The 72,089-nt window shown below is 42.4% G+C and overlaps 1 protein-coding gene across 1 annotated transcript; it reads left to right on the forward strand.

Annotated features, from left to right (window-relative positions):
- The first annotated feature begins 20,895 nt into the window (after positions 1–20,895).
- Positions 20,896–51,304, forward strand: LOC139580193 (cadherin-related family member 1a-like). The gene is made up of 17 exons (XM_071408772.1): positions 20,896–21,028; positions 22,929–23,024; positions 24,439–24,584; positions 24,735–24,785; positions 24,896–24,985; positions 25,300–25,386; positions 29,018–29,134; positions 30,384–30,527; positions 32,941–33,019; positions 33,656–33,756; positions 34,035–34,241; positions 36,676–36,828; positions 37,237–37,401; positions 42,710–42,777; positions 44,379–44,607; positions 46,148–46,402; positions 50,481–51,304. The coding sequence occupies exons 1-17, from the start codon at positions 20,953–20,955 to the stop codon at positions 51,099–51,101; spliced, it is 2,685 nt and encodes an 894-aa protein (XP_071264873.1). The 5' UTR covers positions 20,896–20,952; the 3' UTR covers positions 51,102–51,304.
- The last annotated feature ends 20,785 nt before the right edge of the window (positions 51,305–72,089 follow it).

Genomic DNA, 72,089 nt, shown 5'->3' on the forward strand with positions numbered 1-72,089 from the left:
ACTTAGTTCAGTAGACCACCCTAGTAATAGACTACTGAGTTCAGTAGACCACCCGAGTAATAGACTGATGAGTTCAGTAGACCACCCGAGTAATAGACTGATGAGTTCAGTAGACCACCCTAGTAATAGACTACTGAGTTCAGTAGACCACCCTAGTAATAGACTACTGAGTTCAGTAGACCACCAGAGTAATAGACTACTGAGTTCAGTAGACCACCCGAGTAATAGACTACTGAGTTCAGTAGACCACCCTAGTAATAGACTACTGAGTTCAGTAGACCACCCGAGTAATAGACAACTGAGTTCAGTAGACCACCCTATTAATAGACTACTGAGTTCAGTAGGGTCTAACAGTAGACCACCCTAGTAATAGACTACTGAGTTCAGTAGACCACCCTAGTAATAGACTACTGAGTTCAGTAGGGTCTAACAGTAGACCACCCTAGTAATAGACTACTGAGTTCAGTAGGGTCTAACTGTAGACCACCCTGGTAATAGACTACTGAGTTCAGTAGGGTCTAACAGTAGACCACCCGAGTAATAGACTACTGAGTTCAGTAGACCACCCGAGTAATAGACTACTGAGTTCAGTAGGGTCTAACAGTAGACCAACCTAGTAATAGACTACTGAGTTCAGTAGACCACCCGAGTAATAGACTACTGAGTTCAGTAGGGTCTAACAGTAGACCACCCTAGTAATAGACTACTGAGTTCAGTAGGGTCTAACAGTAGACCACCCGAGTAATAGACCCTACTGAGTTCAGTAGTCTAACTGTTGACCACCCTAGTAATAGACCCTACTGAACTCAGTAGTCTAACTGTTGACCACCCTAGTAATAGACTACTAAATTCAGTAGGGTCTAACTGTTGACCACCCTAGTAATAGACTACTTAGTTCAGTAGACCAGCCGAGTAATAGACTACTGAGTTCAGTAGACCACCCTAGTAATAGACTACTGAGTTCAGTAGACCACCCTAGTAATAGACTACTGAGTTCAGTAGACCAGCCGAGTAATAGACTACTGAGTTCAGTAGGGTCTAACAGTAGACCACCCTAGTAATAGACTACTGAGTTCAGTAGACCACCCTAGTAATAGACTACTGAGTTCAGTAGACCACCTGAGTTCAGTAGGGTCTAACAGTAGACCACCCGAGTAATAGACAACTGAGTTCAGTAGACCACCCGAGTAATAGACTACTGAGTTCAGTAGACCACCCGAGTAATAGACTACTGAGTCCAGTAGACCACCCTAGTAATAGACTACTGAGTTCAGTAGACCACCCGAGTAATAGACTACTGAGTTCAGTAGGGTCTAACAGTAGACCACCCTAGTAATAGACTACTGAGTTCAGTAGACCACCCGAGTAATAGACTACTGAGTTCAGTAGGGTCTAACAGTAGACCTCCCTAGTAATAGACTACTGAGTTCAGTAGGGTCTAACAGTAGACCACCCGAGTAATAGACCCTACTGAGTTCAGTAGGGTCTAACAGTAGACCACCCTAGTAATAGACTACTGAGTTCAGTAGACCACCCTAGTAATAGACTACTGAGTTCAGTAGACCACCCTATTAATAGACTACTGAGTTCAGTAGGGTCTAACAGTAGACCACCCTAGTAATAGACCCTACTGAACTCAGTAGTCTAACTGGTGACCACCCTAGTAATAGACTACTGAGTTCAGTAGGGTCTAACAGTAGACCATCCTAGTAATAGACTACTGAGTTCAGTAGGGTCTAACTGTTGACCACCCGAGTAATAGACCCTACTGAGTTCAGTAGGCTCTAACATTAGACCACCCTAGTAATACACTACTGAGTTCAGTAGACCACCCTAGTAATAGACTACTGAGTTCAGTAGACCACCCTATTAATAGACTACTGAGTTAAGTAGGGTCTAACAGTAGACCACCCTAGTAATAGACCCTTCTGAACTCAGTAGTCTAACTGTTGACCACCCTAGTAATAGACTACTGAGTTCAGTAGGGTCTAACAGTAGACCATCCTAGTAATAGACTACTGAGTTCAGTAGGGTCTAACTGTTGACCACCCTAGTAATAGACTACTGAGTTCAGTAGGGTCTAACTGTTGACCACCCTAGTAATAGACTACTGAGTTCAGTAGGGTCCAACTGTTGACCACCCTAGTAATAGACTACTTAGTTCAGTAGACCACCCTAGTAATAGACTACTGAGTTCAGTAGACCACCCGAGAAATAGACTGATGAGTTCAGTAGACCACCCGAGTAATATACTGATGAGTTCAGTAGACCACCCTAGTAATAGACTACTGAGTTCAGTAGACCACCCTAGTAATAGACTACTGAGTTCAGTAGACCAGCCGAGTAATAGACTACTGAGTTCAGTAGACCACCCTAGTAATAGACTACTGAGTTCAGTAGACCACCCGAGTAATAGACTACTGAGTTCAGTAGGGTCTAACAGTAGACCACCCTAGTAATAGACTACTGAGTTCAGTAGACCATCCTAGTAATAGACTACTGAGTTCAGTAGACCACCTGAGTTCAGTAGGGTCTAACAGTAGACCACCCTGGTAATAGACTACTGAGTTCAGTAGGGTCTAACAGTAGACCACCCGAGTAATAGACTACTGAGTTCAGTAGACCACCCTAGTAATAGACTACTGAGTTCAGTAGGGTCTAACAGTAGACCAACCTAGTAATAGACTACTGAGTTCAGTAGACCACCCGAGTAATAGACTACTGAGTTCAGTAGGGTCTAACAGTAGACCACCCTAGTAATAGACTACTGAGTTCAGTAGGGTCTAACAGTAGACCACCCGAGTAATAGAACCTACTGAGTTCAGTAGTCTAACTGTTGACCACCCTAGTAATAGACCCTACTGAACTCAGTAGTCTAACTGTTGACCACCATAGTAATAGACTACTGAGTTCAGTAGGGTCTAACTGTTGACCACCCTAGTAATAGACTACTTAGTTCAGTAGACCACCCTAGTAATAGACTACTGAGTTCAGTAGACCACCCTAGTAATAGACCCTACTGACCTCAGTAGTCTAACTGGTGACCACCCTAGTAATAGACTACTGAGTTCAGTAGGGTCTAACAGTAGACCATCCTAGTAATAGACTACTGAGTTTAGTAGGGTCTAACTGTTGACCACCCGAGTAATAGACCCTACTGAGTTCAGTAGGGTCTAACATTAGACCACCCTAGTAATACACTACTGAGTTCAGTAGACCACCCTAGTAATAGACTACTGAGTTCAGTAGACCACCCTATTAATAGACTACTGAGTTCAGTAGGGTCTAACAGTAGACCAACCTAGTAATAGACTACTGAGTTCAGTAGACCACCCGAGTAATAGACTACTGAGTTCAGTAGGGTCTAACAGTAGACCACCCTAGTAATAGACTACTGAGTTCAGTAGGGTCTAACAGTAGACCACCCGAGTAATAGAACCTACTGAGTTCAGTAGTCTAACTGTTGACCACCCTAGTAATAGACCCTACTGAACTCAGTAGTCTAACTGTTGACCACCCTAGTAATAGACTACTGAGTTCAGTAGGGTCTAACTGTTGACCACCCTAGTAATAGACTACTTAGTTCAGTAGACCACCCTAGTAATAGACTACTGAGTTCAGTAGACCACCCTAGTAATAGACCCTACTGACCTCAGTAGTCTAACTGGTGACCACCCTAGTAATAGACTACTGAGTTCAGTAGGGTCTAACAGTAGACCATCCTAGTAATAGACTACTGAGTTTAGTAGGGTCTAACTGTTGACCACCCGAGTAATAGACCCTACTGAGTTCAGTAGGGTCTAACATTAGACCACCCTAGTAATACACTACTGAGTTCAGTAGACCACCCTAGTAATAGACTACTGAGTTCAGTAGACCACCCTATTAATAGACTACTGAGTTAAGTAGGGTCTAACAGTAGACCACCCTAGTAATAGACCCTACTGAACTCAGTAGTCTAACTGTTGACCACCCTAGAAATAGACTACTGAGTTCAGTAGGGTCTAACAGTAGACCATCCTAGTAATAGACTACTGAGTTCAGTAGGGTCTAACTGTTGACCACCCTAGTAATAGACTACTGAGTTCAGTAGGGTCTAACTGTTGACCACCCTAGTAATAGACTACTGAGTTCAGTAGACCAGCCGAGTAATAGACTACTGAGTTCAGTAGACCACCCTAGTAATAGACTACTGAGTTCAGTAGACCACCCGAGTAATAGACTACTGAGTTCAGTAGACCACCCTAGTAATAGACTACTGAGTTCAGTAGACCACCCGAGTAATAGACAACTGAGTTCAGTAGACCACCCTATTAATAGACTACTGAGTTCAGTAGGGTCTAACAGTAGACCACCCTAGTAATAGACTACTGAGTTCAGTAGACCACCCTAGTAATAGACTACTGAGTTCAGTAGGGTCTAACAGTAGACCACCCTAGTAATAGACTACTGAGTTCAGTAGGGTCTTACTGTAGACCACCCTGGTAATAGACTACTGAGTTCAGTAGGGTCTAACAGTAGACCACCCGAGTAATAGACTACTGAGTTCAGTAGACCACCCGAGTAATAGACTACTGAGTTCAGTAGGGTCTAACAGTAGACCAACCTAGTAATAGACTACTGAGTTCAGTAGACCACCCGAGTAATAGACTACTGAGTTCAGTAGGGTCTAACAGTAGACCACCCTAGTAATAGACTACTGAGTTCAGTAGGGTCTAACAGTAGACCACCCGAGTAATAGACCCTACTGAGTTCAGTAGTCTAACTGTTGACCACCCTAGTAATAGACCCTACTGAACTCAGTAGTCTAACTGTTGACCACCCTAGTAATAGACTACTGAATTCAGTAGGGTCTAACTGTTGACCACCCTAGTAATAGACTACTTAGTTCAGTAGACCAGCCGAGTAATAGACTACTGAGTTCAGTAGACCACCCTAGTAATAGACTACTGAGTTCAGTAGACCACCCTAGTAATAGACTACTGAGTTCAGTAGACCAGCCGAGTAATAGACTACTGAGTTCAGTAGGGTCTAACAGTAGACCACCCTAGTAATAGACTACTGAGTTCAGTAGACCACCCTAGTAATAGACTACTGAGTTCAGTAGACCACCTGAGTTCAGTAGGGTCTAACAGTAGACCACCCGAGTAATAGACAACTGAGTTCAGTAGACCACCCGAGTAATAGACTACTGAGTTCAGTAGACCACCCGAGTAATAGACTACTGAGTTCAGTAGACCACCCTAGTAATAGACTACTGAGTTCAGTAGACCACCCGAGTAATAGACTACTGAGTTCAGTAGGGTCTAACAGTAGACCACCCTAGTAATAGACTACTGAGTTCAGTAGACCACCCGAGTAATAGACTACTGAGTTCAGTAGGGTCTAACAGTAGACCTCCCTAGTAATAGACTACTGAGTTCAGTAGGGTCTAACAGTAGACCACCCGAGTAATAGACCCTACTGAGTTCAGTAGGGTCTAACAGTAGACCACCCTAGTAATAGACTACTGAGTTCAGTAGACCACCCTAGTAATAGACTACTGAGTTCAGTAGACCACCCTATTAATAGACTACTGAGTTCAGTAGGGTCTAACAGTAGACCACCCTAGTAATAGACCCTACTGAACTCAGTAGTCTAACTGGTGACCACCCTAGTAATAGACTACTGAGTTCAGTAGGGTCTAACAGTAGACCATCCTAGTAATAGACTACTGAGTTCAGTAGGGTCTAACTGTTGACCACCCGAGTAATAGACCCTACTGAGTTCAGTAGGGTCTAACATTAGACCACCCTAGTAATACACTACTGAGTTCAGTAGACCACCCTAGTAATAGACTACTGAGTTCAGTAGACCACCCTATTAATAGACTACTGAGTTAAGTAGGGTCTAACAGTAGACCACCCTAGTAATAGACCCTTCTGAACTCAGTAGTCTAACTGTTGACCACCCTAGTAATATACTACTGAGTTCAGTAGGGTCTAACAGTAGACCATCCTAGTAATAGACTACTGAGTTCAGTAGGGTCTAACTGTTGACCACCCTAGTAATAGACTACTGAGTTCAGTAGGGTCTAACTGTTGACCACCCTAGTAATAGACTACTGAGTTCAGTAGGGTCCAACTGTTGACCACCCTAGTAATAGACTACTTAGTTCAGTAGACCACCCTAGTAATAGACTACTGAGTTCAGTAGACCACCCGAGAAATATACTGATGAGTTCAGTAGACCACCCTAGTAATAGACTACTGAGTTCAGTAGACCACCCTAGTAATAGACTACTGAGTTCAGTAGACCAGCCGAGTAATAGACTACTGAGTTCAGTAGACCACCCTAGTAATAGACTACTGAGTTCAGTAGACCACCCGATTAATAGACTACTGAGTTCAGTAGGGTCTAACAGTAGACCACCCTAGTAATAGACTACTGAGTTCAGTAGACCACCCTAGTAATAGACTACTGAGTTCAGTAGACCACCTGAGTTCAGTAGGGTCTAACAGTAGACCACCCTGGTAATAGACTACTGAGTTCAGTAGGGTCTAACAGTAGACCACCCGAGTAATAGACTACTGAGTTCAGTAGACCACCCTAGTAATAGACTACTGAGTTCAGTAGGGTCTAACAGTAGACCAACCTAGTAATAGACTACTGAGTTCAGTAGACCACCCGAGTAATAGACTACTGAGTTCAGTAGGGTCTAACAGTAGACCACCCTAGTAATAGACTACTGAGTTCAGTAGGGTCTAACAGTAGACCACCCGAGTAATAGAACCTACTGAGTTCAGTAGTCTAACTGTTGACCACCCTAGTAATAGACCCTACTGAACTCAGTAGTCTAACTGTTGACCACCCTAGTAATAGACTACTGAGTTCAGTAGGGTCTAACTGTTGACCACCCTAGTAATAGACTACTTAGTTCAGTAGACCACCCTAGTAATAGACTACTGAGTTCAGTAGACCACCCTAGTAATAGACCCTACTGAACTCAGTAGTCTAACTGGTGACCACCCTAGTAATAGACTACTGAGTTCAGTAGGGTCTAACAGTAGACCATCCTAGTAATAGACTACTGAGTTCAGTAGGGTCTAACTGTTGACCACCCGAGTAATAGACCCTACTGAGTTCAGTAGGGTCTAACATTAGACCACCCTAGTAATACACTACTGAGTTCAGTAGACCACCCTAGTAATAGACTACTGAGTTCAGTAGACCACCCTATTAATAGACTACTGAGTTAAGTAGGGTCTAACAGTAGACCACCCTAGTAATAGACCCTTCTGAACTCAGTAGTCTAACTGTTGACCACCCTAGTAATAGACTACTGAGTTCAGTAGGGTCTAACAGTAGACCATCCTAGTAATAGACTACTGAGTTCAGTAGGGTCTAACTGTTGACCACCCTAGTAATAGACTACTGAGTTCAGTAGGGTCTAACTGTTGACCACCCTAGTAATAGACTACTGAGTTCAGTAGGGTCCAACTGTTGACCACCCTAGTAATAGACTACTTAGTTCAGTAGACCACCCTAGTAATAGACTACTGAGTTCAGTAGACCACCCGAGAAATATACTGATGAGTTCAGTAGACCACCCTAGTAATAGACTACTGAGTTCAGTAGACCACCCTAGTAATAGACTACTGAGTTCAGTAGACCAGCCGAGTAATAGACTACTGAGTTCAGTAGACCACCCTAGTAATAGACTACTGAGTTCAGTAGACCACCCGATTAATAGACTACTGAGTTCAGTAGGGTCTAACAGTAGACCACCCTAGTAATAGACTACTGAGTTCAGTAGACCACCCTAGTAATAGACTACTGAGTTCAGTAGACCACCTGAGTTCAGTAGGGTCTAACAGTAGACCACCCTGGTAATAGACTACTGAGTTCAGTAGGGTCTAACAGTAGACCACCCGAGTAATAGACTACTGAGTTCAGTAGACCACCCTAGTAATAGACTACTGAGTTCAGTAGGGTCTAACAGTAGACCAACCTAGTAATAGACTACTGAGTTCAGTAGACCACCCGAGTAATAGACTACTGAGTTCAGTAGGGTCTAACAGTAGACCACCCTAGTAATAGACTACTGAGTTCAGTAGGGTCTAACAGTAGACCACCCGAGTAATAGAACCTACTGAGTTCAGTAGTCTAACTGTTGACCACCCTAGTAATAGACCCTACTGAACTCAGTAGTCTAACTGTTGACCACCCTAGTAATAGACTACTGAGTTCAGTAGGGTCTAACTGTTGACCACCCTAGTAATAGACTACTTAGTTCAGTAGACCACCCTAGTAATAGACTACTGAGTTCAGTAGACCACCCTAGTAATAGACCCTACTGAACTCAGTAGTCTAACTGGTGACCACCCTAGTAATAGACTACTGAGTTCAGTAGGGTCTAACAGTAGACCATCCTAGTAATAGACTACTGAGTTCAGTAGGGTCTAACTGTTGACCACCCTAGTAATAGACTACTGAGTTCAGTAGGGTCTAACTGTTGACCACCCTAGTAATAGACTACTGAGTTCAGTAGACCAGCCGAGTAATAGACTACTGAGTTCAGTAGACCACCCTAGTAATAGACTACTGAGTTCAGTAGACCACCCGAGTAATAGACTACTGAGTTCAGTAGACCACCCTAGTAATAGACTACTGAGTTCAGTAGACCACCCGAGTAATAGACAACTGAGTTCAGTAGACCACCCTATTAATAGACTACTGAGTTCAGTAGGGTCTAACAGTTGACCACCCTAGTAATAGACTACTGAGTTCAGTAGACCACCCTAGTAATAGACTACTGAGTTCAGTAGGGTCTAACAGTAGACCACCCTAGTAATAGACTACTGAGTTCAGTAGGGTCTAACTGTAGACCACCCTGGTAATAGACTACTGAGTTCAGTAGGGTCTAACAGTAGACCACCCGAGTAATAGACTACTGAGTTCAGTAGACCACCCGAGTAATAGACTACTGAGTTCAGTAGGGTCTAACAGTAGACCAACCTAGTAATAGACTACTGAGTTCAGTAGACCACCCGAGTAATAGACTACTGAGTTCAGTAGGGTCTAACAGTAGACCACCCTAGTAATAGACTACTGAGTTCAGTAGGGTCTAACAGTAGACCACCCGAGTAATAGACCCTACTGAGTTCAGTAGTCTAACTGTTGACCACCCTAGTAATAGACCCTACTGAACTCAGTAGTCTAACTGTTGACCACCCTAGTAATAGACTACTGAGTTCAGTAGGGTCTAACTGTTGACCACCCTAGTAATAGACTACTTAGTTCAGTAGACCAGCCGAGTAATAGACTACTGAGTTCAGTAGGGTCTAACAGTAGACCACCCTAGTAATAGACTACTGAGTTCAGTAGACCACCCTAGTAATAGACTACTGAGTTCAGTAGACCACCTGAGTTCAGTAGGGTCTAACAGTAGACCACCCGAGTAATAGACAACTGAGTTCAGTAGACCACCCGAGTAATAGACTACTGAGTTCAGTAGACCACCCGAGTAATAGACTACTGAGTTCAGTAGACCACCCTAGTAATAGACTACTGAGTTCAGTAGACCACCCGAGTAATAGACTACTGAGTTCAGTAGGGTCTAACAGTAGACCACCCTAGTAATAGACTACTGAGTTCAGTAGGGTCTAACAGTAGACCACCCTATTAATAGACTACTGAGTTCAGTAGGGTCTAACAGTAGACCACCCTAGTAATAGACCCTACTGAACTCAGTAGTCTAACTGGTGACCACCCTAGTAATAGACTACTGAGTTCAGTAGGGTCTAACAGTAGACCATCCTAGTAATAGACTACTGAGTTCAGTAGGGTCTAACTGTTGACCACCCGAGTAATAGACCCTACTGAGTTCAGTAGGGTCTAACATTAGACCACCCTAGTAATACACTACTGAGTTCAGTAGACCACCCTAGTAATAGACTACTGAGTTCAGTAGACCACCCTATTAATAGACTACTGAGTTAAGTAGGGTCTAACAGTATACCACCCTAGTAATAGACCCTTCTGAACTCAGTAGTCTAACTGTTGACCACCCTAGTAATAGACTACTGAGTTCAGTAGGGTCAAACAGTAGACCATCCTAGTAATAGACTACTGAGTTCAGTAGGGTCTAACTGTTGACCACCCTAGTAATAGACTACTGAGTTCAGTAGGGTCTAACTGTTGACCACCCTAGTAATAGACTACTGAGTTCAGTAGGGTCCAACTGTTGACCACCCTAGTAATAGACTACTTAGTTCAGTAGACCACCCTAGTAATAGACTACTGAGTTCAGTAGACCACCCTAGTAATAGACTGATGAGTTCAGTAGACCACCCGAGTAATATACTGATGAGTTCAGTAAACCACCCTAGTAATAGACTACTGAGTTCAGTAGACCACCCTAGTAATAGACTACTGAGTTCAGTAGACCAGCCGAGTAATAGACTACTGAGTTCAGTAGACCACCCTAGTAATAGACTACTGAGTTCAGTAGACCACCCGAGTAATAGACTACTGAGTTCAGTAGGGTCTAACAGTAGACCACCCTAGTAATAGACTACTGAGTTCAGTAGACCACCCTAGTAATAGACTACTGAGTTCAGTAGACCACCTGAGTTCAGTAGGGTCTAACAGTAGACCACCCTGGTAATAGACTACTGAGTTCAGTAGGGTCTAACAGTAGACCACCCGAGTAATAGACTACTGAGTTCAGTAGACCACCCGAGTAATAGACTACTGAGTTCAGTAGGGTCTAACAGTAGACCAACCTAGTAATAGACTACTGAGTTCAGTAGACCACCCGAGTAATAGACTACTGAGTTCAGTAGGGTCTAACAGTAGACCACCCTAGTAATAGACTACTGAGTTCAGTAGGGTCTAACAGTAGACCACCCGAGTAATAGACCCTACTGAGTTCAGTAGTCTAACTGTTGACCACCCTAGTAATAGACCCTACTGAACTCAGTAGTCTAACTGTTGACCACCCTAGTAATAGACTACTGAGTTCAGTAGCGTCTAACTGTTGACCACCCTAGTAATAGACTACTTAGTTCAGTAGACCACCCTAGTAATAGACTACTGAGTTCAGTAGACCACCCTAGTAATAGACCCTACTGAACTCAGTAGTCTAACTGGTGACCACCCTAGTAATAGACTACTGAGTTCAGTAGGGTCTAACAGTAGACCATCCTAGTAATAGACTACTGAGTTTAGTAGGGTCTAACTGTTGACCACCCGAGTAATAGACCCTACTGAGTTCAGTAGGGTCTAACATTAGACCACCCTAGTAATACACTACTGAGTTCAGTAGACCACCCTAGTAATAGACTACTGAGTTCAGTAGACCACCCTATTAATAGACTACTGAGTTCAGTAGGGTCTAACAGTAGACCACCCTAGTAATAGACCCTACTGAACTCAGTAGTCTAACTGTTGACCACCCTAGTAATAGACTACTGAGTTCAGTAGGGTCTAACAGTAGACCATCCTAGTAATAGACTACTGAGTTCAGTAGGGTCTAACTGTTGACCACCCTAGTAATAGACTACTGACTTCAGTAGGGTCTAACTGTTGACCACCCTAGTAATAGACTACTGAGTTCAGTAGACCAGCCGAGTAATAGACTACTGAGTTCAGTAGACCACCCTAGTAATAGACTACTGAGTTCAGTAGACCACCCGAGTAATAGACTACTGAGTTCAGTAGACCACCCTAGTAATAGACTACTGAGTTCAGTAGACCACCCGAGTAATAGACTACTGAGTTCAGTAGGGTCTAACAGTAGACCACCCTAGTAATAGACTACTGAGTTCAGTAGACCACCCTAGTAATAGACTACTGAGTTCAGTAGACCACCTGAGTTCAGTAGGGTCTAACAGTAGACCACCCGAGTAATAGACTACTGAGTTCAGTAGACCACCCGAGTAATAGACTAATGAGTTCAGTAGACCACCCTAGTAATAGACTACTGAGTTCAGTAGACCACCCGAGTAATAGACTACTGAGTTCAGTAGGGTCTAACAGTAGACCACCCTAGTAATAGACTACTGAGTTCAGTAGACCACCCGAGTAATAGACTACTGAGTTCAGTAGGGTCTAACAGTTGACCACCCTAGTAATAGACTACTGAGTTCAGTAGACCACCCGAGTAATAGACTACTGAGTTCAGTAGGGTCTAACAGTAGACCACCCTAGTAATAGACTACTGAGTTCAGTAGGGTCTAACAGTAGTCCACCCGAGTAATAGACCCTACTGAGTTCAGTAGGGTCTAACAGTAGACCACCCTAGTAATAGACTACTGAGTTCAGTAGACCACCCTAGTAATAGACTACTGAGTTCAGTAGACCACCCTATTAATAGACTACTGAGTTCAGTAGACCACCCTATTAATATACTGATGAGTTCAGTAGACCACCCTAGTAATAGACTACTGAGTTCAGTAGACCACCCTATTAATAGACTACTGAGTTCAGTAGGGTCTAACAGTAGACCATCCTAGTAATAGACTACTTAGTTCAGTAGACCACCCTAGTAATAGACTACTGAGTTCAGTAGACCACCCGAGTAATATACTGATGAGTTCAGTAGACCACCCTAGTAATAGACTATTGAGTTCAGTAGACCACCCTAGTAATAGACTACTGAGTTCAGTAGACCACCCGAGTAATAGACTACTGAGTTCAGTAGACCACCCTAGTAATAGACTACTGAGTTCAGTAGACCACCCTAGTAATAGACTACTGAGTTCAGTAGACCAGCCGAGTAATAGACTACTGAGTTCAGTAGACCACCCTAGTAATAGACTACTGAGTTCAGTAGACCACCCGAGTAATAGACTACTGAGTTCAGTAGACCACCCTAGTAATAGACTACTGAGTTCAGTAGACCACCCGAGTAATAGACTACTGAGTTCAGTAGGGTCAAACAGTAGACCACCAGAGTAATAGACTACTGAGTTCAGTAGACCACCCTAGTAATAGACTACTGAGTTCAGTAGACCACCCTATTAATAGACTACTGAGTTAAGTAGGGTCTAACAGTAGACCACCCTAGTAATAGACCCTACTGAACTCAGTAGTCTAACTGTTGACCACCCTAGTAATAGACTACTGAGTTCAGTAGGGTCTAACAGTAGACCATCCTAGTAATAGACTACTGAGTTCAGTAGGGTCTAACTGTTGACCACCCTAGTAATAGACTACTGAGTTCAGTAGGGTCTAACTGTTGACCACCCTAGTAATAGACTACTGAGTTCAGTAGGGTCTAACAGTAGACCACCCTAGTAATAGACTACTTAGTTCAGTAGACCACCCTAGTAATAGACTACTGAGTTCAGTAGACCACCCGAGTAATAGACTGATGAGTTCAGTAGACCACCCGAGTAATATACTGATGAGTTCAGTAGACCACCCTAGTAATAGACTACTGAGTTCAGTAGACCACCCTAGTAATAGACTACTGAGTTCAGTAGACCAGCCGAGTAATAGACTACTGAGTTCAGTAGACCACCCTAGTAATAGACTACTGAGTTCAGTAGACCACCCTAGTAATAGACTACTGAGTTCAGTAGACCACCCTAGTAATAGACTACTGAGTTCAGTAGACCAGCCGAGTAATAGACTACTGAGTTCAGTAGACCACCCTAGTAATAGACTACTGAGTTCAGTAGACCACCCTAGTAATAGACTACTGAGTTCAGTAGACCACCCTAGTAATAGACTACTGAGTTCAGTAGACCAGCCGAGTAATAGACTACTGAGTTCAGTAGACCACCCTAGTAATAGACTACTGAGTTCAGTAGACCACCCTAGTAATAGACTACTGAGTTCAGTAGACCACCCTAGTAATAGACTACTGAGTTCAGTAGACCACCCTATTAATAGACTACTGAGTTAAGTAGGGTCTAACAGTAGACCACCCTAGTAATAGACCCTACTGAACTCAGTAGTCTAACTGTTGACCACCCTAGTAATAGACTACTGAGTTCAGTAGGGTCTAACAGTAGACCATTCTAGTAATAGACTACTGAGTTCAGTAGGGTCTAACTGTTGACCACCCTAGTAATAGACTACTGAGTTCAGTAGGGTCTAACTGTTGACCACCCTAGTAATAGACTACTGAGTTCAGTAGGGTCCAACTGTTGACCACCCTAGTAATAGACTACTTAGTTCAGTAGACCACCCTAGTAATAGACTACTGAGTTCAGTAGACCACCCGAGTAATAGACTGATGAGTTCAGTAGACCACCCGAGTAATATACTGATGAGTTCAGTAGACCACCCTAGTAATAGACTACTGAGTTCAGTAGACCACCCTAGTAATAGACTACTGAGTTCAGTAGACCTGCCGAGTAATAGACTACTGAGTTCAGCAGACCACCCTAGTAATAGACTACTGAGTTCAGTAGACCACCCGAGTAATAGACTACTGAGTTCAGTAGACCACCCTAGTAATAGACTACTGAGTTCAGTAGACCACCCGAGTAATAGACTACTGAGTTCAGTAGGGTCTAACAGTAGACCACCCTAGTAATAGACTACTGAGTTCAGTAGACCACCCGAGTAATAGACTACTGAGTTCAGTAGACCACCCTAGTAATAGACTACTGAGTTCAGTAGACCACCCGAGCAATAGACTACTGAGTTCAGTAGACCACCCTAGTAATAGACTACTGAGTTCAGTAGACCACCCGAGTAATAGACTACTGAGTTCAGTAGACCACCCTAGTAATAGACTACTGAGTTCAGTAGACCAGTCGAGTAATAGACTACTGAGTTCAGTAGAACACCCTAGTAATAGACTACTGAGTTCAGTAGACCACCCGAGTAATAGACTACTGAGTTCAGTAGACCACCCTAGTAATAGACTACTGAGTTCAGTAGACCACCCGAGTAATAGACTACTGAGTTCAGTAGGGTCTAACAGTAGACCACCCTAGTAATAGACTACTGAGTTCAGTAGACCACCCTAGTAATAGACTACTGAGTTCAGTAGACCACCTGAGTTCAGTAGGGTCTAACAGTAGACCACCCGAGTAATAGACTACTGAGTTCAGTAGACCACCCGAGTAATAGACTAATGAGTTCAGTAGACCACCCTAGTAATAGACTACTGAGTTCAGTAGACCACCCGAGTAATAGACTACTGAGTTCAGTAGGGTCTAACAGTAGACCACCCTAGTAATAGACTACTGAGTTCAGTAGACCACCCGAGTAATAGACTACTGAGTTCAGTAGGGTCTAACAGTTCACCACCCTAGTAATAGACTACTGAGTTCAGTAGACCACCCAAGTAATAGACTACTGAGTTCAGTAGGGTCTAACAGTAGACCACCCTAGTAATAGACTACTGAGTTCAGTAGGGTCTAACAGTAGTCCACCCGAGTAATAGACCCTACTGAGTTCAGTAGGGTCTAACAGTAGACCACCCTAGTAATAGACTACTGAGTTCAGTAGACCACCCTATTAATATACTGATGAGTTCAGTAGACCACCCTAGTAATAGACTACTGAGTTCAGTAGACCACCCTATTAATAGACTACTGAGTTCAGTAGGGTCTAACAGTAGACCATCCTAGTAATAGACCCTACTGAACTCAGTAGTCTAACTGTTGACCACCCTAGTAATAGACTACTGAGTTCAGTAGGGTCTAACAGTAGACCACCCTAGTAATAGACTACTGAGTTCAGTAGACCACCCTAGTAATAGACTACTGAGTTCAGTAGACCACCTGAGTTCAGTAGGGTCTAACAGTAGACCACCCGAGTAATAGACTACTGAGTTCAGTAGACCACCCGAGTAATAGACTAATGAGTTCAGTAGACCACCCTAGTAATAGACTACTGAGTTCAGTAGACCACCCGAGTAATAGACTACTGAGTTCAGTAGGGTCTAACAGTAGACCACCCTAGTAATAGACTACTGAGTTCAGTAGACCACCCGAGTAATAGACTACTGAGTTCAGTAGGGTCTAACAGTTGACCACCCTAGTAATAGACTACTGAGTTCAGTAGACCACCCGAGTAATAGACTACTGAGTTCAGTAGACCACCCTAGTAATAGACTACTGAGTTCAGTAGGGTCTAACAGTAGACCACCCTAGTAATAGACTACTGAGTTCAGTAGGGTCTAACAGTAGACCACCCTAGTAATAGACTACTGAGTTCAGTAGGGTCTAACAGTAGACCACCCTAGTAATAGACTACTGAGTTCAGTAGACCACCCTAGTAATAGACTACTGAGTTCAGTAGACCACCCTATTAATAGACTACTGAGTTCAGTAGACCACCCTATTAATATACTGATGAGTTCAGTAGACCACCCTAGTAATAGACTACTGAGTTCAGTAGACCACCCTATTAATAGACTACTGAGTTCAGTAGGGTCTAACAGTAGACCATCCTAGTAATAGACCCTACTGAACTCAGTAGTCTAACTGTTGACCACCCTAGTAATAGACTACTGAGTTCAGTAGGGTCCAACTGTTGACCACCCTAGTAATAGACTACTTAGTTCAGTAGACCACCCTAGTAATAGACTACTGAGTTCAGTAGACCACCTGAGTTCAGTAGGGTCTAACAGTAGACCATCCTAGTAATAGACTACTGAGTTCAGTAGGGTCTAACTGTTGACCACCCTAGTAATAGACCCTACTGAACTCAGTAGTCTAACTGTAGACCACCCTGGTAATAGACTACTGCGTAAGGTCCGGAGCAAGGACTGTCTAGCTCTGCAACTGGCCCGGCCCACAGTGCTTTCTCTGTATCTCTGTCTTTCAGAGAGACCCATTGACATACAGGTGAAAACCTGCCTTAATCTCTTTGGCCTTGTGAACACTTCCTCTAGCAGGCGTAGTCCAATCAGAACCACCTGGGATGTTTACCGGCGGTACAGTTGGTTTTAATCACTTTCTCAAAATCTAGAATCTGTCATTCAGATATTGTTATTTTATTCCACCAGGCACCACCCTTACTGCTCAAAATGACTATAAAAAAATACTCTGCTCTGTATTATTCAATGCATGTGCTTGTTGGGAATATTTTAAGTCCCACCCGCCCATTCATAAACATAAACAACGCAAGGTTGATATGGCACTGAATTCTAGTTTCCATGTGACATTGAAATATAATACTAAATACTGTATCCATATGCCTTAATTGAAAAAGAAAAGTTTGTGGTTACTGAATATATTTTAGAGAAGAACGTGGCAGGTCTATGACTGACTGCTTCCTGTACTCCCGTAATAGCGTGTCATAGAACGTCACATCCTATTTTTAAACGTGTGAAGAGAGGGAAAGCACATGACTGCACCTCTGACTGAGTAAGTCATCACAGTCAATATAATAATATCCCCCTTCCTGAGCCTAGGGAGGGGGTTGGGTTGGGGGGGGGGGGGGGGGGGGTGTGTAGACTCAGTTACACCTTACACACCACGTACTGTCAACCAGTATATGACTCATACAGGGTTTAATATAAGATATTTGATATACTGTAACGGCTGTCTATCTCTTCCTCCTCATCTGACGAGGAGAGGCGAGAAGGATCGGAGGACCAATACGCAGAGTGGTAAATTTCCGTGTTATAATATAATCCACGAAAACAAAACACAAAACAAAATAACAAAAGAACTAACCGAAACAGTCCCGTGTGGCGACAAACACTGACACGGAAGACAAACACCCACAAACCAACAGTGAAAACAGGCAACCTAAATATGGCTCCCAATCAGAGACAATGCAAAACACCTGCCTCTGATTGAGAACCATATCAGGCTAAATGAACAAACCTAAACATAGAAACAAATAACATAGACTTCCCACCCCAACTCACGCCCTGACCATACTAAATAAAGACAAAACAAAGGAAAATAAAGGTCAGAACGTGATATATACAGTGCATTCGGGAGGTATTCAGACTTCTTGACTTTTTCCCCACATTTTGTTATGCTAGAGCCTTATTCTAAAATGGATTAAAAAACATGTTTTTCCTCATCTACACACAATACCCCATACATTTATTTTATTTTTTTAATAATAATAGTGTTTATCATGTTTTTGTGAATGACTACCTCATCTTTGTACCCCACACATAAAATGAAGGTCCCCCAGTTGAGCAGTGAATTTCAAACGAAGATTCAACCACAAAGACCAGGGAGGTTTTCCAATGCCTCGAAAAGAAGGATACCTATTGGTAGATGGCTTTAAAAAAAAGCAGACATTGAGTATCCATTTGAGCCTGGTGAAGTTATTAATTACACTTTGGATGGTGTATCAATACACCCAGTCACTACAAAGATACAGGCATCCTTCCTAATTCAGTTGCCAGAGATGAAGGAAACCGCTCAGGGATTTTATCATGTGGCCAATGGTGACTTTAAAACAGTTAGAGTTTAATGGCTGTGATAGGAGAAAACAGAATGGATCAACAACATTGTAGTTACTCCACAATACTAACCTAAATGACAGAGTGAAAAGAAGGAAGCCTGTACAGAATACAAATATTCTAAAACATGCATCCTGTTTGCAATAAGGCACAAAAATAAAACTGCAAAAAATGTGGCAAAGAAATTAACTTTATGTCCTGATTACAAAGCATTATGTTTGGGGCAAATCCAACACAACACATCACTGAGTACCACTCTTCATATTTTGAAGCATGGTGGTGGCTGCATCATGTTATGTGTATGCTTGTCATCAGCAAGGACTAGGGAGTTTTTTTTGGGATACAAATAAATGGAATATAGCTAAGCACAGGCAAAATCCTAGAGGAAAACCTGGTTCTGTCTGCTTCCCAACAGACACTGGGAGACAAATTCACCTTTCAGCTGGACAATAACCTAAAACACAAGGCCAAATATACACTGGAGTTGCTTACCAAGACGACATTGAATGTTCCTGAGTGGCTGAGTTACAGTTTTGATTTAAATCGGCTTAAATCTATGGCAAGACTTGAAAATGTCTGTCTAACTATGATCAACAACCAATCTGACTATCACGTTTCAAGGTAAGACCCAGATACAAACAACGTGGAATTAACCACAGTTTATTAATTCAACAGGGGCAGGCAAAAGACAGGTCAAGGGCAGGCAGAGGTCAATAATCCAGATAGGTGGAGCAAAGGTACAGGACGGCAGGCAGGCTCGGGGTCAGGGCAGGCAGAAAAGGTCAAAAACAGGAACAATCGAGAGACAGGAACAGAGGGAAAAACGCTGGTAGGCTTGACGAAACAAAACGAACTGGAAACAGACAAACAGAGAACACAGGTATAAATACACAGGGGATAATGGGGAGGATGGGCGACACCTGGAGGGGGGTGCAGACAATCACAAGGACAGGCGAAACAGATCAGGGTGTGACACTGACAGAGCTCGAAGAATTTTTTAAAGAATACTGTGCAAATATTGTACAATCCAGGTGTGCAAAGCTCTGAGAAACCTACCCAGAAAGACTCACAGCTGTAATCACTGGCAAAGGTGATTCTAACATGTATTTATTCAGTGGTGTGAATACTTATGTAAATTAGACATTTCTGTATTTCGTTTTCAATAAATTTGCTAACATTTCTAAAAACATGTTTTCACTTTGTATTTATGGGGTATTGTGTGTAGATGGGTGAAATATTTTATTTATTTAATCCATTTTGAATTCCGGCTGTAACACAACAAAATGTGGAATTTGTTTAAGTGGTATGAAAACTTAAGGCACTGCATTATGTTGTGAGATGAGGTGAGATATCTCCTAGACACTTTCCACGTCATTTAAATAAAATTAAACATCTATGTGATGATGCTGAATCAACATGGAAAACTGATTGGATTTACAAACAGTTATTGACATAAGGGAATTGTCTTTTTTTCCCACCCAACTTTGAACTCAAATTCAATGTCATGGTGACATTTTGTGTTGATTTCACAATGAATTCACGTTAGTTAATAACTCAACCAAATGTAAATCAAAACTACAGGTTGAACTGACGTCTGTGCCCAGTGGGTAGTCTCTGTGGGGAACTGTCACGAATCCCGCCGAAGATGGTGCCTCTTCCTGTTCGGGCGGCGCTCGGCGGTCGTCGTCACCGGCCTACTAGCTGCCATCGATTCTCTTCTTTTTGTTTCTGTTAGTTTGGGCTGATTGGGTGCACCTGTTTTGAGTTTAGTTTTGTGGGTAGGCTATTTAAGGGCAGTAGGCCCGCTGGCTTTTGTGCGGGCTTGTTCTCTGTTATTTGGTGTTGGATTTTTATTGTGGATTCTATATTTTCCGGACAGTTTAGTCCTGTGTGTTTGGACTGGTATTTTCATGCGCCCGTGTGTTTGGGCATGATCGTTTTCCCTGTCTACAGGAAATAAATCCACGTTCTTGAATACCTGCTCTCTGCGCTTGACTCCTCCACCCAGTACTCCTAGCAGCTCTGACAGGAACAGTCTGTTACATTAGATATATTGTTGTCTCTCTGTGGGGAACAACAGTCTGTTACATTAGATATCTTGTTGTCTCTCTGTGGGGAACAACAGTCTGTTACATTAGATATCTTGTTGTCTCTCTGTGGGGAACAGTCTGTTACATTATATATCTTGTTGTCTCTCTCTGTGGGGAACAGTCTGTTACATTATATATCTTGTTGTCTCTCTCTGTGGGGAACAACAGTCTGTTACATTATATATCTTGTTGTCTCTCTCTGTGGGGAACAACAGTCTGTTACATTATATATCTTGTTGTCTCTCTGTGGGGAACAGTCTCACATTGATGGGGTGAGAGCAGCGGTAGACAAGGTCTGTCTAAGATGTCTGTTGTGGCTGTGAAGTAAAGGAGTGGAAGATAGGATACGTCACTGGACTAACGCCGCTCTGAGAACCCTGCTCCAGCCCCCCTTCCGCTGAGCTGAGACGTCTAGCGACTGAGCCGCCTAGCGAGAGACGCCTGGATCCTGACAAGCCGCCTTCTTCTTCCACCTCCGTCAGGATGAAGAACCAAAAGAAAAAAAGACGGTGTATTTTCCTCTTAGTCTTCCTGGTTACTCTTCTTTCTCCCTCTCTGGGTACGTTTTCTTATCTCTGTCCTGTCGTGATACTAGCACTTCACAGGAGTTCCTGTACCTTGTTTTCCTTCCTAATCCCCCTGCATGTGTCTGTATGTGTTTGTGGTGTGTGTGTGTGTAAGTTGTACTATTGTATTGACCTCTATTGACATTGAACTGTCCTGTTTCTTTCTGCTGCTCTGCCTCTTCAGCAAGTGAGTACAATTATTGTATTAGAATATTCAGATGAATATTACCACAGGTGTTAGAAGTATTGAATTGACTATGATTATGTGTTATAATGTGTGAATTGGACACTATGATAGCCTGTGTTATAATGTGTGAATTGGACACTATGATAGCCTGTGTTATAATGTGTGAACAGGACACTATGATAGCCTGTGTTATAATGTGTGAACTGGACACTATGATAGCATGTGTTATAATGTGTGAATTGGACACTATGATAGCCTGTGTTATAATGTGTGAATTGTACACTATGATAGCATGTGTTATAATGTGTGAACAGGACACTATGATAGCCTGTGTTATAATGTGTGAACAGGACACTATGATAGCCTGTTATAATGTGTGAACTGGACACTATGATAGCCTGTGTTATAATGTGTGAACAGGACACTATGATAGCATGTGTTATAATGTGTGAACAGGACACTATGATAGCCTGTGTTATAATGTGTGAATTGGACACTATGATAGCCTGTGTTATAATGTGTGAATTGGACACTACGATAGCCTGTGTTATAATGTGTGAATTGGACACTATGATAGCCTGTGTTATAATGTCTGAATTGGACACTATGATAGCCTGTGTTATAATGTGTGAATTGGACACTACGATAGCCTGTGTTATAATGTGTGAATTGGACACTATGATAGCCTGTGTTATAATGTGTCAACAGGACACTATGATAGCCTGTGTTATAATGTGTGAACTGGACACTATGATAGCCTGTGTTATATTGTGTGATTTGGACACTACGATAGCCTGTGTTATAATGTGTGAATTGGACACTATGATAGCCTGTGTTATAATGTGTGAACTGGACACTATGATAGCCTGTGTTATAATGTGTGAACAGGACACTATGATAGCCTGTTATAATGTGTGAACTGGACACTATGATAGCCTGTGTTATAATGTGTGAACAGGACACTATGATAGCATGTGTTATAATGTGTGAACAGGACACTATGATAGCCTGTGTTATAATGTGTGAATTGGACACTATGATAGCCTGTGTTATAATGTGTGAATTGGACACTACGATAGCCTGTGTTATAATGTGTGAATTGGACACTATGATAGCCTGTGTTATAATGTGTGAATTGGACACTATGATAGCCTGTGTTATAATGTGTGAATTGGACACTACGATAGCCTGTGTTATAATGTGTGAATTGGACACTATGATAGCCTGTGTTATAATGTGTCAACAGGACACTATGATAGCCTGTGTTATAATGTGTGAACTGGACACTATGATAGCCTGTGTTATATTGTGTGATTTGGACACTACGATAGCCTGTGTTATAATGTGTGAATTGGACACTATGATAGCCTGTGTTATAATGTGTGAACTGGACACTATGATAGCCTGTGTTATAATGTGTGAATTGGACACTATGATAGCCTGTGTTATAATGTGTGAATTGGACACTACGATAGCCTGTGTTATAATGTGTGAACTGGACACTATGATAGCCTGTGTTATAATGTGTGAATTGGACACTACGATAGCCTGTGTTATAATGTGTGAACTGGACACTATGATAGCATGCTTGTTATCTTTAGATTGTCATATACCTGTTTGTGTTTGTGAACACGCTGTAAAGTGCTCCTTGCTATAAATGACACATTCAACTCTACGTTTTGATTCATTTCTTCTTCTCCACCCAGAACAAACTGACTACGCTCCCTATTTCTATGACAACGGACCGAGCAGCACCAATGGGAATATGGCTCTGTTCAGTATCTCAGAAGACACAGAAGTCGGTGAGTGTTGTAAACACTTATATAAATGCGACGATTATTTAGTTAATTATTTAAATTTTAATGTGGCTAAATTCTAAGAAAATCGCAATGTGGTTGTGATGGATCTTGTGTTTCAAGAGCAGCGTTTTTAAAACATTTTAAATACTATTTTAAAACATTTAAAATACTATTTTAAAACATTTAAAATACTATTTTAAAACATTTTAAATACTATTTTAAAACATTTTAAATTATATTTTAAAACATTTAAAATAATATTTTAAAACATTTTAAATACTATTTTAAAACATTTTAAATAATATTTTAAAAACATTTAAACTAATATTTAAAAACATTTTTAATAATTTATGCTTGATTGCGCTTACTTAATGCAGGGTTTCACCAACTCGGTCCTAGGGCAGACGCACCTTTAGAGTTGGTTGGGCCCAGGACTGAAAGATTTCAAATAGTATTTGAACCCAGGTCTTCTAATGATAGACTGATCACATGAGCAGCATTGAGCTGCATCCCCATAATGCCCTGCAGTGGGAGGTGGACGCACACTAATAGGCTTAGCCAGGAAAACAAAAGAGATGAAGGAGTGGCTGTCAACCAATATAACTAACAATCTGACAATACAATAATACACCATAGAAATAGAATCAGTAGAACGGGAATTCCCATTCGAGTCAATGGGTCTGTCATGACTTAGAAATAGAATCAATGATATACATCTCAGAATTAACTTTGAGTCTAGATCCGGTTCATGGTATGATCGTCTTTCTTATGATTATCTTCTGTACAACTGTAGAGATGGGTTGCCTTTCGTGTACTTGATAGGCAATGCTTTCACCAAATTCAGTAATTCTATTATTTGAAGGGTACCTACATAGACTCCATACCACATTCATAACCATTCATACCACATTCATAACCATTCATACCATATTCATAAGCATTCATACCACTTTCATAACACATTAATAACCATTCATAACGCATTCATAGCGCATTCATAATGAACTCATAATGAATTCATAACACATTCATAACACATTCATAGCACATTAATAACCATTCATAACACATTCATAACACATTAATAACCATTCATAACACATCCATAACACATTCATAACCATTCATAACACATTCATAACACATTAATAACCATTCATAACACATTCATAACACATTAATAACCATTCATAACACATCCATAACACATTCATAACACATTAATAACCATTCATAAACATTCATAAACATTCATAAAATTAATAACACATTCATAACCATATTCATAACCATATTCATAACCATTCATAACACATTCATAATCATTCATACCACATTCATAACCATTCATGACACATTCATAACACATTCATAACACATTCATAAGCAGGTGCTATTTCTGTCTGTGACCCCACAGGAACACAGCTATATATCCTAAACGGTACCGACCCAGAGGGGGATGCCGTGTGGTTTGGCCTGACCTTTGAGAAGGGCACCAGAGAATACCTGAGAGTGGACCCTAAGTCAGGAAACATAACTCTCATTCAGGAACTGGACAGAGAGGTGAGTGTAATACAGGAAGCTTTGACAACATTATGTCCAGTAATCTCCTGAGAACCAGAACCAAGACTTGCGTGTGTTGGTGAGTTTGTCATTACCCACAATGCTGTTTCGAAGTGCTGTTAACAACGTGTTCTTTGTTTGTTTTGTCAGAAACAAGGTGAAATCGTAGCTTTTGTTAGCATAACAGATGGTCGGAATAAGGTGAGCTGAGCTTTGACAACAACATGTATAGGCCCATATGCTAATACAATAACCATACCAGGCTTCTCAGCTGGGCTGTTGTGATGTCATCTGTTTGTTCCTTCCTTTAGGTTGTCGAGACGATATGGGTGTTTGTCACCGATGCCAATGATGAGCAACCAGAGTTCCAAAACCTGCCTTTCGCCGTAGACGTCCCCGAGGTCAGTGTTAAACCCGTCGTCAACAGGAAGACAGCTCTGTCTTTGTTTTAAAATGTCTTCAGAGGTAATGTTTAAAGGTAATGATAGATGTCAATGTTTGGTGTCGCGTGTTCAGAGATAATGTTTAAAGATAATGATAGATGTCCATATTGACATCGTGTGTTTTCGAGATAATGCGATTTCACTACCCCAGGGGCCTGTATGACATGTCGACCAGTAACGATACCCTGTTATTAGAGCTCTACCAGATATGTACTAGATAAGCGCACAGGCAATGTTATAAATAATGACATTTATGTTTGTGTCATCTGCAGGACACTGCGGCTGGAAGCAGCATTTACAGAGTACAAGCGGTGGATAAAGACATGGGCTCTGGAGGCAGTGTCAACTACTACTTACTGGTAGATCATGTCCACAGCCCTGGGTCTGGCTCATACATAGAAGAACATGTTCTAAAACAGGGAGGGACTCTCTGAACTTGTCAAATAAAACATTTTGCAACGGTTTGCCCTAATGAACACTGTCCTGGTCTGACAGAGAGTTCAGAGTTAGATCAAAGGTTATATATTTTTTTAATTATTTTTTAATTTCACCTTTATTTAACCAGGTAGGCAAGGTGAGAACAAGTTCTCATTTACAATTGCGACCTCTGGTCAAGATAAAGCAAAGCAGTTCGACACATACAACAACACAGAGTTACACATGGAGTAAAACAAACATACAGTCAATAATACAGTAGAAAAATAAGTCTATATACAATGTGAGCAAATGAGGTGAGATACGGGAGGTAAAGGCAAAAAAAAGGCCATGGTGGCGAAGTAAATACAATATAGCAAGTAAAACACTGGAATGGTAGATTTGCAGTGGAAGAATGTGCAAAGTAGAGATAGAAATAATGGGGTGCAAAGGAGCAAAATAAATAAATTAATACCGTAGGGGGGGGGGGTAGTTGTTTTGGCAAAATTATAGATGGGCTATGTACAGGTGCAGTAATCTGTGAGCTGCTCTGACATATGGGGGGTCCATTGTCATACAGTAGATAATATATAATAATATATGTATAAATATACTGTATATATAATAGTGGCCAGTTTATTAGGTATACCAGTTTGGACCCCCCCCCTTTTAGTACCAGTTTGGACCCCCCTCCATTTATTACCAGTTTGGACCCCCCTCCATTTAGTACCAGTTTGGACCCCCCTCCATTTAGTACCAGTTTGGACCCCCCTCCATTTAGTACCAGTTTGGACCCCCCTCCATTTAGTACCAGTTTGGACCCCCCTCCATTTAGTACCAGTTTGGACCCCCCTCCATTTAGTACCAGTTTGGACCCCCCTCCATTTAGTACCAGTTTGGCCCCCCCTTTTAGTACCAGTTTGGACCCCCCTCCATTTAGTACCAGTTTGGACCCCCCTCCATTTAGTACCAGTTTGGACCCCCCTCCATTTAGTACCAGTTTGGACCCCCCCTTTTAGTACCAGTTTGGACCCCCTCCATTTAGTACCAGTTTGGACCCCCCTCCATTTAGTACCAGTTTGGACCCCCCCTTTTAGTACCAGTTTGGACCCCCCTCCATTTAGTACCAGTTTGGACCCCCCTCCATTTAGTACCAGTTTGGACCCCCCCTTTTAGTACCAGTTTGGACCCCCTCCATTTAGTACCAGTTTGGACCCCCCTCCATTTAGTACCAGTTTGGACCCCCCTCCATTTAGTACCAGTTTGGACCCCCCTCCATTTAGTACCAGTTTGGACCCCCCTCCATTTAGTACCAGTTTGGAACCCCCCTTTGCCTCCAGAACAAGCTGAATCCTTCGGGGTCTGGATTCTAGAAGGTGTGGCATTCAAACGTTGCTCAATTGTTATCAAGGGACCCGACATGTATCAGGAAATACGTTCCCCACACCATTACACCACCGCCACCACCAGCCTGTACCGTTAACACCAGCCAGGACGGGACAATGGACTCATGCTACCAACACCAAATCCTGACTCTGCAATCAGTATGACGCAACAGGAACTGTGATTCATCGGACCTGGCAATGTTTTTTCATACCTTAATTGTCCACTGGAGCTGCTTCTTCTTGTTACAGCAGACGGTGTGGTCGCCTGCTGTAATAACCCGTCCGTGACAAGGATCGACGAGTTGTACTTTATGAGATGCCGTTCTGCACACCACTGTTGTACTATATATAAACGCAACATGTAAAATGTTGGTCCCATGTTTCATGAGCTGAAATAAAAGATCCCAGAAGTGTTTCATACGTACAAAAAGCTTATTTTTCTCAAATTTTGTGCACAAATTTGTTTACATCCCTGTTAGTGAGCATTTCTCATTTGCCAAAATAATCCATCCACCTGACATGTGTGGCATATCAAGAAGCTGATTAAACAGCATGATCATTACACAGGTGTACCTTGTGTTGGGGACAATAGAAGGCCACTCTAAAACGTGCAGTTTTGTCACACAACACAATGCCACAGATGTCTCAAGTTTTGAGGGAGCGTGTAATTGGCATGCTGACTGCAGTGATGTCCACCAGAGCTGTTGCCAGATAATTGAATGTTCATTTCTCTAACATAAGTCGCTTCCAATGTCCTTTTAGAGAATTTGGCAGAACGTCCAACCGGCCTCACAACAGCAGACCACGCTACATCTGGCTTCTTCTCCTGTGGTATTGTCTGAGACCAGCCACCCAAACAGCTGATGAAACTGAGTTTGCACAACCGAAGAATTTCTGCACAAACTGTCAGAAACCGTCTCAGGGAAGCTCATCTGCATGCTTGTCGTCCTCACCAGGGTCTTGACCTGTCTGCAGTTCGGTGTCGTAACCTACTTTAGTGGGCAAACGCTCACCTTCGATGGCTACTGGCATGCTGGAGAAGTGTGCTCTTCACGGATTAATCCTGGTATCAACTGTACCGTGCAGATCGCAGACAGCGTGTATGGCGTCGTGTGGGCGAGCGGTTTGCTGATGTCAACGTTGTGAACAGAGTTTGACAACATTTCACAGGCCACAATCAACAGCCTGATCAACTCTATGCGAAAGAGATGTGTCACGCTGCATGAGGCAAATGTGGGTCACACCAGATACTGACTGGTTTTCTGATCCACGCCCCTACCTTTTTTATAAAGGTATCTGTGACCAACAGATGCATATCTGTATTCCCAGTCATGTGAAATCCAAAGATTAGGACCTAATGAATTTATAACCTGATATGAACTGTAACTCAGTAAAATCGTTGAAGTTGTTGCATGTTACGTTTTAGATTTTTGTTCAGTGTACAAAGGACCAGATGGATGCTAAGGGCATGTATTTGATAAAAACAGGAAGGAAGCCATCTGTGGAGAGAAAACAATTAATTTTACACTAGAGTGGTGACAGGAAATGGTGCCTCTCTAGTGGATTACATTTCAATTACATTTCAGGAAGTTATTGAGGACTTAGCTGAAGCTTAGGGTCGCTTTTGGCCATCAGCAAGCAAACAGTAGTTGGCACTGTTCTTATGTCGACTGTTATTGGTTGTTTTAGCCATATTTAGATGTGTGACATGGTATTGGTTGGTTTGATGTGTGACATGGTGTTGGTTTGATGTGTGATGTGGTATTGGTTGGTTTGATGTGTGATGTGGTATTGGTTGGTTTGATGTGTGATGTGGTATTGGTTGGTTTGATGTGCGATTAGTCATTGGTTGGTTTGATGTGCGATTAGTCATTGAATGGAGGGTGCGATTAGTCATTGAATGGAGGGTGTGATTAGTCATTGAATGGAGGGTGTGATTAGTCATTGAATGGAGGGTGTGATTAGTCATTGAATGGAGGGTGTGATTAGTCATTGAATGGAGGGTGTGATTAGTCATTGAATGGAGGGTGCGATTAGTCATTGAATGGAGGGTGTGATTAGTCATTGAATGGAGGGTGCGATTAGTCATTGAACGGAGGGTGCGATTAGTCATTGAACGGAGGGTGTGATTAGTTAAGTCTAGATCTCAGTATGCATTATCATAATACAGGGTTCTGCTGTCTGTTCACAGGGCACCACTGCTACCAGGTTCACCATCGACGGCCACAGTGGGGTCCTGCGGATCAAACCAGGCCAGACGCTCGACTACGAGACCACAGCAACACACTTTGTGATAGTGGTTGCCAAGGTGAGATGAAGGCCAGCTATGTGTCAATCAATCCATCAATCAGTTAATCCCCCCCCAAAAATATTTAAGCTCTTTTTACATCAGCAGTTGTCACAAAGTGCTTTATAGATACCAAGACCCAAAACCCCAAAGAGCAATGTGTCACACCTGTCTGGTCTGGTCTGGGAATGCTGATATCTTCTGGCCCTGTCTCTGGGCTTTAGAGGGATGGTAAACTCTCTCTCCTCTGTCTCTGGGCTTTAGAGGGATGGTAAACTCTCTCTCCGTCTCTGTCTCAGAGGGAGGGAGCGTAAACTCTCTCTCTTCCGTTTCTGTCTCTGGGCCTCAGAGGGAGGGAGGGTAAACTCTCTCTCTTCTGTCTCTGTCTCTGGGCCTCAGAGGGAGGGAGGGTAAACTCTCTCTCTTCCGTTTCTGTCTCTGGGCCTCAGAGGGAGGGAGGGTAAACTCTCTCTCTTCCGTTTCTGTCTCTGGGCCTCAGAGGGAGAGTGTATGCTCTCTCTCTTCCGTTTCTGTCTCTGGGCCTCAGAGGGAGGGAGGGTAAACTCTCTCTCTTCTGTCTCTGTCTCTGGGCCTCAGAGGGAGGGAGGGTAAACTCTCTCTCTTCCGTTTCTGTCTCTGGGCCTCAGAGGGAGGGAGGGTAAACTCTCTCTCTTCCGTTTCTGTCTCTGGGCCTCAGAGGGAGAGTGTATGCTCTCTCTCCACCTTCCCTGTCTCTCTTGTGGTGGGTCAGCCCCGATTACCTAAGGCCACACTACAACGTGACCCTTGACCCCACCGCATGGCAGCTGATTGACTAATTGTCTCGGGTGAAGGAGCACGTTGTTTTACGACAGGATGTTTGTAAACAACAACACGAGCCCTTTATTATATGTTATTATACGTTAGAATACACTATATGTTAGTGTATTCTAACGGACGCCTGATCACATAGAAAGCAGGATGAAATGTACATGGTGCAGCTGTAGCAGATAAGGGGGGGGGGGGGGGGGGGGTCTGTGACAACTCTCTCCTCAGTCTGAAGTATCGCCCCTTTGCGCCATTGGAGAAGGTATTTTTCATGAGTGGGATGGAGTGTCTGGATGTGCAGTTCAGGGGGATGTGGTACCTCCTCACTATTAAACACCGTTACAGCCTTTACACAGAGGGTTAACTTCTGCAAAGTACTGTGATTTTAGCCCGTAACATCAGCACTGCGTAATCAGTCATGATTTACCATGTCCAATGTCTAACCTTCTGTTGTATCCATCAGGATGGGGGTGGACAGTACAAAGGGAAGCACCAGGTGTTGACATCTACAGCTACCATAACCATCAACGTCCTCGACGCCCAAGACACTCCTCCAGCCTTCATTGGAACTCCTTACTTTGGCTACGTCTACGAGGTCTCACTTCCTGTAAGTACAACACAACCTCCTTACTTTGGCTACATCTACGAGGTCTCACTTCCTGTAAGTACAACACAACCTCCTTACTTTGGCTACGTCTACGAGGTCTCACTTCCTGTAAGTACAACACAACCTCCTTACTTTGGCTACGTCTACGAGGTCTCACTTCCTGTAAGTACAACACAACCTCCTTACTTTGGCTACGTCTACGAGGTCTCACTTCCTGTAAGTACAACACAACCTCCTTACTTTGGCTACGTCTACGAGGTCTCACTTCCTGTAAGTACAACACAACCTCCTTACTTTGGCTACATCTACGAGGTCTCACTTCCTGTAAGTACAACACAACCTCCTTACTTTGGCTACGCCTACGAGGTCTCACTTCCTGTAAGTACAACACAACCTCCTTACTTTGGCTACGTCTACGAGGTCTCACTTCCTGTAAGTACAACACAACCTCCTTACTTTGGCTACATCTACGAGGTCTCACTTCCTGTAAGTACAACACAACCTCCTTACTTTGGCTACGTCTACGAGGTCTCACTTCCTGTAAGTACAACACAACCTCCTTACTTTGGCTACGTCTACGAGGTCTCACTTCCTGTAAGTACAACACAACCTCCTTACTTTGGCTACGTCTACGAGGTCTCACTTCCTGTAAGCACAACACAACCTGATGATCCTCTGGTCTTTAACACATAACCCTGTTATAGAAAAGCTGTAAGACTTTATTTTTTGAACTTTTGGGAATTTTTGCAAGTCATTGCTTTATAATCAATACATTGTAATTTAGTTATTTTTGAATAACATCTTGCCATAATAACATACGCTACATTACCAAAAGTATGTGGACACCTGCTCGTCGAAAGTCTCATTCCAAAATAATGGGTATTAATATGGAGTTGATCCCCCCCTTTTGCTGCTATAACAGCCTCCACTCTTCTGGGAAGGCTTTCCACTAGATGTTGGAACATTGCTGCTATAACAGCCTCCACTCTTCTGGGAAGGCTTTCCACTAGATGTTGGAACATTGCTGCTATAACAGCCTCCACTCTTCTGGGAAGGCTTTCCACTAGATGTTGGAACATTGCTGCTATAACAGCCTCCACTCTTCTGGGAAGGCTTTCCACTAGATGTTGGAACATTGCTGTAATAGCAGCCTCCACTCTTCTGGGAAGGCTTTCCACTAGATGTTGGAACATTGCTGCCATAGCAGCCTCCACTCTTCTGGGAAGGCTTTCCACTAGATGTTGGAACATTGCTGCTATAGCAGCCTCCACTCTTCTGGGAAGGCTTTCCACTAGATGTTGGAACATTGCTGTGGGGACTTGCTTCCATTCAGCCACAAGAGCATTAGTGAGGTCTGGGCACTGATGTTCGGCGATTAGGCTTGGCTCGCAGTCGGCGTTCCAATTCATCCCAAAGGTGTTCGGTGGGGTTGAGGTCAGGGTTCTGTGCAGGCCAGTCAACGATGTCAACAAAACATTTCTGTATGTACCTGTGTGCACAGGGGCATTTTCATACTAAAACAGTAAAGGGTCTTCCCCGAACCGTTGTCACAAAGTTAGAAGTACAGAATCATCTAGAATGTCATTGTATGCCATAGCGTAAAGATTTCTCTTCACTGGAACTAAGGGGCCTAGCCCGAACCATGAAAAACAGCCCCAGACCATTATTCCTCCTCCAACAAACTTTACAGTTAGCACTATGCATTCGGGCAGGTAGCGTTCTCCTGGCATCTGATTTGTCCGTCAGACTGCCAGATGGTGAAGCGTGATTCATCACTCCAGAGAACGCGTTTCCACTGCTCCAGAGTCCAATGGCGGCGTGCTTTCCACCACTCCAGCCGACGCTTGACATTGTGCATGGTGATCTTAGGCTTGTGTGTGGCTGCTCGGCCACGGAAGCCCATTTCATGAAGCTCCCGACGAACAGTTCTTGTGCTGACGTTGCTTCCAGAGGCAGTTTGGAACTCGGTTGTGAGTGTTGCGACTGAGGACAGACTATTGTTACGCGCTTCAGCACTCTGCGGTCCCGTTCTGTGAGCTTGTGGACTACCACTTCGTGGCTGAACCGTTGTTGCTCCTACATGTTTCTCCACTTCACAATAACAGCACTTACAGTTGACCGGGGCAACTCTAGCAGGGCAGATATTTGACGAACTGACTTGTTGGAAAGTTGACATCCTATGACGATGCCACATTGAATGTCCCTAAGCTCTTCAGTACGGGCCATTCTACTGCCAATGTTTGTCTATGGAGATTGCATGGCTGTGTGCTCGATTTTATACACCTGACAGCAACCGAATCCACTAGGGGGGAAGGGATGTCCACATAGTTTTGTATATATAGTGTATGTTCCAGTACTTTTTATTAAATATTTTTCATGCCATTTCTTTATGATTTATAATTTGTATTTGCAGGGTTCTGAAATATCCACTGTGTTCGCCAAAGATGGAGACGAAGGAAACCCTAATCTTATTCATTATTCTATAACCAATGGTAAATTCTAAACACACACACACACACACACACACACACACACACACACACACACACACACACACACACACACACACACACACACACACACACACACACACACACACACACACACACACACACACACACACACACACACACACACACACACACACACACACACACACACACACACACACACACACACACACACACACACACACACACACACACACAGTCTTGTACAGCTAACCTTGTGGGGACATACAATTCAGTCCCATTCAAAATCGCATTTTCCCTAACCCCTAACCCTAAACCTAACCCTAATCCTACAACTAACCCTAGCTCCTAACCTTAATATTTAACTTAATTCTAACCCTAACACTAATTCTAACCTTAACCCTAAACCCCCTAGAAATAGCATTTGACCTTGTGGGGACTAACAAAATGTCCCCAGCTGGTCAATTTTTACTTTGTTTACTATTCTTGTAGGGACTTCTGGTCCCCACAAGAATAGTTAAACACGTCCACACTACAAAGCAATTTTTTTTTACAAACTGATAATAATCATTGTCAACTGTGTGTTTGTCTACAGTTTCACAGATATTTTTGATTTCTGTATAAGTCATGATTCACACTCGGTCCTTTCTTCTGTAGGTAGTGAGGGTGTCTTCACTATCAATAGCACAAGTGGTTGTATCAGCCTAACAGCTTATCCAGTCACGCTGAGGAATGAATTATATGAAATCCATGTCAAGGTAATAAGCCTTTCCTTATCCGGTTATTACGTTGTTATTTCTAGGTTATTACATGGTTAGCACATATGTTTTATTGTCTAATCTCTTTCTCCCTCTCTCTCTCTCTTCTCTCTCTTCTCTCTCTCCTCTCTCTCTCTGTCTCTCTCTGTCTCTCTCGCTCTGTCTTTCTCTCTGTATCGCTCTCTCTCCTCTCTCTCTCTTTCTGTCTCTCTCTCTCTCCTCTCTCTCTGTCTCTCTCTCTCTCCTCTCTGTCTTTCTCTATGTCTCTCTCCTCTCAGGCAACTGAGCTGGGGCCGAGTGAGGAGCTGTTGGACTACTATACCATGACTGTGGTGACGGTTCGAGTGGTGGACCTCAACAACCACCCACCTACCTTCTACGGAGAGAACGGGCCCCAGAGCCAGTTCGAGGTGACCATGTATGAGCACCCTCCAGAGGGGGAGATCCTCAGGGGGCTAAAGATAACGGTCAACGACTCTGATCAGGTACTGGAAGGCAGACTCTGTATCCCAAATCGCACCCTATTCCCTATATAGTGCACTACTTTTGACTAGGGTCCTATATTATATCACCCCATTACCCTATCACACAATATCACCCCATTACCCTATATTATATCACCCCATTACCCTTTATTATATCACCCTATATTATATCACACTATATCACCCCATTACCCTATATTATATCACCCCATTACCCTATATTATATCACCCCGTTACCCTTTATTATATCACCCCATTACCCTTAATTATATCAACCCATTACCCTATATTATATCACCCCATTACCCTATCACACTATATCACCCCGTTATCCTTTATTATATCACCCCATTACCGTTAATTATGTCAACCCATTACCCTATATTATATCACCCCATTACCCTATATTATATCACCCCATTACCCTATATTATATCACCCCGTTACCCTTTATTATATCACCCCATTACCCTTAATTATATCAACCCATTACCCTATATTATATCACCCCATTACCCTATCACACTATATCACCCCGTTACCCTTTATTATATCACCCCATTATCCTTTATTATATCACCCCATTACCCTTAATTATATCAACCCATTACCCTATATTATATTACCCTACCACACTATATCACCCCATTACCCTATATTATATCACCCCATTACCCTATATTATATCACCCCGTTACCCTTTATTATATCACCCCGTTACCCTATATTATATCACCCCATTACCCTTAATTATATCAACCCATTACCCTATATTATATCACCCCATTACCCTATCACACTATATCACCCCATTACCCTATATTATATCACCCCGTTACCCTTTATTATATCACCCCATTACCCTTAATTATATCAACCCATTACCCTATATTATATCACCCCATTACCCTATATTATATCACCCTAATTACCCTATATTATATTACCCTATTACCCTATATTATATCACCCCATTACCCTATATTATATCACCCTAATTACCCTATATTATCCTATCACACTATATCACCCCATTACCCTATATTATATCACCCCATTACCCTATATTATGTCACCCCATTACCCTATATTATATCACCCCTTACCCTATATTATATCACCCCATTACCCTATATTATATCACCCCATTACCCTATATTATATTACTATATCACCCCATTACCCTATATTATATCACCCCATTACCCTATATTATATTTACATTTACATTTACATTTTAGTCATTTAGCAGACGCTCTTATCCAGAGCGACTTACAGTAGAGTGCATACATTTTATTACATTTTTTACATACTGAGACAAGGATATCCCTACCGGCCAAACCCTCCCTAACCCGGACGACGCTATGCCAATTGTGCGTCGCCCCACGGATCTCCCGGTTGCGGCCGGCTGCGACAGAGCCTGGGCGCGAACCCAGCCCAGCCTGGGCGCGAACCCAGAGACTCTGGTGGCGCAGCTAGCACTGCGATGCAGTGCCCTAGACCACTGCGCCACCCGGGAGACCCCGTTACCCTTTATTATATCAACCCATTACCCTTAATTATATCAACCCATTACCCTATATTATATCACCCCATGACCCTATATTATATCACCCCATTACCCTATATTATATTACTATATCACCCCATTACCCTATATTATATCACCCCATTACCCTATATTATATCGACCCATTACCCTATATTATATTACTATATCACCCCATTACCCTATATTATATCACCCCATTACCCTATATTATATTACTATATCACCCCATTACCCTATATTATATCACCCCATTACCCTATATTATATTACTATATCACCCCATTACCCTATATTATATCACCCCATTACCCTATATTATATCACCCCATTACCCTATATTATATCACCCCATTCCTGATTTATTTCCCCTCTTACTCTCATGGAGACCACTCCTTATGCTTTGTGATAGGCCTATAGCTTGTGTCCTAAAAACGTGTGGAACCCTAACCTTTGACCTCTTGACTGATACTAAGGTGTTGATATATCCAACCATGACGATGGTTTCCTTCATGGTTTCTGGTTGATTTCTGAAGGCCCTGACATTTTTATTTTTAAATCTAGATTTCGTTTAAAGGATTCTTTATTTAATCCATCCGAAACAGTATGTCACATTACGTAACCCCATTTTAGAAATACATGTCATAATCTCCTATTCAGCGAATCATTATCATTATGTCGATGTTCCCAGAAAACAGGATTTTTAGCAGATTTCCTTGTCCGTGTTTTTGTTTTTTTACATGACATAATATTTGCTACTTGTATCCATTGACAGTTTTCTACCTCAAAGTGATTGTTATCAGACAGAGGTCAAAGATTCTGCTATTTGCCATGAATGTTGTCATCAATGGCAGCCTCACGTAGGTGTGTGCTTTCTCTGACAGGGTGCGAATGCTAAATTTAAACTGAGATTGGTGGGGCCTGGTCGTGTACTCAGAGTGGTGCCCCAGACGGTCCTCAATGAAGCACAGGTCACCGTCATCGTTGAAGACTCTGCTGCCATCGATTACGAAAAAGGCAAAACCTTAACGTACAAGGTATTTCAGACCGTCTTCAGCTGCACTTATGACAGACTGGGATATCATATATTTGATCCTCGGAGGGACACTGTCAAATGGATTTGGTTGAACGTTTTTATAAAACAGTGCAGAAATTACCAGGTATTTACACAGTAAGAAATTACAATGGTTATTATACAGTAATAACCTATGAGTTACTTAATATAATATAAGAATAATTTAGCAGACTCTTTTATCCAAAGTGACTTACTGTAATGCTTGCATATATGTTTTATGTTTGGTCCCAGAGGGAATCCAACCCACAATCCTAGGCATTGCAATTGCCATGTTCATTCCGTAATATATATTTTGTTACTATAGTACAACAGCAGGAAATAGCCCTGAGTAATTGATAGATTTGACATTTATTTTTTATCCCCAACACAGTTACTAGCGATGGAGATTGACACCCTTGAGAGGTTCAGTGCCACGGCTGATATTGTGATTCATCTTCTGGACACCAATGACAACACTCCCAGGTTCACCTCAGAGTATTACGTCGCACGTATCCCGGAAAACTCCCCCGGAGGCTCCAACGTAGTGTCTGTCACCGTGAGTACATCGGGATTATTCAACTCTATTCAAAAGGCCACTGCCAGCTAAATATGGTTACGTAATCTCCCAACAATAAACCACCGATAGATGAATATTAATGGTTAGGGTTAATTGGAAACTGAAAGGAAGCAGGGATTTTCAGCTTGTAGGAGTTCCACAAAATGTGATATTTTGCCAGGAGAGAGCTAACCCCTGTATGATTTACCTGCAGCATAGTGTCACTGAATGTTGATATTAATTGGTAGTGATATCCTGCTTTCTTCATACAATACTCCACTAAATGCACTTAACTATAAGTCGCTGTAGATAAGATCGTCTGCTAAATGACTCAAATGTAAACAGAAACTATGTAACCAGATTCATGCTGAAAGAAATACAAATTACTATTGAAACAACGATGATAACAATGTTGAAATAAAGTTAATATTGGACTATTATTTATTTTGGCATAAATCTGTTTCCGTAGCAGTATTATTATTTATACTGGTATATTACTAGTAGTAAATGTTTAGCGGGAATTACAGTTTGGTGAGATGGAAACAATCCCGTTAGGGTTTATCATATTGACCTTTACCCTGTGATGTCCTTGTGTGGCTGTGTGCTATTCACCCCAGGGAATTGGATAGAGCCTAGTAGACAGCCCCTGCCGGGGAGAAATCCCCCTCACACCGTGTATGACCTTATCCTCACACTGTTCCAATCAGCTAATGGAGAGTCATTGTATGACCTTCTCTCAGGAGTTGAGTCCCAATGGACTCCCAACTCAACAATATTGTCCACAAAAAAATAAGTTGTTAATATTATCATTAAATGGACACCATTATATGGTTATATATTAATTATGGATAGATAAAATGTTTGATAAAAGTTTATTTCCGGTGTGATTAGATTATTTTTTGAAGAGCCCGGAAATTCTCGTGAGCTTGATGTGCATGAGTCCCAACATTCTGACTCCTCTCCTCTATGCATTCTAACTTCTACTGTTTCCTCTAGTCTACTCTATGTTCCGTTCCAGTATTCTACCAGCATTCTAACTCCTATCCTCTAGTCTACTCTATGTTCCGTTCCAGTATTCTACCAGCATTCTAACTTCTATCCTCCAGTCTACTCTATGTTCCGTTCCAGTATTCTACCAGCATTCTAACTCCTATCCTCTAGTCTACTCTATGTTCCGGTCCAGTATTCTACCAGCATTCTAACTTCTATCCTCTAGTCTACTCTATGTTCCGGTCCAGTATTCTACCAGCATTCTAACTCCTATCCTCTAGTCTACTCTATGTTCCGTTCCAGTATTCTACCAGCATTCTAACTTCTATCCTCTAGTCTACTCTATGTTCCGGTCCAGTATTCTACCAGCATTCTAACTCCTATCCTCTAGTCTACTCTATGTTCCGGTCCAGTATTCTACCAGCATTCTAACTTCTATCCTCCAGTCTACTCTATGTTCCGTTCCAGTATTCTACCAGCATTCTAACTTCTATCCTCTAGTCTACTCTATGTTCCGTTCCAGTATTCTACCAGCATTCTAACTTCTATCCTCTAGTCTACTCTATGTTCCGGTCCAGTATTCTACCAGCATTCTAACTCCTATCCTCCAGTCTACTCTATGTTCCGTTCCAGTATTCTACCAGCATTCTAACTTCTATCCTCTAGTCTACTCTATGTTCCGTTCCAGTATTCTACCAGCATTCTAACTTCAATCCTCTAGTCTACTCTATGTTCCGTTCCAGTATTCTACCAGCATTCTAACTCCTATCCTCTAGTCTACTCTATGTTCCGTTCCAGTATTCTACCAGCATTCTAACTCCTATCCTCTAGTCTACTCTATGTTCCGTTCCAGTATTCTACCAGCATTCTAACTCCTATCCTCTAGTCTACTCTATGTTCCGTTCCAGTATTCTACAAGCATTCTAACTTCTATCCTCTAGTCTACTCTATGTTCCGTTCCAGTATTCTACCAGCATTCTAACTTCTATCCTCTAGTCTACTCTATGTTCCGTTCCAGTATTCTACCAGCATTCTAACTCCTATCCTCTAGTCTACTCTATGTTCCGGTCCAGTGTTCTACCAGCATTCTAACTCCTATCCTCTAGTCTACTCTATGTTCCGGTCCAGTATTCTACCAGCATTCTAACTTCTATCCTCTAGTCTACTCTATGTTCCGGTCCAGTGTTCTACCAGCATTCTAACTCCTATCCTCTAGTCTACTCTATGTTCCGGTCCAGTGTTCTACCAGCATTCTAACTCCTATCCTCTAGTCTACTCTATGTTCCGGTCCAGTATTCTACCAGCATTCTAACTTCTATCCTCTAATCTACTCTATGTTCCGGTCCAGTATTCTACCAGCATTCTAACTTCTATCCTCCAGTCTACTCTATGTTCCGTTCCAGTATTCTACCAGCATTCTAACTCCTATCCTCTAGTCTACTCTATGTTCCGTTCCAGTATTCTACCAGCATTCTAACTTCTATCCTCTAGTCTACTCTATGTTCCGTTCCAGTATTCTACCAGCATTCTAACTTCTATCCTCCAGTCTACTCTATGTTCCGTTCCAGTATTCTACCAGCATTCTAACTTCTATCCTCTAGTCTACTCTATGTTCCGGTCCAGTATTCTACCAGCATTCTAACTTCTATCCTCTAGTCTACTCTATGTTCCGGTCCAGTATTCTACCAGCATTCTAACTCCTATCCTCCAGTCTACTCTATGTTCCGGTCCAGTATTCTACCAGCATTCTAACTTCTATCCTCCAGTCTACTCTATGTTCCGGTCCAGTATTCTACCAGCATTCTAACTTCTATCCTCTAATCTACTCTATGTTCCGTTCCAGTATTCTACCAGCATTCTAACTCCTATCCTCTAGTCTACTCTATGTTCCGGTCCAGTATTCTACCAGCATTCTAACTTCTATCCTCTAGTCTACTCTATGTTCCGTTCCAGTATTCTACCAGCATTCTAACTTCTATCCTCTAGTCTACTCTATGTTCCGGTCCAGTATTCTACCAGCATTCTAACTTCTATCCTCCAGTCTACTCTATGTTCCGGTCCAGTATTCTACCAGCATTCTAACTCCTATCCTCTAGTCTACTCTATGTTCCGTTCCAGTATTCTACCAGCATTCTAACTTCTATCCTCCAGTCTACTCTATGTTCCGTTCCAGTATTCTATCCCACCAGTCTATTCTACCAGCATTCTAACTTCTATCCTCCAGTCTACTCTATGTTCCGTTCCAGTATTCTACCAGCATTCTAACTTCTATCCTCTAGTCTACTCTATGTTCCGTTCCAGTATTCTACCAGCATTCTAACTTCTATCCTCTAGTCTACTCTATGTTCCGTTCCAGTATTCTACCAGCATTCTAACTTCTATCCTCCAGTCTACTCTATGTTCCGGTCCAGTATTCTACCAGCATTCTAACTTCTATCCTCTAGTCTACTCTATGTTCCGTTCCAGTATTCTACCAGCATTCTAACTTCTATCCTCTAGTCTACTCTATGTTCCGTTCCAGTATTCTACCAGCATTCTAACTTCTATCCTCCAGTCTACTCTATGTTCCGTTCCAGTATTCTACCAGCATTCTAACTTCTATCCTCTAGTCTACTCTATGTTCCGTTCCAGTATTCTACCTGCATTCTAACTTCTATCCTCTAGTCTACTCTATGTTCCGGTCCAGTATTCTACCAGCATTCTAACTTCTATCCTCTAGTCTACTCTATGTTCCGGTTCAGTATTCTACCAGCATTCTAACTTCTATCCTCCAGTCTACTCTATGTTCCGTTCCAGTATTCTACCAGCATTCTAACTTCTATCCTCCAGTCTACTCTATGTTCCGTTACAGTATTCTACCAGCATTCTAACTTCTATCCTCTAGTCTACTCTATGTTCCGTTCCAGTATTCTACCAGCATTCTAACTCCTATCCTCCAGTCTACTCTATGTTCCGTTCCAGTATTCTACCAGCATTCTAACTTCTATCCTCTAGTCTACTCTATGTTGTTCCGTTCCAGTATTCTACCAGCATTCTAACTTCTATCCTCTAGTCTACTCTATGTTCCGTTCCAGTATTCTACCAGCATTCTAACTTCTATCCTCCAGTCTAGTCTATGTTCCGGTCCAGTATTCTACCAGCATTCTAACTTCTATCCTCTAGTCTACTCTATGTTCCGTTCCAGTATTCTACCAGCATTCTAACTTCTATCCTCTAGTCTACTCTATGTTCCGTTCCAGTATTCTACCAGCATTCTAACTTCTATCCTCCAGTCTACTCTATGTTCCGTTCCAGTATTCTACCAGCATTCTAACTTCTATCCTCCAGTCTACTCTATGTTCCGTTCCAGTATTCTACCAGCATTCTAACTTCTATCCTCTAGTCTACTCTATGTTCCGTTCCAGTATTCTACCAGCATTCTAACTTCTATCCTCTAGTCTACTCTATGTTCCGGTTCAGTATTCTACCAGCATTCTAACTTCTATCCTCCAGTCTACTCTATGTTCCGTTCCAGTATTCTACCAGCATTCTAACTTCTATCCTCCAGTCTACTCTATGTTCCGTTCCAGTATTCTACCAGCATTCTAACTTCTATCCTCTAGTCTACTCTATGTTCCGTTCCAGTATTCTACCAGCATTCTAACTCCTATCCTCCAGTCTACTCTATGTTCCGTTCCAGTATTCTACCAGCATTCTAACTCCTATCCTCTAGTCTACTCTATGTTCCGTTCCAGTATTCTACCAGCATTCTAACTTCTATCCTCCAGTCTACTCTATGTTCCGTTCCAGTATTCTACCAGCATTCTAACTCCTATCCTCCAGTCTACTCTATGTTCCGTTCCAGTATTCTACCAGCATTCTAACTCCTATCCTCTAGTCTACTCTATGTTCCGTTCCAGTATTCTACCAGCATTCTAACTTCTATCCTCCAGTCTACTCTATGTTCCGGTCCAGTATTCTACCAGCATTCTAACTTCTATCCTCTAGTCTACTCTATGTTCCGGTCCAGTATTCTACCAGCATTCTAACTCCTATCCTCTAGTCTACTCTATGTTCCGGTCCAGTATTCTACCAGCATTCTAACTTCTATCCTCCAGTCTACTCTATGTTCCGGTCCAGTATTCTACCAGCATTCTAACTTCTATCCTCTAGTCTACTCTATGTTCCGGTCCAGTATTCTACCAGCATTCTAACTTCTATCCTCTAGTCTACTCTATGTTCCGGTCCAGTATTCTACCAGCATTCTAACTTCTATCCTCCAGTCTACTCTATGTTCCGGTCCAGTATTCTAACTCCCTTTTTCTTGGTCCTGTTCCAGGCCAATGATCCAGATTCTGGCCTTTGGGGTGAAGTCAAATACTCCATCTATGGTTCCAGAACTGATTTGTAAGTATAGTAGAGTCCTGCCAACACCAATGATTGTTGGACATGATGATCTGTGTAAAATCACTTCCTCAGTTGATGTGGAGCCAGTTGAATAGATCAAAATGGTCAAAAATGATCACTTATACAATATCATTATTCGTGCCATCTGGTTATGCGTTGGGACAGATTATTCTTTATATTGGGACACTACATTACATCCCTTTTTTTTTTACCCTTAAGTGTGACGTTACTGTACTTATGTGTGGGAAATTGTTCTTTAACTGTCACGTTCTGACCATAGTTCTTGTGTGTTTTGCTTGTTTTAGTGTTGGTCAGGACGTGAGCTGGGTGGGCATTCTATGTTGTGTGTCTAGTTTGTCTGTTTCTGTGTTTGGCCTAATATGGTTCCCAATCAGAGGCAGGTGTTTTGTGTTGTCTCTGATTGGGAATCATATATAGGTGGCTTGTTTTGTGTTGGGGTTTGTGGGTGGTTGTTTCCTGTCTCTGTGTTTTCTCTGTACCAGCTAGGACTGTATCGGTTTGCCACATTTTGTTATTTTGTAATTGTTAAGTGTTCACTGTTTATCATTATTAAATATGTTGAGCACCAACTACGCTGCGTCTTGGTCCGATCCCTGTTACACCCTCTCTTCTCGTGAAGAGAGGGAAGGCTGCCGTTACATTAACAGGACAAAGTAAAAAAAATAACTTGAGTGCGTTTTTAAATAATCTCTTAAATAATCTCTTAGATTCTTCCCCTTTGGTTGTAAAATGGGAGCAGCCAGTATCCCAGTATATTGTCTTGGCTCTGCTGGTAGACGGTAGCTCCTCTCCTCTCTCCTGTACAGCTTCCTCTAAGATGGCAGCAAGATACTGACTGGTTAATCTCGTAATTGGATTGTAGGGTAAGAAATAGCCTGCCAGGCTTGGATGCCTCATGTAGAGAGGGCCAATTAACATGCAATGTGACAGCTGGAACTCTGATATGGAAAGCAAGGCAGGCAAGGCTGCAATACAGGCAGTACATTGAAAAAATAACTGTCAATTTATCTTCCAGTTTTGCTTGCCGTCTTGAGTCAAATTCAAATTCTAAACGTGTGAAAGTTAACAGGTTGCTTTGTATTTGTTAATTTTCACAGGGAATACGTTGTGAAAAGAAAATGATTGAAAATGGCTGAATATGTGCCGCTTTCACAACATTGGACATACAAAATGTGTACTGGACAAATAATTACCTTTGTGGATAATACAGAAAACTTTATCCAGCATCTGGACCACAGGACTTCTTGACAATTTTTTTACCACAAGTTTTAATCCAAGATTAAACTGTAGCGCACAGTACATACAGTGCATAACATTGACTGTTACATAACTGCCAATTGACTGTCAATATCCTACCAATATACTCTTAATATACTGCTAATTTACTACCATACTGTCAATATTCTACCAATATACTTCTAAAATACTGCCAATATACTGTTAGTATACTGCCAATATGCTGCTAAAATTCTGCCAATATATTCTTCCAATATAATGCTATCATATAGCCAATATACTCCCAATATACTACTAATATACTGTCAATATACTGCCAATGCACTCTCTGTTGTGTATTCCAGGTTTCTCATCCATCCGTCTTCAGGCATCATATACACCCAGGCCTGGGCCACTCTGGATGCTGAGGTCAAGTCCAAGTACAACTTCTACGTGAAGGCAGAGGACACAGAGGGCAAGTACAGCCTGGCGGAGGTGTTCGTCACTGTCCTGGACATCAACGACCATGTTCCAGAGTTCGATGACAGCCTTGTGGAGCGGACCATGGTCATTGGTGCACCTGTTAGAGTAGAGGTATGTACAGTAGCTATAAGATAAGACGACAGTATTATATAGATCCCTATAGGAGGTATGTACAGTAGCCATGTGGTGTGTAGAGGTGTTCCCTAGGTGTTCACTGGCCATCGGTCCGGTTTGGTCCTAGTATACACTGTATGAATCATTACAACTCTAGTATACACTGTATGAATCGTTACAACCCTAGTTAACACTGTATGAATCGTTACAACCCTAGTTAACACTGTATGAAACATTACAACCCTAGTTAACACTGTATGAATCATTACAACCCTAGTTAACACTGTATGAATCGTTACAACCCTAGTATACACTGTATGAATCGTTACAACCCTAGTTAACACTGTATGAATCGTTACAACCCTAGTTAACACTGTATGAATCATTACAACCCTAGTTAACACTGTATGAATCATTACAACCCTAGTATACACTGTATGAATCATTACAACTCTAGTATACACTGTATGAATCGTTACAACCCTAGTTAACACTGTATGAATCGTTACAACCCTAGTTAACACTGTATGAATCATTACAACCCTAGTTAACACTGTATGAATCATTACAACCCTAGTTAACACTGTATGAATCGTTACAACCCTAGTTAACACTGTATGAATTGTTACAACCCTAGTTAACACTGTATGAATCATTACAACCCTAGTTAACACTGTATGAATCGTTACAACCCTAGTTAACACTGTATGAATCGTTACAACCCTAGTTAACACTGTATGAATCGTTACAATCCTAGTATACACTGTATGAATCATTACAACCCGAGTATACACTGTTTGAATCGCTACAACCCTAGTTAACACTGTATGAATCGTTACAATCCTAGTTAACACTGTATGAATCATTACAACCCTAGTTAACACTGTATGAATCATTACAACCCTAGTTAACACTGTATGAATCGTTACAACCCTAGTTAACACTGTATGAATCGTTACAACCCTAGTTAACACTGTATGAATCGTTACAACCCTAGTTAACACTGTATGAATCGTTACAACCCTAGTTAACACTGTATGAATCGTTACAACCCTAGTTAACACTGTATGAATCATTACAACCCTAGTTAACACTGTATGAATCATTACAACCCTAGTTAACACTGTATGAATCGTTAAAACCCTAGTTAACACTGTATGAATCGTTACAACCCTAGTTAACACTGTTTGAATCGTTACAACCCTAGTTAACACTATGAATCATTACAACCCGAGTATACACTGTATGAATCGTTACAACCCTAGTTAACACTGTATGAATCATTACAACCCTAGTTAACACTGTATGAATCATTACAACCCTAGTTAACACTGTATGAATCGTTACAACCCTAAATACACTTTATGAATCGTTCAACCCTACTTAACACTGTATATTGAATGTTTGTCTTTGTTGGATGATAATTACCTGAAATGTAAAATGTGAACGTATCCAGAACCGCTTCAGTATATATACAGTATATATCTATTTTTAAGTCATGTGTTTGGTTTTGCCGCTTTTTCCTTGTTTCATTCAGGCAATAGATGCCGATGCAGGGTCGCCCAATAACATCATTGAGTATTCCATCATGCACGCTGAGCCGAACAACATCTTCGACATCAACGCGGAGACGGGAGAGATCAACCTGAAGTCGTACATCAAGTCCATGGAGATCGTGCAGAACATCACCAAGCAGAAAGACTGCAGGTGGTCTCTGGTGGTCCAAGCCCGGGACCGAGGGTCTCCGTCCTTCAGCACTACCGCCGTGGTCAACATCGACATCACTGAGGCGGTAAGTTCAATGTTTCCTGGCCTTAACCCTAACCTAAACCTAACTCAAACCTTAACCTAACTCTAACTCTAACCCTAACCTTAACCTAACTCTAATCTTATCCTAATTCTAACCCTAACCTTAACCTAATTCTAACCCTAACTGTAGAGTTATAAACTTAACTTAACTCTAACTCTAACCTTAACCTTAACCTTAACCTAACTCTAACCTTAACCTAACTCTAACCTTAACCTTAACCTAACTCTAACCCTAACCTTAACCTAACTCTAACCTTAACCTAACTCTAACCTTAACCTAACTCTAACCCTAACCTTAACCTAACTCTAACCTTAACCTAACTCGAACCCTAACCTTAACCTAACCCGATCCCTAACCTAACTCTAACCTTAACCTAACTCTAACTCTAACCTTAACCTAACTCTAACCTAATTCTAACCCTAACCCTAACCTTAACCTAATTCTAACCCTAACTGTAGAGTTATAAACTTAACCTAACTCTAACTCTAACCTTAACCCAACTCTAACCTTAACCTAACTCGAACCTTAACCTAACCCTAACCCTAACCTTAACCTAATTCTAACCCTAACTGTAGAGTTATAAACTTAACCTAACTCTAACTCTAACCCTAACCTTAACCTAACTCGAACCCTAACCTAACTCTAACCGTAGAGTTATAACCCTAACCCTAATCTAACCGTAATGCTGACCCAATGTTCCCTCTAAGCTGCAGCTCCCCACGACTGCCACTTAGAAATATCAGTCCACAGAGAGATGCAGGAGATTGAATTTTCACTCAACTTTCTAGAGCAGTGGTCACGAACCGGTTGATCGCGATCGACTGGTCCATCTCCTAGGCATTCCTAGTCGATCGCCAAACATTTCTGTTAAAAAAACAACAACAATAAAGCCTTGTGTTCCTTTTTATTTATTATGTCTTGTGCTGTTGGTGGTAGATGCACCAGATTCAGCTGCCCTGCCCTCTGGGTAGGAGAACTGTTGCCATTTTGAAAATGTCTTATGTCTGAAGGACCCGTAGATAAACAGGTTAATGCCCTGCGTGTTTTCTGGGAATGTAGGCTTACATTGAACACCACACATTGGCTGCTATTGTAGGCTGAATGATAGAACAGCTATGTCCATGGTCAAATGTTATGGGATGCATTTTCTCCGTTGTTTTTGATGGTAGGACACTCTGGTAGGCCTACATTATGATCAAATAGCCACAACAGCCTACTTGACCACTGTTAAAACTTTAACTTAAAGTGGTTACAGCCTCAGTGTTTACAGTAAAACTTTAACTTAAAGTGGTTACAGCCTCAGTGTTTACAGTAAAACTAACTTAAAGTGGTTACAGCCTCAGTGTTTTAGCCTCAGTGTTTACAGTAAAACTGTAAATTAAAGTGGTTACAGCCTCAGTGTTTACAGTAAAACTGTAACTTAAAGTGGTTACAGCCTCAGTGTTTTAGCCTCAGTGTTTACAGTAAAACTGTAAATTAAAGTGGTTACAGCCTCAGTGTTTACAGTAAAACTGTAACTTAAAGTGGTTACAGCCTCAGTGTTTTAGCCTCAGTGTTTACAGTAAAACTGTAAATTAAAGTGGTTACAGCCTCAGTGTTTTAGCCTCAGTGTTTACAGTAAAACTGTAAATTAAAGTGGTTACAGCCTCAGTGTTTACAGTAAATGCGCGCTGGAAGTTGCACAGAAGTTTCACAACGTTCAAGTTTGTGCTCAGCAGACCTGAAATTAGCTCTGTGTCAGTTTCTTTTTTGCTGACTACGGCTGTGGTGAGCATCGGCATCACTGGGTTGTAAGAGTTTAAACCTAAGTTACCTAACCCTTACCTTAACTAACCCAAACCCTTAACTAACCCAAATCCATAGCCTTCTAACCTTAACTAACCCAAACCCTTACAATAGCCTTCTAACCTTAACCCTTAACTAACCCAAACCCATAGCCTTCTAACCTTAACTAACCCAAACCCTTAACATAGCCATCTAACCTAAACCCTTAACTAACCCAAACCCATAGCCTTCTAACCTTAACTAACCCAAACCCTTACAATAGCCATCTAACCTAAACCCTTACCATAGCCTTCTAACCTTAACTAACCCAAACCCTTAACATAGCCATCTAACCTAAACCCTTACCATAGCCTTCTAACATTAACTAACCCAAAGTCTTACAATAGCCATAGCATATTTTAAACAGTTTACTATACTGAAGTAACAAACATGAAGTCACTTATTTTCAGACCCAGTGTCTATTTGAGCCCCTTTTGTCAGAAGAACAGAGTAATCTCTCATATCAACCCAGAGACCCAGTAGCTGTCAATGGCAGTGCTTTGTGAACCTGTCACAGGGACTTAATCCTCATCAGAAACATGCTAGTGAACAGATGGATCAGACAGTTCCTGATGAGCCCACCACATAGGGAATAGATTGTGATTTGGGTCACATCCTAAGCCTCTATGATCAACAGTCACAGCAGGCTGGGATGAATGGATCAGCATCAAAGCATATCTCGTAATATCATATATGCCAGTTAACAGATGTTTTTATCCAAAGTGACTTACATACTTGATTAGCGCATGTATGAGCTTCCTGTGGGAATTGAACCCTCAACTTTGGTGTTGCTGGACCCATGCTTATACCAACTGAGCCACAAAAGACCACCTGCAGTCATCATGTTGCTACTGTTATAGAGATGTAGTCTGTCTGGGGCTCCTGTGTCAGTACTGTTATAGAGATGTAGTCTGTCTGGGGCTCTGTCAGTACTGTTATAGAGATGTAGTCTGTCTGGGGCTCCTCTGTCAGTACTGTTATAGAGATGTAGTCTGTCTAGGGCTCCTCTGTCAGTACTGTTATAGAGATGTAGTCTGTCTGGGGCTCTGTCAGTACTGTTATAGAGATGTAGTCTGTCTGGGGCTCCTCTGTCAGTACTGTTATAGAGATGTAGTCTGTCTGGGGCTCCTCTGTCAGTACTGTTATAGAGATTTAGTCTGTCTGGGGCTCCTCTGTCAGTACTGTTATAGAGATGTAGTCTGTCTAGGGCTCCTCTGTCAGTACTGTTATAGAGATGTAGTCTGTCTGGGGCTCCTCTGTCAGTACTGTTATTGAGATGTAGTCTGTCTAGGGCTCCTCTGTCAGTACTGTTATAGAGATGTAGTCTGTCTGAGGCTCCTCTGTCAGTACTGTTATAGAGATGTAGTCTGTCTGGGGCTCCTCTGTCAGTACTGTTATAGAGATGTAGTCTGTCTAGGGCTCCTCTGTCAGTACTGTTATAGAGATGTAGTCTGTCTGAGGCTCCTCTGTCAGTACTGTTATAGAGATGTAGTCTGTCTGGGGCTCCTCTGTCAGTACTGTTATAGAGATGTAGTCTGTCTGGGGCTCCTCTGTCAGTACTGTTATAGAGATGTAGTCTGTCTGGGGCTCCTCTGTCAGTACTGTTATAGAGATGTAGTCTGTCTAGGGCTCCTCTGTCAGTACTGTTATAGAGATGTAGTCTGTCTAGGGCTCCTCTGTCAGTACTGTTATAGAGATGTAGTCTGTCTAGGGCTCCTCTGTCAGTACTGTTATAGAGATGTAGTCTGTCTGGGGCTCCTCTGTCAGTACTGTTATAGAGATGTAGTCTGTCTGGGGCTCCTCTGTCAGTACTGTTATAGAGATGTAGTCTGTCTAGGGCTCCTCTGTCAGTACTGTTATAGAGATGCAGTCTGTCTAGGGCTCCTCTGTCAGTACTGTTATAGAGATGTAGTCTGTCTGAGGCTCCTCTGTCGGTACTGTTATAGAGATGTAGTCTGTCTGGGGCTCCTCTGTCAGTACTGTTATAGAGATGTAGTCTGTCTGGGGCTCCTCTGTCAGTACTGTTATAGAGATGTAGTCTGTCTGGGGCTCCTCTGTCAGTACTGTTATAGAGATGTAGTCTGTCTGGGGCTCCTCTGTCGGTGCTTGGATCATCCATGTCTGACCTCTGACCTCACTGCTTGCCTACATGCTTTGGACCAAAATGGTGAAAGTTTAAAGTGTTTGATAATCTAGTCCCGTGATTAAAAGTATTTCTCTTTGTGCTCTTTTACAGACTCAAGTCAATGGGCCTATGGCAGCTTTTTTATTGCAAAGTAGGGACAACCCAATGAAGGCCCTTGGCATGGTCGCTGGTGTCATCAGCATATTGGTAGGGGTCACTGTCTTGATCTCCACGGCTACGTTCTTGCGCAACACCAAGTCCAACAGGATAATGCCGGCACGCCGCATCGTCATCAGACGGAGACCGCCAAGGGACCGCAAGCCGTGGACTTTTAACGTACCGTTCCGTGGTAGCGGAAATGACTCGTCGAACAAGTTCATTGTAGGCGACCAGGAAGCAGGGAATGTCAACATCAACCTCAACAACAAAAGCGGCCCCCGGTGGTCCAGGTCAAAACCCAAGCCAACGCCCCCTAGAGCTCCCTGCCTGCCCCCTCCATCCTGCCCTCCTCAGTCCTCCAACCCCAGGCCCAGTGAGAGGCCCCGGCACTGGGCAGCAGTGCCCACCGTCTCTGGGGGCCTGACCTCCACTGGTTCCAGGAGATCCAGCCAGAGCAGGGAGATCAACATCGGCTCTGACACTTCTAGGATCCCCGTCAGCTCAGCCCTGGTCTCTGAACTCAAAATGAGACTAGAGCAGAAAATCATTGAGAGCAACTCAAGCTATTATTGAACCCGATAGTTGTAGTGTGTGCTTGCACTCTAACCAATCTCTCAGTAATTGTCTCGACTTCTGAAGGTTACTCAGTCCTAGAATTGTAAAACTGCAAATGTAAAGGAAGGTTAACCGCTAGGCTCTTAACCGCTAGACTCTTAACCGCTAGGCTCTTAACCGCTAGGCTCTTAACCGCTAGACTATTAACCGCTAGACTCTTAACCGCTAGACTCTTAACCGCTAGACTCTTAAACGCTAGACTCTTAACCGCTAGGCTCTTAACCGCTAGGCTCTTAACCGCTAGGCTCTTAACCGCTAGACTCTTAACCTCTAGGCTCTTAACCTCTAGGCTCTTAACCGCTAGACTATTAACCGCTAGACTCTTAACCGCTAGACTCTTAACCGCTAGACTCTTAACCGCTAGACTCTTAACCGCTAGACTCTTAACCGCTAGGCTCTTAACCTCTAGGCTCTTAACCTCTAGGCTCTTAACCGCTAGACTCTTAACCGCTAGGCTCTTAACCGCTAGACTCTTAACCGCTAGGCTCTTAACCGCTAGGCTCTTAACCTCTAGGCTCTTAACCTCTAGACTCTTAACCGCTAGACTCTTAAACGCTAGACTCTTAACCGCTAGGCTCTTAACCGCTAGGCTCTTAACCGCTAGGCTCTTAACCGCTAGACTCTTAACCGCTAGGCTCTTAACCGCTAGACTCTTAACCGCTAGACTATTAACCGCTAGACTCTTAACCGCTAGGTTCTTAACCGCTAGACTCTTAACCGCTAGACTCTTAACCGCTAGACTCTTAACCGCTAGACTCTTAACCGCTAGGCTCTTAACCTCTAGGCTCTTAACCTCTAGGCTCTTAACCGCTAGACTCTTAACCGCTAGGCTCTTAACCGCTAGACTCTTAACCGCTAGGCTCTTAACCGCTAGGCTCTTAACCTCTAGGCTCTTAACCTCTAGACTCTTAACCGCTAGGCTCTTAACCGCTAGGCTCTTAACCGCTAGACTCTTAACCGCTAGACTCTTAACCGCTAGACTCTTAACCGCTAGGCTCTTAACCTCTAGGCTCTTAACATCAGGTTAATTTCCTTTAAAAATGTTATTGACGACACAATTTCAAAAGCAAGTCCTTTGTCAAAGCAATGTTGCAACACATTTTATTGAACCTATTTTTAATCCAACCACTTCTACATGTGTTCTTTAAAGATGTTAACATCACGTTGGATACTGGGGCCCTGGTCCAGAATAGTGCAGTATTTAGGGAATAGGATGCATCTTGGTTGAGCGCCCTCTGTCATCCAGCATTAGAAATAACTAGACATGTTTCTGCTCTGCCATCTTGAGATCATGTCATGGGATCCTTTATTAGATACGTCTTTGCATTGCTGCCATCTTGAGATCATGTCATGGGATCCTTTATTAGATACGTCTTTGCATTGCTGACATCTTGAGATCATGTCATGGGATCCTTTATTAGATACGTCTTTGCATTGCTGACATCTTGAGATCATGTCATGGGATCCTTTATTAGATACGTCTTTGCATTGCTGACATCTTGAGATCATGTCATGGGATCCTTTATTAGATACGTCTTTGCATTGCTGACATCTTGAGATCATGTCATGGGATCCTTTATTAGATACGTCTTTGCATTGCTGCCATCTTGAGATCATGTCATGGGATCCTTTATTAGATAAGTCTTTGCATTGCTGCCATCTTGAGATCATGTCATGGGATCCTTTATTAGATACGTCTTTGCATTGCTGACATCTTGAGATCATGTCATGGGATCCTTTATTAGATACGTCTTTGCATTGCTGCCATCTTGAGATCATGTCATGGGATCCTTTATTAGATACGTCTTTGCATTGCTGACATCTTGAGATCATGTCATGGGATCCTTTATTAGATACGTCTTTGCATTGCTGACATCTTGAGATCATGTCATGGGATCCTTTATTAGATACGTCTTTGCATTGCTGACATCTTGAGATCATGTCATGGGATCCTTTATTAGATACGTCTTTGCATTGCTGCCATCTTGAGATCATGTCATGGGATCCTTTATTAGATACGTCTTTGCATTGCTGCCATCTTGAGATCATGTCATGGGATCCTTTATTAGATACATCTTTGCATTGCTGCCATCTTGAGATCATGTCATGGGATCCTTTATTAGATACGTCTTTGCATTGCTGACATCTTGAGATCATGTCATGGGATCCTTTATTAGATACGTCTTTGCATTGCTGCCATCTTGAGATCATGTCATGGGATCCTTTATTAGATACGTCTTTGCATTGCTGCCATCTTGAGATCATGTCATGGGATCCTTTATTAGATACGTCTTTGCATTGCTGCCATCTTGAGATCATGTCATGGGATCCTTTATTAGATACGTCTTTGCATTGCTGCCATCTTGAGATCATGTCATGGGATCCTTTATTAGATACGTCTTTGCATTGCTGCCATCTTGAGATCATGTCATGGGATCCTTTATTAGATACATCTTTGCATTGCTGCCATCTTGAGATCATGTCATGGGATCCTTTATTAGATACGTCTTTGCATTGCTGACATCTTGAGATCATGTCATGGGATCCTTTATTAGATACGTCTTTGCATTGCTGCCATCTTGAGATCATGTCATGGGATCCTTTATTAGATACGTCTTTGCATTGCTGCCATCTTGAGATCATGTCATGGGATCCTTTATTAGATACGTCTTTGCATTGCTGCCATCTTGAGATCATGTCATGGGATCCTTTATTAGATACGTCTTTGCATTGCTGCCATCTTGAGATCATGTCATGGGATCCTTTATTAGATACGTCTTTGCATTGCTGCCATCTTGAGATCATGTCATGGGATCCTTTATTAGATACGTCTTTGCATTGCTGCCATCTTGAGATCATGTCATGGGATCCTTTATTAGATACGTCTTTGCATTGCTGACATCTTGAGATCATGTCATGGGATCCTTTATTAGATACGTCTTTGCATTGCTGCCATCTTGAGATCATGTCATGGGATCCTTTATTAGATACGTCTTTGCATTGCTGCCATCTTGAGATCATGTCATGGGATCCTTTATTAGATACGTCTTTGCATTGCTGCCATCTTGAGGGAAACAACATGTTAACATGAATGTCTGAGGGGGAAATACTGAGCCATGTCTGAGGGAAGGATTACTGCGCATTTATGTGTAAACAGAACTGAACGTGTGTTCCTCACATTTCCTGAAAAGTTGTATTTTATTTGCTTTAAGACCATGCAATGTTTTCATTAATAGTGCTTTAATATAGAATACGGATTAATATGTAAGCTATGTTGCCTGGCAAATGTACTCACTTTTACTTGTGCGTCAGAGCGATAATGCAGCTAACTGTATATAAGACAGCTATAAAATATGAGATATTCTTGACAGGATAAATGCCATTTAAAACATAAAGTGCTCATAGACCTCTGTAGTGACATTCTTTTTGTTTCAATTTTAAAGTTGAAAGTTTTCTTGTTTTTCAATCAACCAACAAAACACATTCCACATTCACAGATGTGACAGACTTTTTTTTTTTAATGAAAAAACAATAATAATAATAATAAAAAAATATATTTAAAAAAACTAAAAAAAAAAATCTAATTTGAAATAAATAAAAACAACTTGCAGCAGCGCTATCAAGGTTCTTGTTAGCTATTTCCAACCTTAGCTGAGACGACGAGCAAATAATTCGTTTTTACAGCACTTTATTACACAACATGTATCCGCTCATCTCCCTCATCACCCCATTCACTCTGTCCAATTTGAAATATCGTTGAGTAGTGGAGACCAGAGTCTATCAAACTTGGTTCTGTCTCTTGCGGAGGTCATCAGTGAGCTTTTCAAGAGGGAGAAAGTCAACCATCTGGTCAATCCACATTTTAAATGTAGGAGAAGAATTAGTGTAGTGACATTCTAATGGTGTCGGTCATATTTTGAAGTAGAAACGTAGAAGATTCTGAAGCTCTTGTTTCAAATTACTCGCTTTTTTTTCTTAAATGCTTTTGCATTTCTAAAGGGTAATATTTTAATTGGGTGGATTGGTGTTGGTGGTGGATTGGTGGTGGATTGGTATTGGTGGTGGATTGGTATTGGTGGTGGATTGGTGTTGGATTGGTATTGGTGGTGGATTGGTGTTGGATTGGTGTTGGATTGGTGTTGGATTGGTGTTGGATTGGTATTGGTGTTGGATTGGTGTGTTGGATTGGTGTTGGATTGGTGTTGGATTGGTGTTGGATTGGTGTTGGATTGGTGTTGGATTGGTATTGGTGGTGGATTGGTGTTGGATTGGTGTTGGATTGGTATTGGTGGTGGATTGGTGTTGGATTGGTGTTGGATTGGTATTGGTGGTGGATTGGTGTTGGATTGGTATTAGTATTAGATTGGTGGTGGATTGGTATTGGTGGATTGGTATTGGTGGTGGAATTGGATTGGTGTTGGTGGTGGATTGGTGGTGGATTGGTGTTGGATTGGTGTTGGATTGGTGTTGGATTGGTATTGGTGGTGGATTGGTGTTGGATTGGTATTGGTGTTGGATTGGTGTTGGATTGGTGTTGGATTGGTGTTGGATTGGTATTGGTGGTGGATTGGTGTTGGATTGGTATTGGTGGTGGATTGGTGTTGGATTGGTGTTGGATTGGTGTTGGATTGGTGTTGGATTGGTATTGGTGGTGGATTGGTGGTGGATTGGTATTGGTGGTGGATTGGTGTTGGATTGGTATTGGTGGTGGATTGGTGTTGGATTGGTATTAGTATTAGATTGGTGGTGGATTGGTATTGGTGGATTGGTATTGGTGGTGGTGGTGGATTGGTGGTGGATTGGTGTTGGATTGGTGTTGGATTGGTATTGGTGGGTTGGATTGGTGGTGGATTGGTGGTGTTGGATTGGTGTTGGATTGGTATTGGTGGTGGATTGGTGTTGGGTTGGTGTTGGGTTGGTGTTGGATTGGTATTGGTGTTGGATTGGTGTTGGATTGGTATTGGATTGGTATTGGTGGTGGATTGGTGTTGGATTGGTGTTGGTGGTGGATTGGTGTTGGATTGGTTTTGGATTGGTGTTGGATTGGTATTGGTGGTGGATTGGTGTTGGATTGGTATTGGTGGTGGATTGGTGTTGGATTGGTGTTGGTGGTGGATTGGTGTTGGATTGGTGTTGGATTGGTATTGGTGGTGGATTGGTGTTGGATTGGTATTGGTGGTGGATTGGTGTTGGATTGGTATTAGTATTAGATTGGTGGTGGATTGGTATTGGTGTTGGATTGGTATTGGATTGGTGTTGGATTGGTATTGGTGGTGGATTGGTGTTGGATTGGTGTTAGTATTAGATTGGTGGTGGATTGGTATTGGTGTTGGATTGGTATTGGATTGGTGTTGGATTGCTCAATTAACTGAAGGGATCTTTTTGTTGCTTCAGTCAATAAACTGTAGAAATCCGTCACCCTAGATTAGGCAGATTAGCTAATCATTTATTTACACGTGAGTCAAAATAATCAGTTTCTCAAAATTGGCCATAAACTTGGTCAGAATTTTGAAGTATTCACTTCCACGCTGTGTACAGTATGTACACACTTTAGGAAAATGTTTTGGATACCTAATGATAAAATATATTCTGTGTCTATGTACTGTATGTATGCTGTGTAACACTTGCCTGTCCCTTTAAGTGAAAACTTTATATTGTCTTTATATTTATCATTTTGAATAAATATTTAAATAATTCTGTTGTGTGGGGATCTTGTTTGTTCATATAAACTAGATTTAAGTTTCAGAAAAGAATAAACTAAATCTAGAACTACAGAAATATGTTTGTGAACCCATCAGAAATATTTTTCTGAACCCATCAGTTCAGTAGTCAAACCAACCCCAGTCAGTTTAGTAGTCAAATCAACCTCAGTCAGTTCAGTAGTCAAACCAACCTCAGTCAGTTCAGTAGTCAAACCAACCTCAGTCAGTTCAGTAGTCAAACCAACCTCAGTCAGTTCAGTAGTCAAACCAACCTGTCAGTTCAGTAGTCAAACCCAGTCAGTTCAGTAGTCAAACCAACCTCAGTCAGTTCAGTAGTCAAACCAACCTCAGTCAGTTCAGTAGTCAAACCAACCTCAGTCAGTTTAGTAGTCAAACCAACCTGTCAGTTCAGTAGTCAAACCAACCTGTCAGTTCAGTAGTCAAACCAACCTGTCAATTCAGTAGTCAAACCAACCCCAGTCAGTTTAGTAATTAAACCAACCCCAAACAGTTCAGTAGTCAAACCAACCTGTCAGTTTAGTAGTCAAACCAACCTCAGTCAGTTCAGTAGTCAAACCAACCTGTCAGTTTAGTAGTCAAACCAACCTGTCAGTTTAGTAGTCAAAACAACCTGTCAGTTCAGTAGTCAAACCAACCTGTCAGTTCAGTAGTCAAACCAACCTGTCAGTTTAGTAGTCAAACCAACCCCAGTCAGTTCAGTAGTCAAACCAACCTGTCAGTTCAGTAGTCAAACCAACCTCAGTCAATATAGTAGTCAAACAAACCTCAATCAGTTCAGTAGTCAAACCAACCTCAATCAGTTCAGTAGTCAAACCAACCTGTCAGTTCAGTAGTCAAACCAACCCCAGTCAGTTTAGTAGTCAAACCAACCCCAATCAGTTCAGTAGTCAAACCAACCTCAATCAGTTCAGTAGTCAAACCAACCTGTCAGTTCAGTAGTCAAACCAACCTGTCAGTTCAGTAGTCAAACCAACCTCAGTCAGTTCAGTAGTCAAACCAACCTCAGTCAGTTCAACAGTCAAACCAGCCTCAGTCAGTTCAGCAGTCAAACCAACCTCAGTCAGTTTAGTAGTCAAACCAACCCCAGTCAGTTTAGTAGTCAAACCAACCCGTCAGTTCAGTAGTCAAACCAACCCCAGTCAGTTTAGTAGTCAAACCAACCTGTCAGTTCAGTAGTCAAACCAACCTCAGTCAGTTCAGTAGTCAAACAGACCTGTCAGTTCAGTAGTCAAACCAACCTGTCAGTTCAGTAGTCAAACCAACCCCAGTCAGTTCAGTAGTCAAACCAACCCCAGTCAGTTCAGTAGTCAAACCAACCCCAGTCAGTTTAGTAGTCAAACCAACCCCAGTCAGTTTAGTAGTCAAACCAACCTGTCAGTTCAGTAGTCAAACCAACCTGTCAGTTCAGTAGATAAACCAACCTCAGTCAGTTCAGTAGTCAAACCAACCTCAGTCAGTTCAGTCGTCAAACCAACCTGTCAGTTCAGTAGTCAATCCAACCTCAGTCAGTTCAGTAGTCAAACCAACCTGTCAGTTCAGTAGATAAACCAACCTGTCAGTTCAGTAGATAAACCAACCTGTCAGTTCAGTAATCAAACCAACCTGTCAGTTCAGTAGTCAAACCAACCCCAGTCAGTTCAGTAGTCAAACCAACCTGTCAGTTCAGTAGATAAACCAATCTGTCAGTTCAGTAATCAAACCAACCTGTCAGTTCAGTAGTCAAACCAACCCCAGTCAGTTTAGTAGTCAAACCAACCTCAGTCAGTTCAGTAGTCAAACCAACCTGTCAGTTCAGTAGTCAAACCAACCTCAATCAGTTCAGTAGTCAAACCAACCCCAGTCAGTTCAGTAGATAAACCAACCTGTCAGTTCAATAGATAAACCAACCTGTCAGTTCAGTAGTCAAACCAACCTCAGTCAGTTCAGTAGTCAAACCAACCTGTCAGTTCAGTAGTCAAACCAACCTGTCAGTTCAGTAGATAAACCAATCTGTCAGTTCAGTAATCAAACCAACCTGTCAGTTCAGTAATCAAACCAACCCCAGTCAGTTCAGTAGTCAAACCAACCCCAGTCAGTTCAGTAATCAAACCAACCTGTCAGTTCAGTAGTCAAACCAACCCCAGTCAGTTCAGTAGTCAAACCAACCCGTCAGTTCAGTAGTCAAACCAACCCCAATTAGTTTAGTAGTCAAACCAACCCCAGTCAGTTTAGTAGTCAAACCAACCTGTCAGTTTAGCAGTCAAACCAACCTCAGTCAGTTCAGTAGTCAAACCAACCCGTCAGTTCAGTAGTCAAACCAACCTGTCAGTTCAGTAGTCAAACCAACCTCAGTCAGTTCAGTAGTCAAACCAACCTGTCAGTTCAGTAATCAAACCAACCCCAGTCAGTTCAGTAGATAAACCAACCTCAGTCAGTTCAGTAGTCAAACCAACCTCAGTCAGTTCAGTAGTCAAACCAACCTGTCAGTTCAGTAGTCAAACCAACCTCAGTCAGTTCAGTAGTCAAACCAACCTGTCAGTTCAGTAGATAAACCAACCTGTCAGTTCAGTAATCAAACCAACCTGTCAGTTCAGTAGTCAAACCAACCCAGGTCAGTTCAGTAGTCAAACCAACCTGTCAGTTCAGTAGATAAACCAATCTGTCAGTTCAGTAATCAAACCAACCTGTCAGTTCAGTAGTCAAACCAACCCCAGTCAGTTCAGTAGTCAAACCAACCTCAGTCAGTTCAGTAGTCAAACCAACCTGTCAGTTCAGTAGTCAAACCAACCTGTCAGTTCAGTAGTCAAACCAACCCCAGTCAGTTCAGTAGTCAAACCAACCCCAGTCAGTTCAGTAGTCAAACCAACCCCAGTCAGTTTAGTAGTCAAACCAACCTGTCAGTTTAGTAGTCAAACCAACCTGTCAGTTCAGTAGATAAACCAACCTCAGTCAGTTCAGAAGTCAAACCAACCTCAGTCAGTTCAGTCGTCAAACCAACCTGTCAGTTCAGTAGTCAATCCAACCTCAGTCAGTTCAGTAGTCAAACCAACCTGTCAGTTCAGTAGATAAACCAACCTGTCAGTTCAGTAATCAAACCAACCTGTCAGTTCAGTAGTCAAACCAACCCCAGTCAGTTCAGTAGTCAAACCAACCTGTCAGTTCAGTAGATAAACCAATCTGTCAGTTCAGTAATCAAACCAACCTGTCAGTTCAGTAGTCAAACCAACCCCAGTCAGTTTAGTAGTCAAACCAACCTGTCAGTTTAGTAGTCAAACCAACCTGTCAGTTCAGTAGTCAAACCAACCTCAGTCAGTTCAGTAGTCAAACCAACCCCAGTCAGTTCAGTAATCAAACCAACCTGTCAGTTCAGTAGTCAAACCAACCCCAGTCAGTTCAGTAGTCAAACCAACCTCAGTCAGTTCAGTAGTCAAACCAACCCGTCAGTTCAGTAGTCAAACCAACCCCAGTCAGTTTAGTAGTCAAACCAACCTGTCAGTTTAGTAGTCAAACCAACCTGTCAGTTCAGTAGTCAAACCAACCTCAGTCAGTTCAGTAGTCAAACCAACCTGTCAGTTCAGTAGTCAAACCAACCCCAGTCAGTTTAGTAGTCAAACCAACCTCAGTCAGTTCAGTAGTCAAACCAACCCCAGTCAGTTTAGTAGTCAAACCAACCCCAGTCAGTTTAGTAGTCAAACCAACCCCAGTCAGTTTAGTAGTCAAACCAACCTGTCAGTTTAGTAGTCAAACCAACCTGTCAGTTCAGTAGATAAACCAACCTCAGTCAGTTCAGTAGTCAAACCAACCTCAGTCAGTTCAGTCGTCAAACCAACCTGTCAGTTCAGTAGTCAATCCAACCTCAGTCAGTTCAGTAGTCAAACCAACCTGTCAGTTCAGTAGATAAACCAACCTGTCAGTTCAGTAGATAAACCAACCTGTCAGTTCAGTAATCAAACCAACCTGTCAGTTCAGTAGTCAAACCAACCCCAGTCAGTTCAGTTGTCAAACCAACCTGTCAGTTCAGTAGATAAACCAATCTGTCAGTTCAGTAATCAAACCAACCTGTCAGTTCAGTAGTCAAACCAACCCCAGTCAGTTTAGTAGTCAAACCAACCTGTCAGTTTAGTAGTCAAACCAACCTGTCAGTTCAGTAGTCAAACCAACCTCAGTCAGTTCAGTAGTCAAACCAACCTGTCAGTTCAGTAGTCAAACCAACCCCAGTCAGTTTAGTAGTCAAACCAACGTCAGTCAGTTCAGTAGTCAAACCAACCCCAGTCAGTTTAGTAGTCAAACCAACCCCAGTCAGGTCAGTAGTCAAACCACCCTCAGTCAGTTCAGTAGTCAAACCAACCTGTCAGTTCAGTAGTCAATCCAACCTCAGTCAGTTCAGTAGTCAAACCAACCTGTCAGTTCAGTAGATAAACCAACCTGTCAGTTCAGTAGTCAAACCAACCTCAGTCAGTTCAGTAGTCAAACCAACCTGTCAGTTCAGTAGTCAAACCAACCTGTCAGTTCAGTAGATAAACCAATCTGTCAGTTCAGTAATCAAACCAACCTGTCAGTTCAGTAATCAAACCAACCTGTCAGTTCAGTAATCAAACCAACCCCAGTCAGTTCAGTAGTCAAACCAACCCCAGTCAGTTCAGTAATCAAACCAACCTGTCAGTTCAGTAGTCAAACCAACCCCAGTCAGTTCAGTAGTCAAACCAACCTCAGTCAGTTCAGTAGTCAAACCAACCCGTCAGTTCAGTAGTCAAACCAACCCCAATTATTTTATTAGTCAAACCAACCCCAGTCAGTTTAGTAGTCAAACCAACCTGTCAGTTTAGTAGTCAAACCAACCTCAGTCAGTTCAGTAGTCAAACCAACCTGTCAGTTCAGTAGTCAAACCAACCTCAGTCAATATAGTAGTCAAACCAACCTCAATCAGTTCAGTAGTCAAACCAACCTCAATCAGTTTAGTAGTCAAACCAACCTGTCAGTTCAGCAGTCAAACCAACCTCAGTCAGTTCAGTAGTCAAACCAACCCGTCAGTTCAGTAGTCAAACCAACCTGTCAGTTCAGTAGTCAAACCAACCTCAGTCAGTTCAGTAGTCAAACCAACCTGTCAGTTCAGTAGTCAAACCAACCCCAGTCAGTTCAGTAGATAAACCAACCTCAGTCAGTTCAGTAGTCAAACCAACCTCAGTCAGTTCAGTAGTCAAACCAACCTGTCAGTTCAGTAGTCAAACCAACCTCAGTCAGTTCAGTAGTCAAACCAACCTGTCAGTTCAGTAGATAAACCAACCTGTCAGTTCAGTAATCAAACCAACCTGTCAGTTCAGTAGTCAAACCAACCCAGGTCAGTTCAGTAGTCAAACCAACCTGTCAGTTCAGTAGATAAACCAATCTGTCAGTTCAGTAATCAAACCAACCTGTCAGTTCAGTAGTCAAACCAACCCCAGTCAGTTCAGTAGTCAAACCAACCTCAGTCAGTTCAGTAGTCAAACCAACCTGTCAGTTCAGTAGTCAAACCAACCTGTCAGTTCAGTAGTCAAACCAACCCCAGTCAGTTCAGTAGTCAAACCAACCCCAGTCAGTTCAGTAGTCAAACCAACCCCAGTCAGTTTAGTAGTCAAACCAACCTGTCAGTTTAGTAGTCAAACCAACCTGTCAGTTCAGTAGATAAACCAACCTCAGTCAGTTCAGAAGTCAAACCAACCTCAGTCAGTTCAGTCGTCAAACCAACCTGTCAGTTCAGTAGTCAAACCAACCTGTCAGTTCAGTAGTCAAACCAACCCCAGTCAGTTCAGTAATCAAACCAACCTGTCAGTTCAGTAGTCAAACCAACCCCAGTCAGTTCAGTAGTCAAACCAACCTCAGTCAGTTCAGTAGTCAAACCAACCCGTCAGTTCAGTAGTCAAACCAACCCCAGTCAGTTTAGTAGTCAAACCAACCTGTCAGTTTAGTAGTCAAACCAACCTGTCAGTTCAGTAGTCAAACCAACCTCAGTCAGTTCAGTAGTCAAACCAACCTGTCAGTTCAGTAGTCAAACCAACCCCAGTCAGTTTAGTAGTCAAACCAACCTCAGTCAGTTCAGTAGTCAAACCAACCCCAGTCAGTTTAGTAGTCAAACCAACCCCAGTCAGTTTAGTAGTCAAACCAACCCCAGTCAGTTTAGTAGTCAAACCAACCTGTCAGTTTAGTAGTCAAACCAACCTGTCAGTTCAGTAGATAAACCAACCTCAGTCAGTTCAGTAGTCAAACCAACCTCAGTCAGTTCAGTCGTCAAACCAACCTGTCAGTTCAGTAGTCAATCCAACCTCAGTCAGTTCAGTAGTCAAACCAACCTGTCAGTTCAGTAGATAAACCAACCTGTCAGTTCAGTAGATAAACCAACCTGTCAGTTCAGTAATCAAACCAACCTGTCAGTTCAGTAGTCAAACCAACCCCAGTCAGTTCAGTAGTCAAACCAACCTGTCAGTTCAGTAGATAAACCAACCTGTCAGTTCAGTAGTCAAACCAACCTCAGTCAGTTCAGTAGTCAAACCAACCTGTCAGTTCAGTAGTCAAACCAACCTGTCAGTTCAGTAGATAAACCAATCTGTCAGTTCAGTAATCAAACCAACCTGTCAGTTCAGTAATCAAACCAACCTGTCAGTTCAGTAATCAAACCAACCCCAGTCAGTTCAGTAGTCAAACCAACCCCAGTCAGTTCAGTAATCAAACCAACCTGTCAGTTCAGTAGTCAAACCAACCCCAGTCAGTTCAGTAGTCAAACCAACCTCAGTCAGTTCAGTAGTCAAACCAACCCGTCAGTTCAGTAGTCAAACCAACCCCAATTATTTTATTAGTCAAACCAACCCCAGTCAGTTTAGTAGTCAAACCAACCTGTCAGTTTAGTAGTCAAACCAACCTCAGTCAGTTCAGTAGTCAAACCAACCTGTCAGTTCAGTAGTCAAACCAACCTCAGTCAATATAGTAGTCAAACCAACCTCAATCAGTTCAGTAGTCAAACCAACCTCAATCAGTTTAGTAGTCAAACCAACCTCAGTCAGTTCAGCAGTCAAACCAACCTCAGTCAGTTCAGTAGTCAAACCAACCCGTCAGTTCAGTAGTCAAACCAACCTGTCAGTTCAGTAGTCAAACCAACCTCAGTCAGTTCAGTAGTCAAACCAACCTGTCAGTTCAGTAGTCAAACCAACCCCAGTCAGTTCAGTAGATAAACCAACCTCAGTCAGTTCAGTAGTCAAACCAACCTCAGTCAGTTCAGTAGTCAAACCAACCTGTCAGTTCAGTAGTCAAACCAACCTCAGTCAGTTCAGTAGTCAAACCAACCTGTCAGTTCAGTAGATAAACCAACCTGTCAGTTCAGTAATCAAACCAACCTGTCAGTTCAGTAGTCAAACCAACCCAGGTCAGTTCAGTAGTCAAACCAACCTGTCAGTTCAGTAGATAAACCAATCTGTCAGTTCAGTAATCAAACCAACCTGTCAGTTCAGTAGTCAAACCAACCCCAGTCAGTTCAGTAGTCAAACCAACCTCAGTCAGTTCAGTAGTCAAACCAACCTGTCAGTTCAGTAGTCAAACCAACCTGTCAGTTCAGTAGTCAAACCAACCCCAGTCAGTTCAGTAGTCAAACCAACCCCAGTCAGTTCAGTAGTCAAACCAACCCCAGTCAGTTTAGTAGTCAAACCAACCTGTCAGTTTAGTAGTCAAACCAACCTGTCAGTTCAGTAGATAAACCAACCTCAGTCAGTTCAGAAGTCAAACCAACCTCAGTCAGTTCAGTCGTCAAACCAACCTGTCAGTTCAGTAGTCAAACCAACCTGTCAGTTCAGTAGTCAAACCAACCCCAGTCAGTTCAGTAATCAAACCAACCTGTCAGTTCAGTAGTCAAACCAACCCCAGTCAGTTCAGTAGTCAAACCAACCTCAGTCAGTTCAGTAGTCAAACCAACCCGTCAGTTCAGTAGTCAAACCAACCCCAGTCAGTTTAGTAGTCAAACCAACCTGTCAGTTTAGTAGTCAAACCAACCTGTCAGTTCAGTAGTCAAACCAACCTCAGTCAGTTCAGTAGTCAAACCAACCTGTCAGTTCAGTAGTCAAACCAACCCCAGTCAGTTTAGTAGTCAAACCAACCTCAGTCAGTTCAGTAGTCAAACCAACCCCAGTCAGTTTAGTAGTCAAACCAACCCCAGTCAGTTTAGTAGTCAAACCAACCCCAGTCAGTTTAGTAGTCAAACCAACCTGTCAGTTTAGTAGTCAAACCAACCTGTCAGTTCAGTAGATAAACCAACCTCAGTCAGTTCAGTAGTCAAACCAACCTCAGTCAGTTCAGTCGTCAAACCAACCTGTCAGTTCAGTAGTCAATCCAACCTCAGTCAGTTCAGTAGTCAAACCAACCTGTCAGTTCAGTAGATAAACCAACCTGTCAGTTCAGTAGATAAACCAACCTGTCAGTTCAGTAATCAAACCAACCTGTCAGTTCAGTAGTCAAACCAACCCCAGTCAGTTCAGTAGTCAAACCAACCTGTCAGTTCAGTAGATAAACCAATCTGTCAGTTCAGTAATCAAACCAACCTGTCAGTTCAGTAGTCAAACCAACCCCAGTCAGTTTAGTAGTCAAACCAACCTCAGTCAGTTCAGTAGTCAAACCAACCTGTCAGTTCAGTAGTCAAACCAACCTCAATCAGTTCAGTAGTCAAACCAACCCCAGTCAGTTCAGTAGATAAACCAACCTGTCAGTTCAGTAGATAAACCAACCTGTCAGTTCAGTAGTCAAACCAACCTCAGTCAGTTCAGTAGTCAAACCAACCTGTCAGTTCAGTAGTCAAACCAACCTGTCAGTTCAGTAGATAAACCAATCTGTCAGTTCAGTAATCAAACCAACCTGTCAGTTCAGTAATCAAACCAACCCCAGTCAGTTCAGTAGTCAAACCAACCCCAGTCAGTTCAGTAATCAAACCAACCTGTCAGTTCAGTAGTCAAACCAACCCCAGTCAGTTCAGTAGTCAAACCAACCTCAGTCAGTTCAGTAGTCAAACCAACCCGTCAGTTCAGTAGTCAAACCAACCCCAATTAGTTTAGTAGTCAAACCAACCCCAGTCAGTTTAGTAGTCAAACCAACCTGTCAGTTTAGTAGTCAAACCAACCTCAGTCAGTTCAGTAGTCAAACCAACCTGTCAGTTCAGTAGTCAAACCAACCTCAGTCAATATAGTAGTCAAACCAACCTCAATCAGTTCAGTAGTCAAACCAACCTCAATCAGTTTAGTAGTCAAACCAACCTGTCAGTTCAGCAGTCAAACCAACCTCAGTCAGTTCAGTAGTCAAACCAACCCGTCAGTTCAGTAGTCAAACCAACCTGTCAGTTCAGTAGTCAAACCAACCTCAGTCAGTTCAGTAGTCAAACCAACCTGTCAGTTCAGTAGTCAAACCAACCCCAGTCAGTTCAGTAGATAAACCAACCTCAGTCAGTTCAGTAGTCAAACCAACCTCAGTCAGTTCAGTAGTCAAACCAACCTGTCAGTTCAGTAGTCAAACCAACCTCAGTCAGTTCAGTAGTCAAACCAACCTGTCAGTTCAGTAGATAAACCAACCTGTCAGTTCAGTAATCAAACCAACCTGTCAGTTCAGTAGTCAAACCAACCCAGGTCAGTTCTGTAGTCAAACCAACCTGTCAGTTCAGTAGATAAACCAATCTGTCAGTTCAGTAATCAAACCAACCTGTCAGTTCATTAGTCAAACCAACCCCAGTCAGTTCAGTAGTCAAACCAACCTCAGTCAGTTCAGTAGTCAAACCAACCTGTCAGTTCAGTAGTCAAACCAACCTGTCAGTTCAGTAGTCAAACCAACCCCAGTCAGTTCAGTAGTCAAACCAACCCCAGTCAGTTCAGTAGTCAAACCAACCCCAGTCAGTTTAGTAGTCAAACCAACCTGTCAGTTTAGTAGTCAAACCAACCTGTCAGTTCAGTAGATAAACCAACCTCAGTCAGTTCAGAAGTCAAACCAACCTCAGTCAGTTCAGTCGTCAAACCAACCTGTCAGTTCAGTAGTCAATCCAACCTCAGTCAGTTCAGTAGTCAAACCAACCTGTCAGTTCAGTAGATAAACCAACCTGTCAGTTCAGTAATCAAACCAACCTGTCAGTTCAGTAGTCAAACCAACCCCAGTCAGTTCAGTAGTCAAACCAACCTGTCAGTTCAGTAGATAAACCAATCTGTCAGTTCAGTAATCAAACCAACCTGTCAGTTCAGTAGTCAAACCAACCCCAGTCAGTTTAGTAGTCAAACCAACCTGTCAGTTTAGTAGTCAAACCAACCTGTCAGTTCAGTAGTCAAACCAACCTCAGTCAGTTCAGTAGTCAAACCAACCCCAGTCAGTTCAGTAATCAAACCAACCTGTCAGTTCAGTAGTCAAACCAACCCCAGTCAGTTCAGTAGTCAAACCAACCTCAGTCAGTTCAGTAGTCAAACCAACCCGTCAGTTCAGTAGTCAAACCAACCCCAGTCAGTTTAGTAGTCAAACCAACCTGTCAGTTTAGTAGTCAAACCAACCTGTCAGTTCAGTAGTCAAACCAACCTCAGTCAGTTCAGTAGTCAAACCAACCTGTCAGTTCAGTAGTCAAACCAACCCCAGTCAGTTTAGTAGTCAAACCAACCTCAGTCAGTTCAGTAGTCAAACCAACCCCAGTCAGTTTAGTAGTCAAACCAACCCCAGTCAGTTTAGTAGTCAAACCAACCCCAGTCAGTTTAGTAGTCAAACCAACCTGTCAGTTTAGTAGTCAAACCAACCTGTCAGTTCAGTAGATAAACCAACCTCAGTCAGTTCAGTAGTCAAACCAACCTCAGTCAGTTCAGTCGTCAAACCAACCTGTCAGTTCAGTAGTCAATCCAACCTCAGTCAGTTCAGTAGTCAAACCAACCTGTCAGTTCAGTAGATAAACCAACCTGTCAGTTCAGTAGATAAACCAACCTGTCAGTTCAGTAATCAAACCAACCTGTCAGTTCAGTAGTCAAACCAACCCCAGTCAGTTCAGTAGTCAAACCAACCTGTCAGTTCAGTAGATAAACCAATCTGTCAGTTCAGTAATCAAACCAACCTGTCAGTTCAGTAGTCAAACCAACCCCAGTCAGTTTAGTAGTCAAACCAACCTGTCAGTTTAGTAGTCAAACCAACCTGTCAGTTCAGTAGTCAAACCAACCTCAGTCAGTTCAGTAGTCAAACCAACCTGTCAGTTCAGTAGTCAAACCAACCCCAGTCAGTTTAGTAGTCAAACCAACCTCAGTCAGTTCAGTAGTCAAACCAACCCCAGTCAGTTTAGTAGTCAAACCAACCCCAGTCAGTTTAGTAGTCAAACCAACCCCAGTCAGTTTAGTAGTCAAACCAACCTGTCAGTTTAGTAGTCAAACCAACCTGTCAGTTCAGTAGATAAACCAACCTCAGTCAGGTCAGTAGTCAAACCACCCTCAGTCAGTTCAGTAGTCAAACCAACCTGTCAGTTCAGTAGTCAATCCAACCTCAGTCAGTTCAGTAGTCAAACCAACCTGTCAGTTTAGTAGTCAAACCAACCTGTCAGTTCAGTAGTCAAACCAACCTCAGTCAGTTCAGTAGTCAAACCAACCTGTCAGTTCAGTAGTCAAACCAACCCCAGTCAGTTCAGTAATCAAACCAACCTGTCAGTTCAGTAGTCAAACCAACCCCAGTCAGTTCAGTAGTCAATCCAACCTCAGTCAGTTCAGTAGTCAAACCAACCCGTCAGTTCAGTAGTCAAACCAACCCCAGTCAGTTTAGTAGTCAAACCAACCTGTCAGTTTAGTAGTCAAACCAACCTGTCAGTTCAGTAGTCAAACCAACCTCAGTCAGTTCAGTAGTCAAACCAACCTGTCAGTTCAGTAGTCAAACCAACCCCAGTCAGTTTAGTAGTCAAACCAACCCCAGTCAGTTTAGTAGTCAAACCAACCTGTCAGTTCAGTAGTCAAACCAACCTCAGTCAGTTCAGTAGTCAAACCAACCTGTCAGTTCAGTAGTCAAACCAACCCCAGTCAGTTTAGTAGTCAAACCAACCTCAGTCAGTTCAGTAGTCAAACCAACCCCAGTCAGTTTAGTAGTCAAACCAACCCCAGTCAGTTTAGTAGTCAAACCAACCCCAGTCAGTTTAGTAGTCAAACCAACCTGTCAGTTTAGTAGTCAAACCAACCTGTCAGTTCAGTAGATAAACCAACCTCAGTCAGTTCAGTAGTCAAACCAACCTCAGCCAGTTCAGTCGTCAAACCAACCTGTCAGTTCAGTAGTCAATCCAACCTCAGTCAGTTCAGTAGTCAAACCAACCTGTCAGTTCAGTAGATAAACCAACCTGTCAGTTCAGTAATCAAACCAACCTGTCAGTTCAGTAGTCAAACCAACCCCAGTCAGTTCACTAGTCAAACCAACCTGTCAGTTCAGTAGATAAACCAATCTGTCAGTTCAGTAATCAAACCAACCTGTCAGTTCAGTAGTCAAACCAACCCCAGTCAGTTTAGTAGTCAAACCAACCTGTCAGTTTAGTAGTCAAACCAACCTGTCAGTTCAGTAGTCAAACCAACCTCAGTCAGTTCAGTAGTCAAACCAACCTGTCAGTTCAGTAGTCAAACCAACCCCAGTCAGTTTAGTAGTCAAACCAACCTCAGTCAGTTCAGTAGTCAAACCAACCCCAGTCAGTTTAGTAGTCAAACCAACCCCAGTCAGTTTAGTAGTCAAACCAACCTGTCAGTTTAGTAGTCAAACCAACCTGTCAGTTCAGTAGATAAACCAACCTCAGTCAGGTCAGTAGTCAAACCACCCTCAGTCAGTTCAGTAGTCAAACCAACCTGTCAGTTCAGTAGTCAATCCAACCTCAGTCAGTTCAGTAGTCAAACCAACCTGTCAGTTCAGTAGATAAACCAACCTGTCAGTTCAGTAGATAAACCAACCTGTCAGTTCAGTAATCAAACCAACCTGTCAGTTCAGTAGTCAAACCAACCCCAGTCAGTTCAGTAGTCAAACCAACCTGTCAGTTCAGTAGATAAACCAATCTGTCAGTTCAGTAATCAAACCAACCTGTCAGTTCAGTAGTCAAACCAACCCCAGTCAGTTCAGTAGTCAAACCAACCTCAGTCAGTTCAGTAGTCAAACCAACCTGTCAGTTCAGTAGTCAAATCAACCCCAGTCAGTTCAGTAGTCAAACCAACCCCAGTCAGTTCAGTAGTCAAACCAACCCCAGTCAGTTTAGTAGTTAAACCAACCCCAGTCAGTTTAGTAGTCAAACCAACCTGTCAGTTCAGTAGATAAACCAACCTCAGTCAGTTCAGTAGTCAAACCAACCTCAGTCAGTTCATTAGTCAAACCAACCTGTCAGTTCAGTAGTCAAACCAACCTCAATCAGTTCAGTAGTCAAACCAACCCCAGTCAGTTCAGTAGATAAACCAACCTGTCAGTTCAGTAGTCAAACCAACCTCAGTCAGTTCAGTAGATAAACCAACCTGTCAGTTCAGTAGATAAACCAACCTGTCAGTTCAGTAGTCAAACCAACCTCAGTCAGTTCAGTAGTCAAACCAACCTGTCAGTTCAGTAGTCAAACCAACCTGTCAGTTCAGTAGATAAACCAATCTGTCAGTTCAGTAATCAAACCAACCTGTCAGTTCAGTAGTCAAACCAACCCCAGTCAGTTCAGTAGTCAAACCAACCTCAGTCAGTTCAGTAGTCAAACCAACCTGTCAGTTCAGTAGTCAAACCAACCTTTCAATTCAGTAGTCAAACCAACCCCAGTCAGTTTAGTAGTTAAACCAACCCCAAACAGTTCAGTAGTCAAACCAACCTGTCAGTTTAGTAGTCAAACCAACCTCAGTCAGTTCAGTAGTCAAACCAACCTGTCAGTTCAGTAGTCAAACCAACCTCAGTCAGTTTAGTAGTCAAAACAACCTGTCAGTTCAGTAGTCAAACCAACCTGTCAGTTCAGTAGTCAAACCAACCTCAGTCAGTTCAGTAGTCAAACCAACCTGTCAGTTTAGTAGTCAAACCAACCTCAGTCAGTTCAGTAGTCAAACCAACCCATCAGTTCAGTAGTCAAACCAACCCCAATCAGTTTAGTAGTCAAACCAACCTCAGTCAGTTTAGTAGTCAAACCAACCTGTCAGTTCAGTAGTCAAACCAACCTCAGTCAGTTCAGTAGTCAAACCAACCTGTCAGTTCAGTTGTCAAACCAACCTCAGTCAATATAGTAGTCAAACCAACCTCAATCAGTTCAGTAGTCAAACCAACCTCAATCAGTTCAGTAGTCAAACCAACCTGTCAGTTCAGTAGTCAAACCAACCCCAGTCAGTTTAGTAGTCAAACCAACCCCAATCAGTTCAGTAGTCAAACCAACCTCAATCAGTTCAGTAGTCAAACCAACCTGTCAGTTCAGTAGTCAAACCAACCCCAATCAGTTCAGTAGTCAAACCAACCTCAATCAGTTCAGTAGTCAAACCAACCTGAGTCAGTTCAGTAGTCAAACCAACCTCAGTCAGTTCAGTAGTCAAACCAACCTCAGTCAGTTCAGTAGTCAAACCAACCTCAGTCAGTTCAGTAGTCAAACCAACCTCAGTCAGTTCAGCAGTCAAACCAACCTCAGTCAGTTCAGTAGTCAAACCAACCCGTCAGTTCAGTAGTCAAACCAACCCCAGTCAGTTTAGTAGTCAAACCAACCTGTCAGTTTAGTAGTCAAACCAACCTGTCAGTTCAGTAGTCAAACCAACCTGAGTCAGCTCAGTAGTCAAACCAACCTGTCAGTTCAGTAGTCAAACCAACCTCAGTCAGTTCAGTAGTCAAACCAACCTCAGTCAGTTCAGCAGTCAAACCAACCTCAGTCAGTTCAGTAGTCAAACCAACCCCAGTCAGTTTAGTAGTCAAACCAACCCGTCAGTTTAGTAGTCAAACCAACCTGTCAGTTCAGTAGTCAAACCAACCTCAGTCAGTTCAGTAGTCAAACCAACCTGTCAGTTCAGTAGTCAAACCAACCCCAGTCAGTTTAGTAGTCAAACCAACCTCAGTCAGTTCAGTAGTCAAACCAACCCCAGTCAGTTTAGTAGTCAAACCAACCCCAGTCAGTTTAGTAGTCAAACCAACCCCAGTCAGTTTAGTAGTCAAACCAACCTGTCAGTTTAGTAGTCAAACCAACCTGTCAGTTCAGTAGATAAACCAACCTCAGTCAGTTCAGTAGTCAAACCAACCTCAGTCAGTTCAGTAGTCAAACCAACCTGTCAGTTCAGTA

This window comes from Salvelinus alpinus, chromosome 7, assembly GCF_045679555.1.
Source record: "Salvelinus alpinus chromosome 7, SLU_Salpinus.1, whole genome shotgun sequence".
Lineage (NCBI taxonomy): Eukaryota > Metazoa > Chordata > Actinopteri > Salmoniformes > Salmonidae > Salvelinus > Salvelinus alpinus.

Coding starts and splice junctions, on each gene's coding strand:
- LOC139580193 (XM_071408772.1), top strand. CDS start 20,953: ATGAAGAACCAAAAGAAAAAAAGACGGTGTATTTTCCTCTTAGTCTTC. Junction 23,025..24,438: donor CTCAGAAGACACAGAAGTCG/GTGAGTGTTGTA, acceptor GTGACCCCACAG/GAACACAGCTATATATCCTA. Junction 42,778..44,378: donor TATGGTTCCAGAACTGATTT/GTAAGTATAGTA, acceptor TGTGTATTCCAG/GTTTCTCATCCATCCGTCTT.